This window comes from Gouania willdenowi, chromosome 4 (assembly GCF_900634775.1).
Source record: "Gouania willdenowi chromosome 4, fGouWil2.1, whole genome shotgun sequence".
NCBI classification, from domain to species: Eukaryota; Metazoa; Chordata; class Actinopteri; order Blenniiformes; family Gobiesocidae; genus Gouania; species Gouania willdenowi.
Window position 1 is genome coordinate 33,492,037 of NC_041047.1, and position 72,089 is coordinate 33,564,125.

General features: G+C 38.9%; 1 pseudogene; it reads left to right on the top strand.

Annotated features, from left to right (window-relative positions):
• The first annotated feature begins 35,336 nt into the window (after positions 1 to 35,336).
• On the top strand, positions 35,337 to 51,111 carry LOC114462209 (uncharacterized; annotated as a pseudogene).
• The last annotated feature ends 20,978 nt before the right edge of the window (positions 51,112 to 72,089 follow it).

Below are 72,089 nucleotides of genomic sequence, written 5' to 3' on the forward strand. Positions count from 1 at the left end.
TGCTCCTGACACTGTGTAAAACATTTCTAAGCCATACCATTGCCTATACTCTGAGCGTCATAGGTCATTGAATAGACATGCCCACTGACAAAAGCCCGAGGCCCGGAGGTTGCCTCACTTTTTTTCCCTCCATAAACTGCACACTTTTGTCTCGTTTCACAGCAAATTTCTGCCAACTTCAGTGTTCATTGTCAGCAAAGATGTGAGTGTGGAATTTTGTTCTGAGAGGCATGATGCAACCACGCTGTAACACCAAACAGATAATGCTGTTAGCTGCAGAGGTCTTTTTAAGTTCCTTTCTTTAAAATAATTTCTTTTTATTTTGTTAAGTTTCACTTTTTTAACTCTAGGCATTCCAGAACCTTTTTCCCTTCTTTGTTATCTTTTCTTTTCTTTTTTTTTAAAATGTTTTTTCCACAATTAAATGCTCTTTGTGTAATACAAATAATCAACACAGCAGGTCTGAGTAGCAGCATGTTATTAACAGGATGTAATTCCTACATTTTGTTCTGCATTCATACATTTTACCTCCACCAAGGAGGTTATGTTTTTGCTGCCGTTGTTTTATTTATTTGTCAGTGAACAGTCTTACTCAAAAAGTAATGAACGGATTTTGATGAAATATTCAGGGAATATCTGAAAACGCATAAAAAAACAAGTGATTATATTATGGAGATTATCCGGATCAATATACTGATTCTTTATTTAATTGTGTTACAGCCCAGGCTTGTTTGAGCCTCAACAAAGAAGAATGGGGGACACAATGTCAACGTTTTAAGCGCACATGAGCACTTTTATTAACAGCACAGTGTGTGTGTGTGTGTGTGTGTGTGTGTGTGTGTGTGTGTGTGTGTGTGTGTGTGTGTGTGTGTGTGTGTGTGGATGGAGCAGCATGACCTGGCATGACCAAGCAAAAGCACCAATGCACCGAGGTGGTGCTCCAGAAGCCTAGACCAAGTAGTAGATGAAGGAGTGAGAGCGACGCAAAGTTTTGTTTTTTTTTTATAATTTATTTTATTGCATAATTGTGACCATTACCAGCCGTCCCTAAGGAAGGGTAAGAAATACTGTATTAAAGGGAGGATGTAAAAAAAGAGGGCAGAGGAGAAAGTCGAGGTGGGAAATGGAAAGGGTGGGGAAGAGTTGATTATTTTAAAGTGAGAGTGAGATATGAAGTTGTAGTTGTGTATATTGTGCTTATTGTGTTATGTACTCAAGCCAGTCTGGTGACAAGTGTGAAGCTTAGGTATAATTGTGGTGGCTGTGGACAGAGGGAAGGAGTGAGTGGTAATACCTAAAAGAGGTATTTGGGATCAACGTGTCTAAGATTAAGCCCAGTACAAGTTTTATCCCACAGCCCAAGGCTTGCCAGTGCATCGTAGACCAATGTATGTGCAAAACCGCTCCTGCAAACCCAAGCGCTGCCCCAGAACAGAAGATGCATCCAGGCCAGCAGAAAGAGAGGGGGCCAAGGTGCCCCAGGCCACCACCCCACGGCCGAACAACCCCCAGACGCCCTCAAGACCTCAAGCATTCTGCTACCATCCCCCATATACACATCCGAGAAAGCCTCAAGGAGCCGAGGACCCAGCGCATCCCGCCACTGACCCCAACCCCCAAACTCAAGGCCCCCCGCCAACATCCACCCCACCACCCCCACCCACACCCCCACACCCAACCTCCCGAGGGGAGGGCCCAGGAAGCCCCCCGCCCGAGACCCTAGCGGAGGAGCCATGGCCCATGCCCAGCAGACAGCCATGGGCCGCGCTGGCGGGCACCCGCCAACGGTCCCAGAGCCAGCAGGGCAGAACAGCAGCCCCTAGCCCAGGGTGCCCCAGACCCACCCACCGGTCCGCAGATAGCAGGACAGACCTACCCGGCAGCCGACAGCAACCTCAACCACCAGAACAACTTTCACCGATACCCCCCTTTAACACCTGCAGAAAAGCACAGGAGAGAACATGCTGGTGAGTGTATCTGTCACGGAGTGAGCCGTGACGCTCACACTGTAGGTATTGAGCACAGTCAGCTAATGCCGGCAGCTTAACATCTGTTGACTTGTTGCTACTGCCATCATCGTTCCATTCATCTGTTATATTTGTTCTGGTTACTGGTTTCATTATGCTTGTGCACCCTCTTCAATAACCATGTTACCGGTCAAACAACTTCCACTGTGCAGGGAAAGGCCTACCAGCATTTGTGTTTGTTTGTTAGCAGCTAACTCACCACTATTTTGACAGCAGCACTTCCAGGTTTGCAGGAAACCAGAGGGACTAAACCAAGTCATGTAAATAGGGGTGTTTGGTGGGCTGGTGTTGGGACAAACCATTTGGGACAAACATAGGTGTTTTTGTATTTTTCGTTTGTTATGGATTTTTAAAACATTGGACGTGAATGAATTACCATTAATTTATTATGAATGCTTGGATAATTCATGTTTTGTTGTTTTGTATGTTATTTATCATAATTCATTTTGTTAGAGTTAACTGATTTTAGATTGGGTTTGGTTTGCCTGTGGGAGGAGTTACTGCCTATAAATGGAGGCCCAGCCTCAGTTGGAGAGAGGAACCCTGAGTGAGCAGAACTGATAAAGCTGACAGCAAAACAAACAGAGGGTGAAGTAGATATGTTCAGGATTTGTAAATTGTAGCCTGGCATCTCATTGCCCCTTTTCTTCTGTGTTTGTTCAGTTAGTAGTTGAAGCTGATGCCTCTGACATTAGAGTAGGGGCAGTTTTGTCTCAGCGGTCTCAAACAGATCAAAAATTACATCCTTGTTCCTTCTTTTCCAAGTGGCACCTGATGATCAAAATTACTCCTGGAGCTTCTTGCTGTTAAATTGGCATCAGAGGAATGGAGACATTATTTAGAAGGCACTGAACTCCCCTTTGTTGTTTGGACGGACCATAAAAATCTGTCGTATATCCAATCAACAAAAAAACTAAACTCCAGGCAGGCTTGAAGGGCTCTTTTCTTTGGCAGATTAAATTTTACACTAACCTATCGCCCTGGGTCAAGAAATGTTAAACCAGGTGCTTTCTCCCGGCAATTTTCATGTTCTGGATCACCAAACACTGTTGAGATCATTCTAATCTCCCTCCTGTGTCGTGGCATCCATCACATGGGAGATCGAGGGCACAGTCAGAGAAGACCATAGGACTGAACCGGATCCGTGTAATGGCTAGAGTTGAGCCTGATACTCGGCTGAAACAAGTATTTGGTATGGATACTTTTTCACACACACACACACGCACACACACACACACACACACACACACACACACACACACACACACACACACACACACACACACACACACACACACACACACACACACACACACACACACACACACACACACACACACACACACACACATTTGGTGCGGAAATAAAGAAAATAAAAAAAAAAATCACACTGATCATAAAAAAAGGTTAAAAAAGGAAAGTTATGTTGAGTATGAAAACTCTTGTTCATTACATTTTACTTCATAATTGCAACTGCATTGTTGCAAAACTTGTTCTGTAAATAGTTTGTTTGCTATCGTGATCAAAACCATTGATCTGAAACGCAATGCTGATGCTGTCCTGTAAATAGTTTTCTAATCAGCAATAAATATATCAATTTCTGATCAACCCATATCAAGTGGATGCTTAAAATAACATACCAGTTAAAGTGCCGCTTATTTCAAGACAACCCATCCCACTTCTGAGTTAAATCTCGCCCACTTCTGGGTTAAATCCCTTAGTAAGTGCAACAAGTGCTTCAAGTTTGATTGGCTGCAGGAGCTACCATCCAGTATTGCAATATGTCACTTTTTTTTTTTTTTTTTAACAACATAATATAACCACAACTAGCCACAAGTGACAACTCATCAATGTCAAAGATGTTCTTCAACATTGCCAGTGCTAAGGTTAAAAGTGCCAAAGTGTTCCCTGAACAGTTGAGTCATCAGATGTCTTTTAAAAGTAGAAAGAGAATCGAATGGAATTGGATAATTAATTCCACCATTTGGAACAACAGAGGAGAAGAGTCTAGCGAGAGATTTAGAGCAATGCTGAGCTGGGAGAATCGTGCATCTTTCACAGGCAGAGTGTAGCGGATGTATATATATATATATATATATATATATATTTATATTTATCCTATTTATCCTTTATTCTCTAGCTATCCTTTATTTATCCCTCATCCTTTATATTTACCATTATTATTATTATTATTATTATTATTGTTGCTGGGTTGTTCTTTGTTTTTTTTTTATTTTTTGTTGTTTGTTTTGTGCACCAACTACCAAGACAAATTCCTTGTACTGTCCTTAAAACTGTACATGGCCATTAAAAACATTTCTGATTCTGATGAGAGGGAGTGTAGATCTGTGCCCGTATTCTCTATGAGCTAAAAGTAGCTCATAGTGATGTTACTCTCAGAAAAATCGTAGAAATCCTCAAATTTTAAGATTTTTCTTAAAATTTTTCCTTGTTAGGATAAAAGTAATTCACAAAGCATCTCAGGCTCTAAGAGAGCTCCTAAAGTGTAAAACTGTTAGTAGTGAGGAGGACTTTTAAGAAATCCAAAAGTGTTTTAAACAGAGAAACAGAGAGAAAGACAGAAAGGACGGCAATATATTCGCTGTATGTTTCACGGCAGTGATTTAATAAGACATTTCTTTTTCTTCTTCTTGCGTGTTTCTGGTTTGTTTTAGTTTTTTCACACTATCCACCAAGTTGTATTGTTTTAAACTCTAACTGGCAATACAATTATTCTGATTCTGACTTTTCTCACGCAGTATAACGTAATAGCAACCTTGTATTGCTGCACGATGAAAATATGCATTGCTGTTAAAAGATTGCACTTCTTGTAGTGTTAACCTTCGACAGCATGTGCAGACAAAGGAAAAAAAAAAAAAAAAAACAGTGCTTCACACTCGTATCTTGTGCCACACAGGAGAGGTAACAATGCATTGATTTGCAGGGCCAGCAATCACAGTAATCAATGACAGCTGTGTCTGCTCCACCATTAATATCAAATACATAAAGTGGTGAAATTACCAACGTACACCTTTAACTACAATAAAGAAATCAATGTAATAATCGGCATGTGACTGAGGTTCAAACATTTTAAGCTGTGTACAAAATAATTAGATGTCCTTCATTGCCACTGGAATGTGAGAGTGATGGTGTCCTTGATAGATAAAGTAATGTGGGATTGACCCGTAGGAATTGCGGGGCCTAGCCAGACCACTGTTTGATTGCTTTTTTCTGTCTAGCCTCCCAAATTAACTGGGTAATCATAGGTATGTGTTTGATGCATTCTTGGTTGCTTCCTTTCTAGATGGACGTGTTGATATTTTGGTTTTTAGTCATGTATAATGTCAATCTTCTTGCTAGCACAAAGAAAAATATTTTGCATTCTACATTCAGAAGGGAGATAGTGCTGCACTGCTCTATTGTGGAAGATCCTACCTCTTTGGGAACAAATCAGCACTCTGCCAACTTTCAACTTGCTGGTATTGAGCCTTTTGCCCAGATCTTTTTCAAGATCTTACAAAGCCTCCGGAGAAGTTTGAGGAACTTCTTGAAAACCTGATAGGGTATACCAACCACTTGAATATCTGGTGTTTGTCTGCAGAGTTGATCTTTTACGTGACCACTGTCAGCTCTGTTTCAGGAAGGAAAACATGGTGGACATTTGTCAAATTTACACTGGAAATTGCTTTATATTAAGAGAGCTTGTGGCTTTAGCCTTTGTTTTGATCACATTTCTAGTGAGAAATGTACCCTTAACTTTCATAGTATTAATTTAGTTTATGTATATGATCCATAGCTTGTTTGTTTTGACGTACATACGTCCTGCTTTATCATGTTACTATGGTGTTGCTAAGGACGTTCAGAACGCACTGAAAATTATGTTAAATTACGGACATGTTTAGTATTTAAAACCATAATGATTATTTTAATTATTATTATTATTATTATTATTATTATTATTAATAAACATTTGAATATATTTCCACACCTTGAGGGTAAAGTGTAGTTTGTTTGTCATCATGAACATGATGAAATATCAACCCCAAGTTCCCCGTTAAGCCCTTAATGAATAAACAGAGTAAAGAATAATAGTATAAGAGAATAAAAATAAAAAAACAAATAAAAATAGTAATACAAAATCCACCCATTAATCAATTTTTTGACCTCCTTGTTCCTTGTTTCAGGGTTGCGGGGGTCTGCTGATGCCTCATTGGGCGTGAGACCTTGCAGTTGAAGTTTTAGATCGGTATCTCTTGTAGAGGCCTTATGAGAGCAAAAGAGCATCAGGGTCAAAAGGACAACAGGCTTCATGTACCGCTAGGCCTCAAAGAGCTAAGTGAGCTAAAGCTCCTTTAAACATTTGTCTTTGTTCCAACACTAACAGCATGAACAAAAAAAATTACCTAATGTCGTTTGGAGCATTTTCACACATTTAGGACCAATTATTTGACTTGCTTCATAGCAGGGGCCAATCAGGGTTGCCACCTTTCAGAAAAAAAATTGAGAGATTTCCACCATGGCTCCTCTGGGCCATGGACCCCACGGGACCGTAAACACAATCCTCAAAAATAGAAACATTTAGATATTAGCCTGACTAACTTTTTAGATGATTTACCTATTCCACAGATTACTCCAGAAGATAAAGTTCAAATCGACAGGGAGATAACAACTAATGAAATTGTTCAGGCAATTACATCGACGCAGAGCAATAAGGCACCAGGGCCCGATTTTTTCATAGATTTTTATAAAGTTGGCCCCAACACTAAAAGTTGTCTATCAGGAAGTGTTTAATCTTGGTAAGTTACCTCCAACCATGACACAAGCCATAATATCAGTTTTGCATAAAAAAGATAAGGATCCGCTACAGTGCAGCTCATATAGGCTTGTGAGCCTTTTGAATTGCGACTACAAAATTCTCACTAAAATCTTAGCAAATAGGATTACCACCATCATACCAAAAGTCATTGATCCGGACCAAACTGACTTTATACCAGGCAGACAGTCATTTTACAACATGCAACTTTTACTTAATATTTTACATATGCCCGATACAACAGACAAATCAGAGATAATCATTGCGTTAGATGGCAAAAAGGCATTTGACCACGTTGAGTGGCACGATCTTTTCACAGTCTTACAGAAATTTGAATTTGGTCCCTCATTCCAAAAATGTATTTGGTTATTGTACTCCTCCCCTGTTGCTTCTGTACGTACGAACAACATGATTTCAGATTTCTTTGAATTGCACAAAGGATGTAGGCAGGGATGTAGTCTCTCTCTTTATCTGTTTGACTTGGCAATTGAACCGCTATCTATAGCCCTCAGAGATGATAGGGAGGTTACGGGTATCTCCAGAGGAGGCATAACACACAAGGTATCCCTTTACGCTGATGACTTGCTGCTGTATATTTCCAACCCTATTGAATCCGTGCCAAAATTGCTCAAGATTCTTGATATGTTTTGTCATCTCTCAGGATACAAATTGAATTATGTAAAAAGTGTATTGTTTCCAGTGAATAATACTGATAATGATTTTCCCTTTAAACTGGGGAAAAAGGTATTTAAATATTTAGGAATACATATTACATGCTCAATTGCAGAGCTATGAGCTCAAAACTTTGACATACTGTTGGAAAAGACAGTGCAGGATTTTAAAAAGTGGGCAACATTACCAACATCCTTAGCAGGCAGAATAAATATAGTCAAAATGGCAGTTTTACCAACATTTCTCAATGTCTTTCAAATTATCTCCAGTTTTTTGCCGAAATCTGTATTGAATAATTTAGATAGTTTGATAGCAATTTTTATTTGGAAAATTTCAAATCCTATGACGAAAAAAAATATTTAGAGGTGCCAAAAGATGCGGGGAGACTTGGGTTGGCTAATTGTATCTTCTAATACTGAGCGGTTAATATTTCTAAGTTGTTACATTGGAGGTATTTGTATGAGGAAAATGAGTTTGAGATTTTCATAAGGACATTGTTTTCTTCTTTTCCTTACTTAACATCTAAGAATCAAGTTGATGAAATTCTGGAGTTGGATCCTTTTGACAGGAAGTGTATATCTGTACTGTATAAACTGATGCAACAAACAAAACCTACACTGTGGGAGAAAACAAAAAATGTTTGAGAAAATGATATGGGTGCTGTTTTATCAGATGAGCATAGCCTTGTATGCTGATGAATAGTTGACTTAACTGGCGTACCGTAGTTTTTTATGAAGTAAAGATTGACAATGACTTGAGATATTTGCTAAATGTTTAACGACAAATGTTTAACGACAATAGTTTTTCTGCAACAAGCAGTGGCTGAAATAACAGGTAATTTATCTTATATAATTTTAAAAGAAGACGTAACAATTTTTTTTTAAATAACAGCAAAGCTTAACAACAGGTTACATGTATTCTGTTTTTTTTTTATTTTGTAGAAATGCTGTACTTGAATTACCTTAACAGTAGCATAACCAACTTAGCATCTGCATTGCTTCACCCCAAGGAATTTAATTCAGAGGGTCCAGCTCTTATAGTGGGGTCTCCTAACCCTCTTCCCCTGGTCAGGGGTCTGCAACCTTTACTCTACAAGGAACCATTTAACCTCATCTCACCTGGATTAAAGTCCTCCTGGAGCCGAAAAAATACATTCTCAATGAAGACAATAGTGTATTAAATTCTATACAGTTAAAATTATATAGAATGATGTTTGATTTAATTTGATTTATATTGATCATGTAAATGGAAACTTAAAAACAGTTTAAAATAAAATAAAATTGACATCAAGAAATAAAACAGTATCTTGCATCTTCAAATTCTTACACATCTCAGTTTACATGAACACAATGTTATATAAAGAAGATTTTTTCTTAGTTAATGTATTTGAAAGGCTACAAAAAGTAACTTGAATTTGATAATGCATGATCATGTGGTCAACACATGCTAATTGCTCATCTCTTGCCACACATAAAGCATGCATATTTAACCAGCACAATGGCGGTTAAATGAATCTTACTTCCAGAATAGTGTTTTTGTTGGTTTAATTATCTCATCAGGGATTTAAACCTTAAGGTTTGCCATAGGTGCAAGGAAAGTTGATGGTCTGTAGATGTTGCAGAAAGTGAAGTAGGAAGGTGGCCGAGTCATTGCACAACATGATTTATTGTTAGGTTAACAAATCTTTATCTTGATTTTATTTGTCATTAATCATTAAAAGTCTCTGTAAAAAATAAGTCTATATTTCAATAGTTTTATTTAAAGCTATAGGGAGCATTTCAAAATAGTCAAAGGCCCCAGAGCTGCAGGTTGCAGACCCTGGGAAACCCACAGCTGAACATCTGGCCTGGTATCATGGTCCATCAGTTCTGGACCCTCGATGCTGATTCTGATGAGCGTGTACGCTCTATCGCTGCGCTCGGCACGTTCTTCCTTTTTACTGCTGCCCTCAATGTGAGCGCACACTTGGTGAAAGCCTCGTTATGCCTGGCTCCATTCGTGAACCGCACGCACTCCAAAGGAGCACATTGGTTTACTCGGCGCATTCACCGTTACGTCTCCTCACCCACAGCGCGGGGAGAGAGAGAGAGAGAGAGAGAAATGTCCCACTCTGTGGGACATTTTGGAGCGCTCAGCCGCTCCGTCCAAAATAAGGTCCCCATACGCACTCGCACGAATGCGACCAGATAAAATTTTTACTCGCACACACTGAAAATATACTCACATATGCGAACATTTTGGTCGCAGTCTCGAGCCCTGTCTGATGAATAAGTAAGTAGGTGGATCTATATATGGGGTGCAAAAATATGGGAGGGGGAAATGCAAATAAAATAATGTGGTGGGCGCAATGCAATTCATCAAATCTGGAACTGTTTGCGGTGATTGTTTTAGCACTAGAATATAGTAAGACTGACAAGCAAGTGCAAACACACAGATATCAGCGGCAGTAAATGTTGACACAAAAAAACAGTAGAGATGGAGAAAAAATGCTCCAGTCAACCTTTCTAGTATAAGAAAATAATTTAAATAAAACAATAATCAACATTTAACAGCCACTAAATAAGAAAATGCAGAGTAAAGTGTTGCGTTGATGGAAGGAGCATCAGGCCAGAATCAGCTGATCAGATGTGTAATTTATGCAGTGATGACACAATAGTCACACATGAGAGTGTAGTGACACAGCGCTACCCAGGAGCTCAGACCTGCTGGTCAGTAGATCATCTTCAAATTATGCAGACTGATTTTTCATGGACTGATCAGAGCAGTCCCATTAAATTGGGGGGAAAAATATAATAAAGTTTTAAAGTTGTTTTTTTTTAAACATTTTTATTTGTTTATTTAGTTTTATACATTATTAAATGTTTGTGCAGCAGACAGAGAACTCCATCTGCCTCCAATTTAACTTCCTAAATTGTCATAATGTGCTTCTGTGCCCTCACGTCTCCACATTAAATGAGCAAAATGCTCATTTAAATAGAGCGGTGTCCACCACTTCTGCATGCCCACTAATTATTGCTGCAATCTTAAAAAAGATTAAAAGTGAGGAAACTGCGTCACCAAAGGATTTAGGGATGCAACTGGTTTACCACCTTTTATTATTATTATTATTATTAATGGCCCATGCTTTCCTCATAATATAATTGTCAACATTTTTGTAAGGATTTGTAGCCAATTTAAGCAGAATTTTGGCCAGCAGATATTTTCAATCTATTCTCACCTGGCTTTTATGATTTGGTCAAATCTTGGCGTTAAATGGTTTAGGGATCTAAACATCAACACTGTATTTGCATCTTTTCAACAACTCCAGGAGCTGTTTTCCGTCCAAAGAATAACTTTTTATGATACTAGAAGGCTCTTAGTTTTGCTTGTGATATGTTTCCCCACTTTCCTAACCTACCTACCGACACACCCCTGGATGCCTTCTATGTTCAAGCCCCAATTATAAGGAAAGGTATGATTTCACATATTTATAATCAAATTCAGACACTGTCTCCAACCTCCTTGAATACTGTGAAGGCCCTCTGGGAGGAGGAACTGCGGGAGAGCATCTCAGACAAACTCTGCGAGGATATTCTCAAACGAGTACATACTTCATCTATCTGTGCCAGACATGGTTTAATCCAATATAAGGGGGTTCGCCGTACTCACTGGGCTCAGACCTTCCAAGATTGATGACATGGTTAATCCGTCATGTACGGCTGGTTGGGGTTCGTGAACAGAAGGGTAAACAGAATAGAGATAGATAGATAGATAGATAGATACTTTATTCATCTCCAAGAGAAATTCACAGTTCCAGCAGCTTACAGGTATGGGAACACAGGGGCATGCAGGGAAAGTACAATGTAGAAATTTAAAAATTTAAAAATTAAGAAAAAAATTTAAAACAGTGCAAAGAAAGTACTAAGGTAAAATATAATGGTATAATATCGAAATACAGTATAGTGTGTGCCAGTCCAGTTGAAGTGCAGTTGTGCAGATGACAGTGTGCAAGATACAGTAGATGTGTGTGTGTGATAAAGTGCGTGTGTGACAGAGTGTGCATGGTGTGATTAGCATTAAGTCCAGTGTTCTATGGTTGATTTTATCGCCCCCCTCCCAGAGTTGTTAAAGAGCCGCATGGCGTGGGGGAGGAACGATTTCCTCAGTCTGTCAGTGGAGCAGGACAATGACAGCAGTCTGTCACTGAAGCTGCTCCTCTGCCTGGAGATGGCGCTGTGCAGTGGATGGTGTGGATTGTCTATGATGGACAGTAGCCTGTTCAGAGTCCGTTTCTCTGCCACAGATGTAAGGCTGTCCAGCTCTGTGCCAACAACAGAACTTGCCTTCCTCACCAGTTTGTCCAGGCGTCCAGCGTCCTTCTTCTTGAGGCTGCCCCCCCAACACACCACTGCATACATGAGGGCGCTCGCTACTACAGACTGGTAGAAGATCTGTAGCAGCTTCTTGCAGATGTTGAAGGACGCCAGCCTTCTGAGGAAGTACAGACGGCTCTGTCCTTTCCTGCACAGGGCCTCTGTGTTGGCAGTCCAGTCCAGTTTGTCATCCAGCTGCACTCCCAGGTATTTGTAAGTGTGAACCACCTCCACACAGTCACCTTTGATGTTGACAGGCTCAAGGTGCGGCCTGGTTCTCCTAAAGTCCACCACCATCTCCTTGGTCTTGGTGGCGTTGAGGAGCAGGTGGTTAGAGTCGCACCACGTGACGAAATCCTGGATCAGTTCCCTGTATTCCTCCTCCTGTCCACTCTTGATACAGCCAACGATGGCTGTGTCGTCCGCGAACTTCTGCACGTGGCACAGCTCCGAGTTGTACTGGAAGTCGGACGTGTACAGGGTGAACAGGACCGGAGAGAGAGAGAAGGATAGAAAGGGGATAGAAGGATAGTCCATCTGAGTGTCCCCGACTAGTGGAGCCGTGAACAATTCATCAGTCCATCCAAGTGTCCCAGACTAGCTGAGCCGCAAACCATCGATCAGTCCATCGATCAGGAACCGCCAGCTCTAGCATCAAGACACCTGAAACAGAAAAGAGAGCAAGGGTGAGGAGAAGGCACAGACTGCAGGTAAAAACACGATACACTATGACACACTCGTTCCTAGTGGTTGGGTTAACATTAAACGTCTTGCGGCATCCTCCTTGCTCTGAAATGCTACCACTACAGACAAGGTTTTGTCTTGTACTGGTCGCACGTATTGGTATATGGGGTGGACACAGTCTAAATGGTGTGAAGCAGTGTGAGCAGTATGATGGGTTATGCAACGAGGGACAAAAGTGGGGGGTTGTTTACCCCATTGCAGCCCATTAGAGCTATGTGTAGATGGTGGATTGTGTTTGAATATAATGTTGGTGTTCTACTATATAAGTTTTAGTTCCTATTTTTAGGTTTAGGGCTTTGTTCCTAGTAGTTAGGTTAACGCTATTATACAATATACGCTTTAGCAAATAAGTAGGTTTTGAGTTTAGCCTTAAAGGTGGAGAGAGTAGCAGCCTCCCGTACTAAAACTGTGAGCTTGTTCCTAAGGCGAGGAGCTTCGTAACTGAATGCTCTGCCTCTTGTTCTACTTCTAGACACTTTAGGAACTTCCAGAAAATAGGCAAACTGAGAGCGGAGTGTTCTGCCCGGGCGATAGGGCACTAACAGGTCTCTAAAATACACAGGAGCTTGATCATGTAGAGCTTTGTAGGCTAACAGGAAGATTTTAAACTCTATTCTAGATTTTACAGGAAGTCAATGAAGGGAAGCCAATACTGGAGAAATATGCTCTTTCCTGTTAGTACCTGTCAGGATTCTAGCTGCAGCATTCTGAATTAACTGGAGACTTTTTAGTGAGTTACTAGGACGTCCTGGCAGTAGGAAGTTACAATAATCTAATCTAGATGTAACAAATGCATGGATTAGTTTTTGAGCGTCACTCTGGGTCAAGATATTTCTGTTTTTAGAGATATTACGGAGGTGGAAGAAGGCTGTCCTTGTGATTTGTTTAATATGAGAGTTAAAAGATAAGTCAGTATCAAAGAAAATGCTTAAGCTTTTTACTGTGGTGCTGGGTGGCAGAGTAATGCCATCCAGAGACATTATTTGCTCTGATCATTTCTCTCTAAGGTGTTTTGGACCAAATAAAATCACTTCGATTTTATCCTGGTTAAGAAGGAGAAAGTTATGACTCATCCAGGATGTAATATCTTTAAGACAGGCCTGGAGTTTTAATAGCTGATAAGTTTTGTCTGATTTCATTGAGAGATAAAGCTGTGTATCATCCACATAGCAATGGAAATGTATATTATGTTCTATGATAATGTTACCTAGTGGAAGCATACATAATGTAAAAAGTATTGGTCCTAAAACTGAACCTTGTGGAACTTCATGATTAACTCTGGCATGCGTTGAGGAGAGATTATTAACATGAACAAAGTGAGTTCTGTCTGATAGGTAGGATTTAAACCAACCCAGCGCTGTTTCTCTATTCCCAAAAATGCTTTCCAGTTTCTGCAGCAGTAGATGATGATCCACTATATTGAAGGCTGCACTGAGATCTAAGAGCACTAGAGCTGAGACCAACCCTCACTCTGAGGCTAAGAGGAGATCATTGGTTTTATTTACTGAGGCAGTTTCTGTGCTGTGATGGGTTCTAAAGCCAGACTGAAAGCTCTCATATAAATTGTTACTATGTAGGTGATCACATAGTTGACCTGCAATGACCTTTTCAAGAATTTTGAGAACAAAGGGGAGATTGGATATTGGCCTATAATTGGACAAGTCACTTGATTAAGGGTAGGTTTTTCAAGGAGAAGTTTTATTACAGCGGTTTTAAAGGCCTGTAGCACATAACCTATTACTAGAGATATGTTAAACCAGTTCATCATATTAGTGCTAATTAGTGGAAGAACATCCTTAAATAGTGGAATTGGGATTGTATCTAAAAGACAGATTGTTGGTTTAGAAGCACTAGCTATTAAGGTCAGTTCAGATCAATTGGAGTCAAACTTTGTAAATAAAAGCTGGCAGTGTCAAAAAAGCGTGACCTGGGGCACTCTGGGGGGCGGGGTCGGTGTGCCTGGGGGCTGGCGGTGCGGGGTGCAGCGTGCCCTCGTTGCCCAGGGCAGCCGGGGGTGTGGTCGTTGTCCTCGGCCGTGCTGCTCCCGGTGCTGCTTCTATTCCGGGTCCTTCTGGCCTGGGGTCCGGTCCCTGCTGGCTCTGGGCCCACTGACGGGTGCATGCGGGGCTGCCTCTCGGCTTGGTTTCTTGGGGGCGTCTGGGGAGCTGCTCGGCCGGGGGGGGGAGGTTGCCTGGGCTCCCTGGCCCCTGCTCTTTCTGCTATTCTGGCTGCGTCCTTGAGTCTGGGGCAGCGCTTGGGTTTACAGTGGCAGTTTCTTGCACACACATCGGTCTACGATGCACTACCTTGCCTTGGACTGTGGAATAAAACTTGTAGTGGGCTTAACTTTAGACACGTTGATCCCAAATACCTACCACTCACTCCTTCCCTCTGCCCACAGCCACCACCATTATAGTTAAGCCTCACGCCTACAACTTCACATCTCACTCTCACTTTACAGTAATCTACTCTTCCCCACCCTTCCACTTCTCTACCTTGAATCACTCCTCCCTGCTCTCTTCCCCCTCCACCTCCCCCCACCTAGGTGTAACACTGCCCTCTCTTTTTATATTCTCCCTTTATTAAAGTGTTTCTTACCCTTCCGGGAGGGCTGGTGATGGTCACAATTATGCAATAAAATAATGCAATTTATTTAATTGTAATAACAAAAAAAAATAAAAATGCATTGCTGTCTAAAAAAGATTGCACATCTTGTAGTGTTGACCTTTGACAGCATGTGCAGACGAAAAAAAAAAAAGTAAATAAAAGCTGCATGTTGGGGATATTCAACCCTGTCTCACAGATTTTTGTGCATTAACACCACGACAGTATATCCATTAATTCGTGCTATGAGAGCATGAATAAAGTGTTGTCTTCGTGCAATAACAGCACAATATGTTTTCGTGCATCAACTGCATGAAATTCAACGGGCTGAAGTCAGGTCACGTCACTGCTGACTCATGAAAAACAACGGCGGAAATCTTGTATATTTTAGTGGCAAATTGCCTTATTTCAAGATTGTGGCTTTAGAATTGTTTTGATGACATTTTTAGTGAGAAATGTACCCTTAAATTTCATAGTATCCATTTGGTTTATGTAAACGATCTGTTTTTTCTGGTACAATGGACATTCTTCTGTGGTTGCTATGACAACCTATATAGAGGCCAAAAAACGTCAAGCCAAAAGCAGGTAAATATCCACGCACGGGCAGATTGGATGTTGTAATCAATTTTTTGCTTTGTTTTTCACTATTATCAATATTTTTATTTATATTTCTTCACGTGAATGTGTTCCTACGTTTTTGCGCACATTACCTTCTGTCAACCCCTTTGTGAACAGCAAAATTTAGAGAACTTGTGTTTTGACGACTATTCTAGTGAGAAATGTACCCTTAACTTATATAGTATTCATTCGGTTTATGTATAGGATCCGTAGTTTGTTTGTTTTGGCAACATTAATCTTGCTTTATGCTGTTTCTATGGTGCTAGCACGCTAAGAACGTACCGAAAGTGAACCATTATTATTATTATTATTATTTATATTAATTCACATTTAAATATATTTCCACACCTCGCGGCTAAAGTGTAATTTAAAACTGCTTGAAACCTTGTAATGATGGAACACTGTAAATAAAGTAAAAAAAAATATTATTAGACATGCACTAAACAATATATTTTTGATGTTTTTAAATGAGCTATATTTTAAAAGACATTTTCATTTTCATTTGTCATTTGCACGAACATAATGAAATAACATCCCGAAGTTCCCAGTTAAGCCCATAAAGAATAATCAGTAAAGACTATAGGAGGATAAGGGTAGTTAATAATGGGTTATATGAATGAGGATATTAATTATGATTATTAATATTAGCTCAACGAATTACTGGGTGCCACCTCTTAAAAGAGGAAATATGTCTAAGTTTTTCTTTAGACTAAACAAAGTATTAAGTCAGGGAAGTGAATTCTAACAGCAAATCTACACCATCATCACAGCTTTAATGAATCAGAGGAATCAAAGATTATGTTGAACCTTTTATTTGCATAATCCAGTAAGAAACGAGAACAATGCGGTGATTAAACCATGATGAAATGCATTTCTAAGCTAATAAAAGTGAGGATTACATGTAGTAAAGTGAATCACTATTCTAAACTAATCTAGACTAACTATTGTAAAATAAAAGAATAAAATTACAACAAAGAGGGAAGACAGACGGGGGGGACGGACAAACATATATGTGGTGGATTGTGAGTGGAGTGTAAGTATGGGGTTGTATTGTAGTTTGAGTGAGTCAGTTCTGCTGGTCCATTGTTCACTGGTCCATACCTTGAGATGCGGTCTGGTTGGACCTGGAGACGTTCTGGGTTTGCAGGACCAACGTCCGTGCAGCAGTATAGCTGCGCTGGCGTGCCGCCGTTGAGTTCTGTTCCGTTAAACAGCAGTGATTCTATTGGCCGATCCACAACCTCTTCTGGGTTGATCGCAGCCGGTTTCAGACTAAGAGGGACCACGGTTTGGTCCTCGATTCAGATGTTGGAAGGTCGGCTTTCAGGCACGCTCTTTTGCGTCTTAGGCTTTCGCTGCGAGCAAGGTTCTTAAAAAGTCTAACTGATGCAACTACAAATAAAAGAAAAATGAAATGAAAGACTGGAAACATGAGGGAACACGTGTGAGCATGAACGCCCGCGTCCAAAACTAAAGTTTTGGGCAGCGCGTCTTTTTTTAAAAGAATTTGGAGACGCCTTTTGGAGGAGGTGTCTTGGTTGATCATTCTGAGATCATATCGGTGATTGGTCAAGGTCTCTGCTTTCAGCTTGTGGGTGTGAAATGGAATGACAGAGGGAGTTCTTAAACAAGAAGAATGTCTAATAATTAATTCCACATATTTCAAAACATCTTTTCAACATCATATCTTAATATATCATCTATTATGAAACAGTTAGATACCAGACACGGCTGAAAAATAGCATAGTTAGTACTTAATAAACCTGAATGTCAAAAATCGGGTTAAGAAATTTTCTTTATCATATGGTTAACATTCAGTACCTTGAAGTAAGCTTTGTGATGTTTTCTCGTATTTCAAGCACCTTTTAAATGATAAACATTTTAAAATAGCATTCTGTTGGTTATTGAATTACATGAAAAGAGTGGCATAGGACAGACAATATTTGCAATTTCAATTTCTGCAGGACCGTACCAATAATCCTTTCTTTTGTGACTGTTCAAACGAGCACTTGTTCTTTGTTCTCATTTGAGCAGGAGAGCTAGTGTTATTCCAACGTCCTGTGTGACCACTGGTTTGGGTTCTGGAGGTGACAACATCTGCAGGGGGCCGGAGCCCAGAGTTTGAAAATTTAGCATGTAAACATTGACTGATTGTGATAATACCTGTGAGACCTTTTACTATGTTTCTTTTTCTTTTTTTTTTATACATGTAATCACAAAAAATGTTTTAGATTGCAGTACAAGATTGGGTTTTGGGTCAAGATTCTGTTTAGAGGTTAATAAATAAAAAGTAAAGATTATGTGTATATCTCAATATTGATTTTGGCAAAGTTTTAATCCATAAGTGTAGATATATAAAAGACAAAACCATGTTTTTTACATTTACTAAATCAGTTGAAAATATTTAAAAACAATGCAGACTTTTTCTGATCTGAACCTGCTGTAAAAATGCCCTACATTGTTGGGATTAAGTTGTAAAATAATCCAATATCAGGAAGTTAGGCTTTTGTTGGCTCAAATAGCAGCCATGCTAATAGCAGGTGTCAAAGTTCATTGGCATGCTATGAAATGAGTCAAATTGTTGCTCCTAAATGTGTGAAAATGCTCCAAATAATATGGGGTAATTTTCCTGTTCATGCTCTTAGTGTTGGAACAAAGATACATGTTTAAGGGGCTCTGAATATCTCCCTTAGCTCTTTGAGGCCTAGTGCTAACTTAAAGCCTGTTAACCTTTTTACAGACATGATCTAGAAACCAAGGGTACCATGTGCTCTGAATTTCACTCATCTCGAAGCTAAGTGGCCTTTGCAATGACTTTAATTAACCTACTAACATAGGTGGAGGGAAATCAATTGTAGCTCCTTGTAACTCATGACAGGAAGGTGCTAGAACAAAACCACATTAATGGATTTGTCTCAGCGTGTACTTTCGGGAATGAGGACCTTCGTTGCTGTGGACCCTTGTGTCGCAAGGATAAGCCCAGGAAGATCCGATGGGGATGGGGCCTCAATATGTCGTAGAACCCCCCCAGAGGCTTCCCAAAGATGCCCCAATGAAGTCTCTGTGACTTAAGGTACTTCTCAAAAAGTGGATTTTCCTAGGTTTTGGTGGGCCCTAGTGGCCAAACGCAGGCACTAACCATTCCAACTGTTCTGCACTCGGCTCAACGAGACCTTTCCGATGAGGTGTTGTTTGTGCGAATAGGACAAAAACTGCTCGATTTGAGAATGTGGGGCCCGAGATTCAAGATCCTCTCAGCAACTGAGGACCTGATGGGGTGTTTTTGGTGAATTTCGATGTGAATAACTTGAATTTCACATATGTCGTAGACAGTGTTGTGCTAGTTACTGAAAAAAAAGTAACTAGTTACCGTTACTAGTAACTCAGTTACTGTTTTGATTACTTACACCAAAAAGTAATGCGTTACTGGAAAAAGTAACTTTTGAGTTACTTAGAATTAAAAGAATGTATTATTTATTTTGGGTCATTTGTGTCCATACAGCTTCATATTAGTGCTGTAATAATAAAATAATCCACTGTTGATCAACTGCTATAAAGCAACCATAAATGATGTGCATATGAAGCACAAAACAGCTGCTCCAAAATTAAAACAGTAATTTTTCAGCCATAGCACAGTAATGTAAAGTAAGCTGTGCATATTCCAGGTGCACATTCTGCTGTTGAAAATTTACAAGTAACGCGTTACCGCCCAACACTGGTTGTAGACCTCTGCGAGGCCTTTCCAACGAGACCTTTCACGTGTCTCAATGACCTTCTGTTGGGGTGCAAAAATCCTCTTTTGGTTGGAGAACCCCCCAACCGTTGGAGGGTTCCAGCTCCCCAGAAGAGGGTACCACAGCTGCACTCGGCTTGGCGAGACCTTTCCGTGGATCCCTTATTTGATAGGATCTGAGCAAGGATGAGCAAGTTAACCTCGAAAGGCCTAGGCAGGCCTGTGACTTGGGAAACTGCCTCTGGGGGCAGTAAGGGAAGCGGCGAGAGGTCCGGTTCTCACATATGTTAAGGGGACCGTTAAACCGAGACAGGAACCGTTGCCCCCGTCTCGATAGCTCCTCGGATCCTGAGTTAAAACCCAAAGGTCACCAAAGGTCAAGACAAAATGGCTACCCAAAATTGTGATTCGAGGGCTAGCTTTGCCATCTTTTAACATAGAAGGATGCAACCAGGTTTGGCTTAAAGTAGAGGTTGTAAGGATGCTGTGTGTAAAATCTTAGCCCTTTAGTTCAATATTTGAAATGAATGCTAACGATGTTCATTTTAATGCTAGTGCATTGTTTGGGATACAAATAGGGATCCATGCAGTTCAATTGCAATACAAAAGTGGTGGAAATCAAATGTAGCTCCTTTCCATCCTTTGGAGGGTTCTAGCTCCAAAGTTGATGAGTGAAGTATTTGGCCCTCTTCCAACCCAGGCTCGGTGGGAAGCAACACAATGAGACTCCAGAACCCAAAAGCGAATGCTGAAACAAATGACCCAAAACCCAATCTTGCAATGAAATCTAAAAGATTTTTGTGATTACATTTCTAAAAAATAAAAGGTAATATCACATAATGAACAGTAACTCAAATCAATATTAAATATTTGATGTGAGGAATCATCAGACAGGTAGATATTATTTAAAATGTGAAATTATTTTCTTTAGCCTTTGGAGCGTTCTGCAACACAAATACTTGTCCGAATAATATTTGTATTATTGTATATTTGTTTTATTTTTACATATTATTGCATATTTGTATTATTTTTGTTTATATATATATATACAGTATATATATATTGTACCCTCGCCTAACGCCCAATGAGAGCTGGAGATAGGTACCATCAGACCCCCGCGACCCTGAAAACAGATAAAAGCGGGTCCTGTTTTAAAAAAACGTCACTTCCGGTACGATATTAGCGTGCTAGCGCCATAGCAACAGCATAAAGCAAGATTAATGTTGCCAAAACAAACAAACCTAGATCCTATACATAAACTGAATGGATACTATGTAAGTTAAGGGTACATTTCTCACTAGAAATGTCATCAACACGAAGCTAAAGCCACAAGATCTCTTAACATTGCTGTTCACAAAGGGGTTGACAGGTGCACAAATGTGTAGATGTAGGAACACATTAAAATGTGAAGGAATAGAAATAAAAATACTGATAATAATGAAAAAACAAAGCAAGAAAGTAATTACAACATCCAATCGGCCCGTGCGTGGATATTTATCTGCTTTTGATTTGACGTTTTTGGCCTCTATATAGGTTGTCATAGCAACCACAGAAGAATGTCCGTTGTACCGGAAAAAAAACAGATCGTTTACATAAACCAAATAGATACTATGAAAGTTAAGGGTACATTTTTCACTAGAAATGTCATCAAAACAATTTTAAGGCCACAATCTATCTTGAAATAAGAGCCATTGTTTTTCATGAGTCAGCAGCGACGTGACCTCTTCAACCCATTGAATTTTGTGCAGTTAATACATGAAAATTAATTGTGCTATTATTGCACAAAGACAACACTTTATTCATGCTCTAATAGCACGAAATAATAGATGTACTGTCGTGGTGTTAATGCACGAAAATCTGTGAGTTGGGTTGGGATATTTCAGGAGCTGCTTTGTTTAAGAAATTATTGAGCACTCCTACAGGAGGGACATTAGCTTTGTTTCTATCAGTTAGAATTTTATCAGTAACTGATAAAATCAGAAATTGATGAAGTCGTCACTGCACAGATTGACAGGAATAGAAGGTTCAACAGAGCTGTGGCTTTTGGTGTTTTCCTCAATTAAAGTTGAATAAGAGGTTCTAGCTTTGTGGAGAGCTTTTTTATAAGCTAACAAACTTTCTCTCCAGGCAGTATGAACTTACCATGTTTGAGGAGAGGCACTTCCTTTCTAATTTTCGCAATGCCTGTTTTAGAAGACGCAATTCAGTTTTATATATTATGAAATATTGTCTTCTTTTTAGACGGGGCAATAGCATTCAGAGCTGTGTGGTGTGACAACATTGCCCTGTTGATAAGATCATCTAATTTCTCTGTCGTAGGACGTTAATAGCTACTCTCTGTTGAGATATATCAATGATGGAGCTAGATCTTTAAATCTAGCTACAGGTTTTTCAGACAGTGATCTACTATAGTGTACTTTTCTCTCAGAGTTTAAGCAGGCTGATATTCTAAATTCAAAGGACAACAGGAAGTGATCTGAAAGAATAGGATTTTGAGGTTAGATTGTCAGGTAGTCAAGATCTAAACCATATGTTAGAACAAGTTCCAGGGCATGATTAAGATAATCAGTTGGCTTCTTTACATTTTGTGTAAAGCTGATTGAATCTAATAGTCAGGTAAATAATTTATTTAAGCTGTTGTTTTCATCATCAACATGAATGTTAAAGTCACCAATTATGACAGCTTTATCGGTGCTCAACACCAGATCAGTGAAAGTCAGAGATTTAATCACTGAGCTTTATCTGATGTATTTATCCGCCTGCTTTGTGCCAATAGAATCCTGTCAGTATTTACTTTTCTGGATAGGTCTGTACCCCCCTCCCCAATAATTCAATAAAAGTTTTGATCACAAAAAAGAAAGTCAGAGAATTCAGAATGAAATTCAGAATATGGACCAGGAGGATGGTAGACTAGAACCAATAAAGTGGGTTTTTCTATCTTGTTTTTGGGATTACAAATTTCAAGGGAGAGGCTTTCGAATTAATTTTGGTTTAGTTTGTTTTTTGGGATAACTGATAAGCTTGAATGAAAAACTGCTGCCACTCCTCCTACCTGACCACTCTCATAGGGAATATGGTGATTACCGTGATTGGGAGGGCTGGCTTCATTAAGAGCAACAAAATCTTAATTTTTGAGCCAAGTGTCAGTAAGGCACAGTGACGTGCCGTGACCGCTAGGGTTGGGTAGGCACGTTGCAAATCAAGACCACCAATGACAATTTCATGTTTCTCCTGGCAATTCAATTCAAATCAACTTTATTTGTATAGCGCAATTTACAACAAAGTAATCTCAATGCGCTTATCAAAATATAAAATTCATAATAAGAAAGAAAAAACCCAACAAGATCCACATGAACAAGCATTTAGCCATCTAACAAAATCAACATCGTAAACACCATTAAAGAAACATAAACAATAATTTAATATAGCCTCCATACTCTCCCAACAAGATCCATGTCATGACACGGCAGGAAATCCGTTGTTTGTGTTGGAAACACAAACACGGAGAAAACAACAACTTGGAACAGCCTCAGTGAGGCGCATCCACAAAGTCAATCCTTCCTTTTGTACCATTCACTGTAGAAAGTATGAAATATTTTCTGACCTTACCTTTGCTGAAGGTCTGGTAACTCAGGTGTTTGTCTCCCATCTTTTAAAAGCTGTCATTTTTCCTCAAAAGAAAGTTTCTTTATCGTCTCCAGCGCTGTCATCCTGACTGTAGTATTATACCACCCACTAGCTAGAGAATGTAGCAGCAGCGGTCACATGGGATCAATTCATTAATGCACTGTGAACAAACGTATAGCATTTAGCATAGCGCGGTTAAGTCCAAAGGCAGTGTAGAGAGCTGCCTTTGGACGTAAATGGTTTTCATCTTGGGGAACTGACTGCTCATGCGCAAACACATAAAAACACGCTATGGGAACAGAGGCAGAGCAGCCGCGTGCTTTTGGGAGGGTGCGTGGCTTCCTCCTGTCTTACAGTGGAGTGAGACGGCAGCCGTTCCAGGAAATAGCGCTGTTTAGGGCTATGAAACGCACAAAATGCAGACACTTTCAAACTTATAGGTACTGTAGGCTATCGGAAATTGAAAAATAAATAATTTATAATTATGTTACAATTAAAACAAATAATCAAAATATCAATTCACCCTTGGGTAGGCACTGCCTACCTTGTCTACCCTGACTGCACGTCACTGGTGAGGCATAATAAACCTAGTTGATGGTTAAAAGACCACTCACTAAAAGAGATTTAGACGAAAGCGATCTGATATTTAATAGTCCACATTTAATAGTTTTTTCATTGTTTTGTGTTCTGTTCGTAGAATTAATTTTAATGAGATTTTTATGGTTATTTAGTCTATTGTGGGCTTTAGTTTGTGTTGCATGTTGTTCTGTACTGTTCAGCACAGTGTTTATGGGGTATAGGTGCTCTGTACTTTGAGTAAAGGGCTTATCTATGGAAGTGTTTGTTGTAACTGCTGGTTTATTCTCAGCTTGTCAAGTGCGTGGGGTGCGGTGAATCACAGATTGTAGATTTAATTTTAGCATTTGTGCTCCATGTAAATTAGGGTGGACACCGTAATTTTTTAATAGATCGGCACGTTTCCAAAATTGGTCGAAGTTATGGAGTTTGCAGCAGGATTGTAAGAAGTTGTGCTGCTGTAATAGATGGCTAAATTGTTATATACCCCTATTTAATGTAGGAAGAGGACCATAAATGAATATTGATTTCCCACATGCCTTTAAAAAGTTAAAGAGAAGGTTAAACTCGTTCATGGTCCGTATCGATTCACGTCAGGTGGTATCGTTCATCCCTACATGTAACACTATTTTAGTGACAGTTGCTGGATTTAAGATGTTTAAGATAGTATGTATACAGTGTGTAATGGCATTAAAGAATCTAATATTCCTTGATATTGAATCGCCGATAATGAGTGTAGTTTGCGAGAAGAGAGTGTTAGGAATGAGTGGTCGCCTGTTATATTGACCGGGAATGTCCGGCGGTTGGATCACAGCTGGCTGTGGTGGAGTTTCTGTCCTCGGAGTTGACAGGCGTTGGGGCAACTGTGTGGGAAAGTCTGGTGGTGCTTGGGTTGCAGAAAGCTGCGGGAAAGCTTTTGTTACGGTTGGCGCTGAAGGGGCTCTGCCTCTAACGGCGTGAATGTCGCTGATGTCTGTGGGTGATAACTGAGACCTTTCTACACCTAATGCTATTTCTCTCTTGTTCGACATCGCTCTGGTGCCTTTAACCAAACCAAATCCACTGTTATTGTCTGTGTCAGTTTACTAGCTCGAAGGCTCATTTTGATGAGATAGACGTCTGCAACACCCCCCTCTCGCACCTTCTAGATAACAGACATTTTTAACAACTTGAAGCTCTAAAATATTTGATACACATAAAGGGGCTTCTCTTGTAAATTCAAAGAGGCATGGGGCTCCGTCATTTTTTTTCTTCCCAGTTGCTCCTCAGTAGGAATGTAACGAAATTTGGCGAAATAAAAAATGGTTCACAAAATAAAACCAAGTAAAAAGATTTTAAAGCAGCGCAGCAGTGCAATGACATTTGACCATCCTGCTTCCCATAGAAGCTCAGAGGCTGCTTTGTTTACAAGATGGGGGAGGACACAGATGCTCCATTGACTTATAAGTCTGTTGTGTGTAGTGATGCACTGTCTGAAACAGTGAACAAGCAAACACCGCGGTCAGCGCATGTCTGGACACAAGCCAATGTGTCCGTTGAGCAGTGTTGTGCCAATATCGTGAGAAATGCGATGTCTCGTGACGTCACAGTCGTCCAACCGGAGTGCACCGTGGCGCACTCAAAACGCAACTGGTGGGGATTACCGGACGGCGGACAGCAGGGAAAAACCGGATCGGTGCCGTGGCGCAGTGGAAACATATCCAAAGGAAAACCCCAGTTAGGGAGGGTAAGAAATACTTTATTAAAGGGAGGATGTAAAAAGAGAGGGCAGTGTTACACCTAAGTGTGGGGTGGGGGGGAGGGGTAGGGGGAAGGGGAAGGGAACAGGGAGGAGAGACTCTAGGTGGTAAATGGAAAGGGTGGGGAAGAATAGATTATTCTAAAGTGAGAGTGAGATGTGAAGTTGTAGTTGTGTATATTGTGCTTATTGTGTTATGTACTCAAGCGTCTTTTTTTAAAAGAATTTGGAGACGCCTTTTGGAGGAGGTGTCTTGGTTGATCATTCTGAGATCATATCGGTGACTGGTCAATGTCTGCTTTCAGCTTGTGGGTGTGTCTCAAGTGTGGGCATGAAGTGGAATGACATAGACAACAGAGGGAATTCCTAAACATAGAAAAATGCCTAATAATTAATTCCCCATATTTCGAAACATCTTTTCAACATCATATCTTAATATATCATCTATTATGAACAGTTAGATACTAGACACGGCTGAAAAATAGCATAGTTAGTACTTCATAAACCTGAATGTCTAAATTCATGTTAGGCTTTTTTTTTACCATATGGTTAACTGTAAATACCTTAAACTAAGCTTTGTGATGTTTTATGAAACTAGTATCCCTAGGTCAGAGTTCAACTTGGAGGAGTTGATTCCCTACAAAGGAAAGCTTACCTTTTTTCAGCTGGAAGGAGTGATGCATGATGTGACGTGGCGTGGTGTAGGAATCTGATGGAGGTGTAGATTCTTCAATTTAAGACAAGGCTCAAAAGCAAAAAACAAGAAAAGTATTTGACTCAAAAGTGTTCTCACCATAGTTTTTGACTTGTTGGCAAGAATATCTTTATCTTTTGCCAAAGCCTTTTTCTTTTCTGAAGGGTTGCAGCTAGAACTTGGAGGATTGAAGACTGTTCTTTGGTGCAGGAGGGCACTGGAATTGGTCACTGGCGGATTGGCAGTGGAGCAGCTATGGTGAAACCTGGTGTCTGTTGTTCGAGTTGTTGTCAAGTAAGAGACTGGAACAGCTATGGATTGCCAGGCTCACAGGTGGGTTGAAATGAGTCAAATCGACTGAGCACACAATAGTGATATGTCGGTCGCAAACGAACCGGCTCTAAGAGCTGGCTCTTTGACATGAATGACGGGAGCCGGCTCCTGATTGGGAGCCGCTTTGTATCTCTCTCTCTTTCTTTTTTTCTTCAAGCCACATTTGATTGGTCAATGTGTGTGTGTCGTCTCTGTATGCGCTGAGCGCAGGGGGAGGTGCTATGGTTTCACATTAGTTTCAAAATCTACACGTGTAAAAACAACAACCGTGCGCATTGAACCCGTTGTTAGTGAGCGGGCATGCACTTGCAGTCCCTCCATGAGGTGAATTCTTGCGCGTTTATATGCGCCGTCACTTTCTGCGCACTCTTGGTAACTTCATGCATGCTCGACATTACTTCCTCCTTGTTCACATACCAAAATCAGTTTACCCACCAGGATCAACCCCTCAAAGCTGAGAGATTTTTTTTCATTTTATTTCATACATTTTAATTTATATTTCGTTATGTGATTGTAAGCTTTTGTATGTTGTTTTACATTCAATTTGTTTAGTAGTAAAAAACAAAGTTAGTAAAGGTCATTTGTAAATAGTTAAACATTTGTTTTTGCACTTTCTAATTTATTTTATTTTTAATCACTCTGTAGATTGTATAAATAAAGGTGTATTTATACAATAAACATTTGACAGTGCATGTATTTTACATTAGTAATTCATACTGTGCATAATTTTACATTATTGTTGGTTATAAATTCATTTAAGCACCAAAAAATCTTAAAAAGCCACTTGGGAGCTTCAAGTGATCCGAGCCAAAAGAGCCGGTTCTCTAAAAAGAGCCGGAATTCCTAGCACGCTACACAATGGAGGAAACAGTTCAGAGGGTATCATCTCTTTGGTTTTCTTATCTGATTTGCCATCTGCACTCTAGCATTCATTAATTTCATCACTCACAGCCCCTCCAGTTTTTCCACGAATGCTAAAACCCAGAGGCAGGCTTGATTTTGGGAAAACAAAGAAAAGATACAGACTAACCAACCTGTTAAATAATCCTAGTTCGTTTATATATAATTCATTTGATGGAGTTGCCAAAAATACCACTGAGCCAGAAGAGCACAAAGGGCAGACGACGACTGCCTTTAATGTGGAAAGGAACTCAGAGCTTAAGCCATCTGCTAAATCAGTGTTGTTCTGTTACAGCAATGACACATTGTTTCATAAACAGAGCTTTATGTAATAAACATTTCAGCATCCCGGACAATTAATCTACCAAAGCTTATCTCAATCCATGGAACTAGATATTGCTCTTTATAACTTCTCTTGAGGCGACTGTGGATATTATTACATCACACCAGCTGTCATTTCAGCCTGCTACCATCATTTGGGAAGGTCCTTGATGTTGCTGATGGAGAGGAAATTGGGAGAAAAATCCTGACAACATGAAACTGTATTTCAAAACTACTAAATCATTAATGTTGGCAGTGGCTTAATTAAGTGGGCTTGTAAATGGAGGGCAGCCAGTTCAAATCCAGGGGCAGGTCTAGGTAATCTTGGTTGGGGGACACTGCAGGGGCACAGACTCGGATTAGGGTGGCACACTAAATTTCAAATAATAAAACAACCACTTAAAATCCCAGTGAATAATACTGTTAACCCGAAATGATGAAAATTATTTGCAACATGGGCATTTCCCTTATATGTTTCAGCAACAAAACGTGTTAAACATCTAAAGAATAAAATGCATGTGATATGTAGTTTATGCTATAACATAGTTTATCACATCTGTGTGTGGATCAAATGCCAGCTCCGGAAGTTCCTACCCAGTATAAAGGTTTAAATCTCCACGCGATTAAAGTGATGAATGCATGAATATTAAAATCATACAATAAGTTTGTCCTGACACACACACACACACATATATATATATATATATATCACAAAAAATAATGTTTGAATCTTTATAGATTGAAATATTCCTCTTAGCAGCCTGTTCACTTGGATGATGTACTACGCTTATGGAAGTTATTAAGAGTTTGTTGAGCTAAGTAGATGCTAATTAATTATAGCAGCTTTCATTTGTATGCCAAAAAAATTAGTTATGGTTTAACTTAACCGTAATTCATACTCATAGCATTTGCACAGAACATTGCATCCTTGAAAATGGTCAGCTACGTCTCAACACTTTCACATTCCTGCCATACCCCGACATGCAACACACCTCAACGCGCACCACTTCCCGACATGCGTGTGGTTGCAAGGGCCCGTTCATCGCTGCTTGCAGCTTTAGTATTATTACTTTTACAGTTATTAAATAATTAATCAATATTAGTCATACGCTCTCGAGAAAAAGAGAGCCTTTAACTTGGATTTAAATTTTCTTACATTGGATGCTAACTTCAGCTCTGCTGGCAGTTTGTTCCACTTCTTTGTATTCATTATGGACACAGTAACACTTAAAAAATGAGATTGATTAAAATGTATTTTAAAAAATAGAATGTTTGCAAAGCACCAAACACAGCTGCTCACTTCCTCATAAACCCACAATAAAAAATAAATCACATATCAGTCAGCAGTACACAAAGCATATCAATATTTGTAGCTTACTTTGTTCTTTAGAAGAACTTCAATAGCTTGAACACACGTAGGTTGTCTAAAGATGCTGATAATAAATGTACAGTACATGGTCAGACCCATTGATATATATATAAAGGCTTAGATGTCTCCTCTGCGCTGTCGGCCAATGGAATTGCACGTCCTCACTGGCGGCCATCTTGTCCTGGTCAGCTCGCTCACAGTAGTGGTGCATGCACTTTTTAAATAACAATAACTTGCTGAATTTTCTACCGGTTTTCAAACGGTTTCGGTTGTTATGGTCAAAGGTGTCGTTATAACACTGCACTTATGGATAATTATATTACATTTCCGTCAATAGTTTTGGATGACCTACTTATTTTCCCATTGAACTTCAGATAGGTGCACACACACACACACACACACACACACACACACACACACACACACACACACACACACACACACACACACACACACACACACACACACACACACACACACACACACACACACACACACACACACACACACACACACACACACACACACACAAAAGAGCGGCCTGGGTCAAAATGGCCACCGGTGATGCTATGGCAGAATCCGCCGTAAGGCATCGAGCCTTTATATGAGATATCATATTTGTGCCAGAGACCTTTTGGTACAAGGGGGAGCCCAGGAAGAAGATAATTGTGCATGGTTTTTGCTGTTCAACAGACAGTCGCAGACACAGACAGAGATGCACAGGGAACACAGAGAGCGGCTGGCCTTCACTGTCTCAACAACAAAGAGCAGGTTCTTTCACTGACTTTTCTGTTCAGACACAGAAATGGACATTGGTGAAAGGAAGAAGATGCACTGAACCACAAGCCCAGTTCCATGTAAAGCTGGAAAAGAGATTTTCCTCACTGGTGAATGAGAATGAACAAGAGGAAAAAAAGAAGCTCCATAGGAAAAAGAGGGATCCTCATACTGATCATTGGAGAAGTGACTGTCAAAAATACTCAGAAGATTTTAAACAAAAATGTGAAAGTTATTTGCTTACCGATGAACATGGTATAAGACCTTGGCAGACAAATTCTTGCACATTGTGAAGGTACAAATACCCAGTTGTGAAGATTCATTTTTTTAATAAATTATGTCAGGAAGGAACAGTCTGAGGTGTAGAATAATTTTATTCATTTGTTGGAAACTGTGAGCAATTTACAGCCTAAAGAGTATATCAGTGGTCCCATTCCACCAGTTCGCAAAGGAGGCATGAAATTCTCAAGAATTTATTCTCTGAATAAGTTTTTGTCTGCTGCTAGTGCTGAACACTTACTAAGTTTTATAGAGAACTTTAAGAACGCAGACATATTTTCAAAGCAGATGGGTTGTGTTCAGAGCTGTAAATTAACTTTTCAGATCACCAGCCAGCATGGCCAGTAGATTCTTAAAGTTACCAGCCAACCAGATTTTCCACCAGCCAAAATGTTTTTCAGCGAAAATAAATCACATTATGAGAGCCACTGAATAGATTTAAGTGTTGACGTTTCTTTAAATAGTTTTTATTTTAATTGATTGCAGAAATACAGTAAAATGGTGAAAATATAAACATTTAATTTAAAAACTATGTTGTAGCAATGCCTAAAAGGTGCAATATGGAACTTTGGGTGTGTCGGAGAAGTAAACCTTTTATTAACTATATTCTCATAACTTTATAAACAAACTTAATTGTTTGAAGTTAGAAGGAATAGAAGTAATCAGTACTAACAATTACTGTACTGTAGAGAAAAAATATTTTACTAACATGCATACTCTTCAAATGTAAACAAATCCCATTCCTCAAAAACTGTGTAGTGAACATTTTAATGGTGAACAAATGGTGGAATTGCAGCCACTCACAACCCGACATCTCTTTAGTATCAAAACTCCTCAATTTCTTCTTCTTTTCAGATCCTCTTTCATCTTCATTTTCCCCTGTGTCAGCAGCAGCCTTCCTTTTTTTGCAGTTCAGGTTTTTCAACACCCAATAAATATCTCCATGTTTGTTTGTTTTTTCCCCAACTAATTTTACAAATTAATTTCAGCTCCTATTGTTTGTTTTGCACCTTTCTGCTTGTCTTCTGTTTGTCTTCTCCGGTCTAGAAATGCCCCTGGGGGCCCTAGGCAAGAAGGACTATGGGGCCTCCCGGCCCCAGAATGATGATGAATGAAGTTCAGGAAAACGGATCAGTAAAGAAATACTTTATTAAATAATTAACATATAAAATAAATGACATGGCTATCTAAACTAAAAACAAACTTTACACACAAGTAAATGCCAATAAATGCCAGAAAAACAAACATAACTGAAATGTATGATAAGTATGATAAAAATGCAACCAAGCAGGAAAAAAAAAAAAAAAAAAAAAAAAAACAAGGAATTGAGTACACTAACCATTTCTCACCACAGCGCAAGATCATTGGTTATAATTTGATTTGCTATTATTTGAGTACCTTCTGTTCTGGTGATGTGGTGTCATTGGGTGGTGGGGAGGTGGTGATGGAATGCTGTGCTGCCATGCTGGTGCTGCATGAAGGTGCCATCATGTCCTACTCTTCTTCTTCAAGACCCCCCTCATGATCTGAAGTTGATATTGCAAGAAAGAAAATAGTATAAGAAGCAATTGTTTGACAAATATTTGTGCTGTCATATCAAATCAGATAGCTCCATGATATATTTTAAACTTTAAAATGTATTTAAAAAAGTTAAACTACCTAAGTTCCTACTTTTATGTAGAGAGGTATGGAATAATTAATGAACATTAATTTGCAGTAACAACTTTAATGCTTAATGTTAACATTTTATTTAATGTAACATTTAGGCTATAGCAGAACATTTATGGATGTATTAGTTTTACCATTTGACAACAAACACTTCATTCTGGGAGAAAATATCATTGGCAGCAAAGGACTAACTTATTGTGTGTCTATGAATGTACAGTATGTACACAACCATTAGCAACAAGACATGATGTGTAAGCAAAGCTGGTCTACTTCTTAACATAAAGCTGTAAAAATTGGTGTAAAGTAAGAATAAATATGTGCTCTAAGTTTGTCATGCCACAGAAGTTTGTTGTTAACCACACTGTCAAATTTGAATGATTAATATATACATATAAACACACTTCATGAATGTGTTTAGAAGTAAATGGCTGAATACACAGACTTGAATGTGCAGTTAACTTTTCTGGTGCTGGGTGGATGACTGGGAGTTTGCCTGGGACTAACTGGGACAAACTTTTTTATAATGTAACACAGCTTACGCATTCTCACTTACCACTATCACGTTTTTTCTTTTCATCCTCTTCTTGTTATTTTCTTCTTTTCATGAGCCCTGTGGGATATGTCCGCTTAATTTTTTCGGTGTGTGTTTGATAACAACAGCACGTTGATGCAGGGTCCGGTAGTAGTGGGGCCCCTTTAAGGAGGTTCCCGACGTATCACTGTAATGTGTCCGTGGGTTTCAAGTTGTGTCACTGATATCTGCCGTCTGTCGTGGCCCCCTACGAGCAACTAGCCAGTGACTACTCAGAAAGGACCCCGTGCAGGGGATTTTTGAAGTGCTGTCGCTGCAGCGTCTCAAAGCAGTTTCATTATTTTGTCATTGAAATTGACCAATGTCAGCCGTCCCTCGGGGCCCCCTTTAGCTTGTGGTCCTAGACAATTGCCTGTGTAGTCTACCCTGTTGAAATGCCTCTGTCCAGAATCACACTACAATGGCAACATAAAACAATGATTATACAAAAAAATGCACAAAAAGACAACTGAAAGATTAAAAAATACACATGATGACTTCAAAAAACATACATTACAGAAAAATACAACAAAAATATGAAAATGGCTCAAAATACACAAAACTAAATATTTATAAAAAAAATACACAAATTGACTCCAGAATCACACTACAATGGCAACAAAAACAACAATTATACCAAAAATGCACAAAAACACAACAGAAAGAGACAAAAATACACGACTCCAAAAAATATATATTACAAAAAAAAATTTAAAATTAAAAAAAAAAAAACAACACATTTATACAAAAAAAAAAAATGCACAAAAACACAACAAAGATACACATGACTCCAAAAAACATACATCTATACTATAATTCAAGGGAGGTCTGTGTGTGTGTGTGTGTGTGTGTGTGTGTGGAGCAAATATCTCCCCGACGCGAAGCCAGTTCGACCTGAAACTCGGTCGACGGGTTCCAAATACCCAGAGTGTGTGTATCTGTCATTTTGGAGTAATTTGGTCATTTCAAAAAGTTTATTTCAATTTTATTTCACTTCTGGACGGCCCCGAAGTGAAACCTATTCAACTTTTGACCTCAGGGTGTGAGGGGGCGCTAGCGTACCGTACCATCTATATCTATTTCACTACACATCTCCTCACGCGAGCAAAAGTCACGCATGCGGCCACTCCTCCTCGACTCCCTCCTGTGCCATGCTATCGTTAGCTTCTCAAACACGGGAGCTCACTGAATAGATCACATCTGTTGAGAGACGACTTCCGTTATCCATTTTGAAGGCGTAACAGATGAACTGTGAATCAACTGCTATTCATCTATCGGCATCCGAAAACCCGCAAAGTCCGTTTAAACGTGCACATACGTCTAATGTCGGCAGTTAAGAAAGCTAAGCTAAAGTTTATCACATGGTGCTCGAGGTTATACACGTAGTCGACGCATCGACGGAGCGATGAATGATGTGAATAAATATTAGTCTTTATTATTATTGTTTTATCTTATAGTTACTGGTATTCATTGCAGTGTTTATTTTAATTTAGTTTATTATTAATAGTTTTAAGCATATTACATTATTTTGTTATTGCAAATATTACTATTAATATCATTATAACTTTACTTTTATTACTATTACTACTTTCACTATTAATGCTAGATCCATATTATCATTGTATTATTAGCATTGCTATATCATCATCATATTTATTGCCACTGTATTAGCATTGCTAAATTATCATATTACCTTATTATTTACTGGTATTCATTACAGTATTTTAGGGTTAGGTTATTTTGTTTTTGCAATTATCACTATTATTATCATTATAACATTACTTTTATTACTATTACTATTTTCACTAATAATATTATATCCGTATCATTATCTTTATTATTATCAGGGCTCTACACAAACTTATCCAGTGGTGGCACTGGTGTGACCAACTTTCTCTGTTAGTCGGGGCAACACGTCGTGCAGCTCAAACAGGCGAAGAACGGAAAAATGGCCTGGCAAGCACCGTTGCACGCGATCAAACACGTCGTGCAGCAGAGACGAGTGAAGAACGGAAAAATCGCCTGGCAAGCACCGCTGCACGTGAGGCAGCACGTCGCGCAGCAGAGACGAGCGAAGAACGGCATAATCGCTTGACGGGCAACGCTGCGCGCAAGGTAATACGCCGTGCAGCAGAGACCTAAACCTGGCTCATTCCCACCACAGCCTCCAAATGCTATCAAGGACCTTTTCATGAATCAAAACTTTGTTAAACAAGCTAAACAATACAACAATGCATTGGCAATGGCAAGCATTGGCATAAAAGAGATCGCTATTCCTGGTTTCAACCCAGGCATACGAATACAAGGAAAAGGTTTTAATTTCATTGCCGGCCCCTTCCTGAACAGGGTCAAATGCCCAACTTTGCTCTGATCTACTTTCATGAACCTTCCCATGAAGTGGAATTACGCCGTACTCATGCCTCAAACAGTGATCTGAATGAAGAATTCTTGCTTAGAGCACAAGAGGCCATTCACAGGTGCAACCCATATGTACAACAGTTCAAGTCAGCAATTGAGTACATGAACCAAAATGACACTGCTGATGATCTGAGAATTGTCTTAACAGCTCACTCTCGCCGTCGTGACCTTCATCGTGGCACTGTGAATCTTCCGTCACTGGACAGCGATGTTGCAGTCAATTGCTCCAGGAACCACTCCTACTGAGCAATTTGGAAAGCTGGCTGTCACTCTTCACCTCAGAGGAGGACAACTTCAGAAAATTGATGCCATTCATCCAGCATATGATCCGTTATGATATGTGCTTCTTCTGCCACAGGGCTCTCAAGGATACCACACTGAACTGATAGGTGTCACCCCAACAAACTTTTACCAATTCCACCTTTAAGTGCACAACACTGATCATCACTTCAATTTGCTGCATTGTGGTGGAAAACTCACACAACAGTTTGTATGTGACATGATGGCTAAAATTGAATCACAACATCTCAACTGGATTTGCCACAACCAGAAATCCATCAAGGCAGAAAAATACAGTGTCATTGTTGATGCCCTGAGTAGTGACACTGAGATCATCCCGGGACGCCTAACCATACTGCCCCCGACGATTTATGGATCACCAAGATGGTACGCCAAAGAATTCCAAGACGCCATGGCCTTGGTCAGAGTCAAAGGCAAACCAGACTTCTTCCTCACCTTCACTTGCAACCCCAACTAGGCTGAGAATAAAAGATCGCTTTTTGAAGGTCAGCAGACCCATCAAAGACCAGACATCACTGCCAGAGTATTCCACATGAAGGTGGAACCTCTACTCACAGACCTTCTGAAACATGACATACTGGGACATGTGGATGCATTTGTGATGGTGAAAGAAACTCAAAAAAGACATATTCCTCATATACAGTACATATGCTCATCACCATGGTGCAACGTGACAAACCCAGGACCTCCACTGATATTGATCGCATTGTATCTGCAGAGATTCCAAACAAAGACACAAATCCACATCTACATCACATTGTCACATCACATATGATTCACGGCCCATGTGGACAATGGAATCGTAACAGTCCATGCATGGTTGACAGAAAGTGTTCAAAGGACTACCCCAAACAGTTGAGACATACCACAAGCTTCTGAGACAACTTTTACCCACTGTACAGAAGACGAGCTGAAGATGCACCTGGCTCTCCCATCTTAAAGACGATCAGAGGGGGCATAAATGTGTCCGTCAATAATGAGTGGGTTGTGCCATACAATCCATACCTCCTGCTCCGATACAATGCACACATTAACCTTGAAATTGTCTGTGCTGTCTCCAGTGTCAAGTATTTGTACAAATACTTGGAGAAGGGTCCAGATCAATGTCTTGTGAGGTTGGATGTGGCTGACCGTGAACAACTGAGATACGATGAGGTGACACGCTATGAGTTAGGTCGGTACATCACTGCATCTGAGGCCTACTGGCGAATCTATGAATTCCCTATCCAACAAAAAAAAACGCCCGTAAAAACGCTGGCAATTAATTTAGAGAATGAACAGGTCATCACGTTCAATGATGACGGCACTGTCCACAACGTACTGGACGCAGAACCACCTGCAACTACACTGACTGCCTTTTTGAAAACAATGTCTCTACATCCACACATGCGACACATTGTGTACCTAGATGTATTTCAACACTTCATATACAGAGGTAAGACTTTTCAATTGCGAAAAAAAAGACTAAGTACCCACGATTATCGCATGGCCGACACAGTTGGACGCATTCCAATGATGCCTTAAACCCACACACTGCTGAACTGTTCTATCTCCGCATCCTTTTATACCGTATCCCAGGACCTGCTTCCTTTAGAGATCTCCGTAAAGTTGGAGATGTGGCCATGGACACCTATCTGGCTGCCTGCATTGCAGATGGCATTGTTGACAATGACCAGGAAGTGGATTCTGTTATGGAGGAAGCTGCAAATGTAACCGTTGGCCCAGCACGATGTGAAGTATTTGCCACCATGCTCATGTTTGTGCTTAGAGGAGAGCACTTGCAGTTTTGGGAAAGGCACAAACATGTTCTTTGTGAAGACTTCATGCACAGGACTGTGTAGGAACCCTGGTCGATGGTCAAAAGGCGGTAAAAACACTGTCGCACGTTTGGAATTTTATTACACTTTTATGACTCAAAAACAGACAATGAAAAAATGGACCAAGGAACATTTCTTCAAATCCCAGCCCTTCTTCCTGCAGACTCTTTGCTGACACCCATCCTCCCCAAAGAACAGACATCCCACAGAGATAACAGGGATGTAACCTGACACCCTACACCAGAGACATCCTTTTCAACATGAAGAGTAAAAAGGAAGAAATAAAAATAAAACCTATACACCATCTGATGCTTTAAAGGCAGAACTGTGATTTAAACGAATTTCAGACATGGGACCTCGATTTTAACCATTTGTCTACAGGAAAGAGACTCATCGTGTGCCTCCATCTGACATATTTAAGCACTAATGCAATCACATTTCAAGGGAAATGTTTAGAACTTCATATTCCATGATCATTGATCAAAAGTGTATTTGTCCTCCTTTGTTATGCTTAAAGCTAGAAATAATTCAAATCAGTCATTTAAGGGATAATCAATTGAAAGTCATGTTTCAAGGGTTCATGCAATTGGCACACACCATGCTCCATTTTAGACCTAACATGGTAACACCCTATCTGGTTTTATGACTCTTTGTTTAAGAAGCACATGTGGGATAGCCCCACCATCTTGTCTTCTTTACAGGAAAGTTAAGCCTCCCGCTTCTTTCTGCCAGCCAATCAGGTTTCACTCATTCCCACACTGCAGATGTGTTTTGACCAATCAGATAACCTCTTGACATGTTTATAAAAGGCCTCGCTCCCCCTTTTCACACGCTCTTACGTCTTGCTCAGTTCCAGCGCTCTCACCTCTGTCTAGTCCTCCTCTTTGCATCTGACTTAACAGTTAGATGTTATTCAGTTTAGTGATGCAGAATTTTTGAGATATTGATTGAACTTCTCTCCAGTCAGGAAGTGGCTACCAGTCACTTCCACAATGACTAACTTTAAGTTTTATCTCCATTTTTGAAATTAACCAAGCAGTTTTTAATTTTTGGAGCAAATCAATTTTTATAGCCTCCCATGAGTAAGCTTTAACGAACTCTAGCATCTTTGATTTGAGAACATGTTAGTTAAACTACCCATCGACGTCCAGGAGTGGTGCCGTGTAGGAGAACCAGAACCCCAGCCAGGCCGACATGTATCCCGCGGGCCCGTACAGTGAATGAGCGGAAAACGTCTTCGGAAAAACACAGGAAAAGTTTTTTTCCCACACACTGCTGGTTACGCAGAAGGAGCTGTCATCATCACGCCTGTTCAAAGGAGGGTAAAACTGCACGCACACACAATTCTGGCAAAAAGGTGGTTTATAACTTAACAAATTCTCTCAATCGAAAATTCTAGATTCATAGTCCATATTTTTCATTTTGGTAAAGTTTTATTAATTTCATTACTTTAACTTTCCATTTTCCTTCTTCCTCAGAGCATTAGGAAATCCCTATAAATCCCAAATTCACGCAAACATCTAAAACACTCAGAATGTGTAGATACCATACAGCTGTGTTAAAATGTACATTTTGTGTGATACCAATGAGTCAAAATAACTGTGAATAATTGTGAAACTGCCTAATCTATCATCGTGGTAATAGCCTGTAAAATAAACATGTACATATTGTAAACGCTGTGTTTTTATTGACATTTAAACCTTTATTAAACCTCTATTCTGACGTCAAGAACCCACTACAAAAACAAGGAACTGTAACAATTAACTAAAATAAAGTGATCTAGGACACTTAAAACTCAATTCTAGATGGCACCTCTGGCAGCGAACATATTAAAAATTAATAATTAATATTTTTGAATATTAATCATCCCTTGTTCCCCTACAACTGCAATAAATGAGCCAAATGAGAACATTCTGAATCAAGTGCTACTCGACCTCAAGGACCATATTGAAAGACATGGTTTCACACTGGGTGGAAACTTTGGACTCCCTGAGCCTAATCCACTTCATGATCAAAATCAGACTCCCCACATCATCCAGCACGAGACGGAGCACAACATGGAGGAACTTCACGCTCAAATTACTCAAATAGAAAACACACTTAATCCCGAGCAGCAAAGAACAGGGACTTGGAAAGATGATTGCGCTTGATGCAAGTGGTGGGACAGGAAAAACCTTTGTATTGTGCCACATCCTGAACAAAGTCCGTGCAAAAGGCAAAGTGGCAGTTGCAACAGCCGCGAGTGGCATCGCCACCCTACTGCCAAAAGGCACCACCTTTCACAGTAGAACAAAATGTCTTCTCATTCTCACTGATGAATCCACTTGCGCTGTCAGTGAACATGACAACACTGCCACACTCATTAGGATCGCACATCTCATGGTTGTGGATGAAGTGACGATGATGAATTGCCGTGCATTAGAAGCAGCAGACCGTACATTTCGGTGGCTTCGTAGATCAGACAAATCATTTGGTGGCATCACAATGGTCTTTGGTGGCGACTGGAGGCAAATACTGATCGTTGTGCCACACGGTAGCCGAACCAAGATCATAGGACGGTGTTGCAAGAGCTCATACCTATGGAAAAATGTTGAAACTCTCAGTCTAACAATAAACATGAGAATCACAGGGGAATCACAGGGGACGGGACCCGGATAAGCAAACTGCTTCTCTCGTCTCCTTTTTCGGCATGTACAAAAAAAAAAAAAAAAAGTGAATGTAACCATGTCGGAAATAAACTGAATAAATAAATAAAAAATCTCGCAAGCTACAGAACATCAACAAGCTGAAGAAAACTTTGCCAAATTCCTCTTAGACCTTGGCGAGGCAAAAATTCCAATAGTTCCAGAAGAAGGTGAATTCGCAATTAAACTCAACGACACACTGACAATTTCTGGTGACAAACTAAAAGACATTGTAAATTGGGTGTATGAAGACATGCTGGCCAACATTTCCTGCCCAACGTGGCTATGTGAACGTGTCATATTATGCCCAACTAACTCTGAAGTCGACACAGTAAATGAGTACATGACCAAGATCTTTCCAGGAGAACACGTTTGCAACAGCATTGACACAGCAGATTCTGAGGGTCATCATATGTACCCAACTGAGTTTTTAAACACACACTGCCCATCCGGAATGCCTCCTCATCGCATTTCTTTAAAAGTTGGAATGGTGATCATGCTACTGCGAAACTTTGACCAACAAAATGGACATTATAATGGCTCAAGATACATTATCGAAGAAATCCTGCCACACCTCTTAGTTACAAAATCTGTAATTGGTGTAAATGCTGGACGCACACTTATTTCCACGAATCACACTTATACCATCTGACAACATCTTCCCATTCACCTTAAGATGCAAACAATTTCCAGTGAGACCATGCTTTGCCATGACTGTGAATAAGTCACAGGGTCAATCTTTGCAGCATGTTGGTGTTTTCAGCACAAGAGATTTCTTCAGCCATGAACAATTTTATGTTTCCGCCAGCAGAGTTGGAAGATCAAACAGACTTCGTATACTTGCTCTAGACGAAGAAACTAAGAAAAAGCGACACTTTCTAAGCAATGTTGTATATACTGAAGTACTGACTCAGTAAACCATTCTCTCATACTCACTCAGTAGTTGGGGGAGGCTAGAAGCAGTTGGAGGTCCATACAGACCCAGTTGTGGTGAAGCCTAAACAGGCTCCCACTTCTGACCCGGCTTACAGTTCTCTTAACCCTCATACTACACAGAATCTGAGAGTGTGCTTCCATTATTTTTAACTTCTTTAGTTACGCTTAAAACGTTTTTGATTTTGAAATCAACACAAATTAGACCAAACGAGACATGAGGGGGAGGAGCGTCTGAGCGGCACGCACACTGATACTACGTACTATTACTACTAAGAACTAACACACTAACAAACTAACCTCTAACATGGTGTGGTGGTGGGAATCCAGCCACAAAAGGACTCACTCAGTGTTCAAACATTCTCATTTGGCCATAATTAACTCTACTTAAGCTCCCACATGAATACATACTTCCGACGGGCACTGTACTAGTTACAGAAAAATACAACAAACAAAAAATATAAAAGTGAGTTAAAAAAACAACAAACACATTTATCATGCACATGTCCAATAGAATTAAACCAGGAAAATTGCACCCACATTTTGCACCCGTAAATATACCCCTTTACAACAGGTGGGAAAATAGTTATATAGTTAAATCAAAATACATAGCTGTGTCTGTCTGTGGGCCGTTATTGGTTTCGTAATTTCACAATCCTTCCTCCCGGAAATAAAACAGCTGAAACCATGTAAGAGCAAATGTCTGTTTCTAAAACAGGGTGTTTTTTAGGGATGCACTAAAATGAAAATTTGAGGCCGAAGCCGTTTAAAATATAAACGCTTGGCCGAATACGGTTGTTAAGTTTTTCATGTTTTTTTTTAAATAGTGCATAAATAGCCTAGAATACATTTTTAGATATGTTTTTTTTAAAGAAAGTAAATGTTTATTGAATATTATGACAATATTCCAGTAGCCTTTGCTTTTCAAAAAAAGCACAAAGTTTTTCATTTATATTAGGCCTTCAAATAAAACAAAACATGCATTCCAAAAAAAGTGCATTAAAGGGGAGGTATGATGAAAAAAGAACTTTCTAACAGTGATATACTGTACATTCCTTTAGCCTCATTCAGAGGGCCAAAGTTGAAAAAGTTTGGTTTCCGCCCTCCCTTGTTATTCCACATTTTGTAAAAAGTCAGCTCCAAACGGGAGAGATGGATTTTGCCCATGTTGGTAGGTGACGTCACCCAGGGCAGCCAAGTTACAGAAAATGACAAGAGTGAGACTTTAGTGACATGATGCATTCCGGCGAAGAAAAAAAATGTGGCCTTTTTTAACATGGCTTTGGCCTGTTTTAACGTTGATTTATACCTTAAGACTGATGTCCTCACCTCCATTCTAGCGGCTCTCTCTGCACTGTGGCCTCCTAATGCTAGTTTTAATCAACCAGAAATTACAAATGAAAACTAACAAGAACTTTGACAAAATACATTTATTTGTCAATATTTCATTTCAACCAACTCTCCATCATTTAGCTGGGGACATGTCTCATGTTTAGGATTGGGCACCAAATAGGAACCAGTTCCTAACGTCCGGTTCCAGAACCGTTACGAATGTTTGCATTTCGATTATTTTTTCCGATTCCTAAATGCCCGCACTAGTTTGATTCCGCGGCTTGCTCTGTTTGTTTACACGGGGTTTGTATAAGATGCTATCAGAAAACGACTGCTGTGTGTGTTTGTGTGTGTGTCTGGCTGCGGTTTCAGTTTGGACCGTGGAGCAGAAGGGAGATAGTAACTAATCACCGGTAAAAAGCCCAGTAAAACTCCGGAAAACAATAACCAGAAATAAATATTTGCTCCCTGGTAAAGATAGTAGCTCTGATAACTGGTAAAATGATAAACTGATGAATGCAGTACGGGGACACATTTACTCCGCCTCTGGGTCCTTGTGCCTGCCAGTCAATGAAGCCTGTTCCGTTTACCGAGTTTTCCGAGGTCCGTGTGTGTTTAATAAGTCCGTATGTGTCCGTTGGAAAGTCCGCATGTTTATGACTATAACAGAAAACCACACATGAGAACTGTTTTCATTTTTGATTGTGGTTTTGAAGCAGCAGTTCGACAATAACACATGGTTTCAGTTTGGACTGTGGAGCGGAAGAGAAAAAAATCCCAGTAAAACTCTGGAAAACACTCACCAGGAATAAATATTTGCTCCCAGGCAAAGATAGTAGCTCTAACAACTGGTAAAATGGTAAACCTGGTGATATTACAGTCTGTGAATGCCTTACGGGGACGCATTTACTCCGCCTCCGGGTCCTAGTGTCAGCAGTCCGGTGAGGCCTTTTCTGTGTGTGTCCTTGTGAAAGTCTGCATGTTTGTGCCTTCGTCCATCCACTCTTGTCATTATATCCGTGTCTTTTAAGGCTCTTAAATAGTGTCATTGTAGTGCGGGCCGTCGCCATCTTGGATTATCGTCATCAGTGCGTCATCGCTGCAAGTCGCACAAGCGCAAAATGACCCAAATAACTGTAAAGAGGTCTTCTATTAGTCTATTTTCTTTTTAAAGTGGTGTTTTTTTTTTTTGTGGCTTTAGACTCCATTTACATTTATGTATATAATATCTTCCCTACAATATAAACACAATATAATAATATTTTTTATAGTTTGTTTCCACTGTGTCCAGAATAATAATAATCTTTCTCAACAAGAACTGTTGATTGAGTCACATGAGTGTTCCAGGGTTTGTTTGAGTTTGTTTTATTTTGTTTCACATCTACCTGAGCTGCAGCTCTTTGTTTTTGACTGCTGCCAACTTGTTTGTGGTGTTATTTCAGAAAGTTTCACTTTTACAGTTACAGTTGGAAACCTTTGTAGTTGAATACCCTAGTTACAGTACAGCAACCAAATGAAACTGTATCAACTAAGTGAATTAATAAAAATGGCCTGTGTTAGGGCTTTTTCAAATGAAAAAATGTTCCTGTGAAATCTGTGACCTGTTGACCTGCACAACTTAAAGAATCGGAATCGAGAATCATTTAGAACAGGAATCGAAATTGAGAATCAGAATCGTTAAAATCCAAACGATGCCCAACCCTACTCATGTTGTAGGTGTTTGTCGGAGATTTTGATGCCGTGATGACAGAGGCAGGGGTCTCCCACTTAAAACACTGAGGCCCAAGGCCGTGCTACCTTACCTCAGCTCTCCTAGTCTGCAACAGAAAGGATGTCATTTAAAAGCAAGGAGGAAACAATGGGGATGTTTACGATTAGTGGGTCACAGCGCAAACAAGGGACTGGATTGTGGAATTGGACGGAGAGCGGAAAACGGAAAGGAGAGTCTGGCTGTGTTTGGAAAGGAGCTGCTGCTACTGGTTCTGCAGCAACGCGCACACATTTTTTCGATCACACGCTACTATCTGGCCTTGCTTTTAACTCACTAAACCGAAAGCCGAATGTTGCTTTTTTTTGCAATATTCGGCCGAATATATTCGATGGCCGTTTTGGGGTACTGGTTTAAAAAACATAAGGCCAAAAATTGAAAGTTTACTTACTTCTCCAGGTACCACATATATCGTGTGTCCTACTTTTAATGAACTGCACTGAAAAAAGAGGAGAATGCTTATATTTGGCTCGCCTTTACACTTGCGTCCATGGCAAGGTTTAAGACACTCTACATTTAATTAATAATCATTTACTTGAAGTTGTCTTTTCCTTTTCCCACGTTAAACAACTCCGGTGTGCTTACTTTATAGGAGCTTGTGCATCGTGATTGTGCTCCTGTGATAAGACAGGGAAGTTCTACATAGTGTATACCTGAATATTTTCTCATCAGTCAACCTGAAATTCTTGCATACTTTCAGTGCTTTCAGTCTTATTCCAGGACTCGTTTCTATGCTGTGCTTGTTTCCGACTCGCCTGTTGTGTCCATTTTTTACAAAGGCCGGGAGGGGAAGGGGGAACAAGGAAGATAGGAGATTAACCAGCAGAGAGTGTTCAGCGCACACTCTGGTGTGGAATACATTAAAATGAGCCGCTTGAGATGGGAGCCCTAAAATAAATAAAAGGTCAAAAGTAAAACAACACCAAACATTCGACTTGAAAAAGTAACCCCATCTATCACCCACCCAGATCAAACCGGCCACATTAAAGGCAGGCATTTCTTGCCGTTGGGCGCACTTGTGGGGGATGCGCAGGCATCTGTGGGGGTGCATGGGCACCACTCCCGGCCAGGCTGCGCTGGTAGAATTTCCAGCGGGAAAGATGCTTATGTTCTTGGTGTAGCTGGGCTGAGTAAGTCATCAGGGCAGTACACTAAATGGGCGGGGCGTGTTACCAGGGCTCCTCCTGCTGGACCATACTGTGAAGACTCTGGCTCCAAATGACCTCAAATTTGCAAGATGGAAGTGCCCCTGCGCGCCGTATTTTGGCTTAAAGAACATTGAGCGGGAACAGCTACAGTGCACGCCCACTGGTTGAACCCTAGACTTTCTTGCTGAGAGGTGGATGTGCTAAGCACTACTTTACCGAGCAGCGATACTTTGTTATTTATTGATTTGTTAATTTATTGATCACCGCACGCCCCATACGTTACCCATTTGTGTTTGTATTAAGTCAGCATCAAACTGCTCAGTCACTGCTTGGAGTGATGTGTATCCTAACAGTTAGCATCATAGTATTTTGTAGAATGTGTGCAAATCAGTGTATAATCGCACTTGACACCTAATGATGAACTCGATTAAATGAGTGCTGTCTGTTTTGATAATCTCACCTCACCAGGATTAAGAACTGCCAAAGCCTTTACCATTAACAGCTTCATATGCATGCACAGCTTTACAATGTCAGAATTGTAGCACCACGTTCAATAATCTGCTATGATTATTAAAAATAAATGTTAGCTGGTTATTACTGAATGTTGAGAAAAAATTGAATTGGAACATTTTTAAATGGGTGTGTTTAACTGATCTGTCTTTGTAAAGTGTTCATCACAGCTTTGAGATAATCCACTGTATGACTGAACTGATGTTTAGCCAATCCTTCTAAAGCCAAATTGGTCCAACACATTTCCATCAAATTTTCTGAATAAAGCAGCCCCTACATCTGAGGGATAGTGACAGCAAATGACCGGTGAGCCCTCTCAAATCCCTGTGATCCAGGGATAAACTTCCCAGGAAGAAGCTTAAACCCTCTTAACTGATACACAAACAAAAGTCAATAGGTCAAAACTGCCTCAGAGGAAAACTTTCACCAACAGAGAACCTGCTGAAAAGGTTTTAACAACAAACTTTATCAAGACAGCCAAGGATTTCAAATGAACAATACAACCCTCTCTTTTGACAACCCCCCCTACTCTTTAAGGCTTATAGCCTGTTGGGAGAGTGACTGACCTTAATCATCAGGGGGATATTTGAGTTTTATTTGGCAATGACACGACAGACAAAGTCATCACAGAATTCCATTGGCTGACATAAAAAACAAGAGCAAGGCAAGTTCAATTTTCAATGTGTAATCCATATCATCCTATTGCAAAAAGTCACCAGACAAATGCTGGTGGTGAACGTAGTTTGTTAGTTTTAACAGACATTCGTTCTGCTTTTCTCTGTTACTATGGTTACAGATAAGGATGCTACAGACAATGAACCGATAACAACGAAGTTGATATATGGGCTGTTTACTTAATTTATTAATAGTCAACTCACAATACAATATGAAATACAGTATAGGGCTCACGATATGAAATACTCAATAATATGCAATATGAAAAGTGAAAAAAAAAATCCCAATGAAGAGTAACAAATCTTCGTTGATGAAAACAATTTGACTGCAAAAGTTGGAGACAGTGGCCCTCATTTATCAACCTTGCATGAAAACAGGTTCAAATCTGAGTGCACATTTAGTCGTACGACAGGATGAACGTGGAATTTGCGTCATATTTGACCAATCACAGCATACAAATGATCAGGTGTTGATAAATGCAGCAGCTGAAATTGTCATTAACATGTTACACCCTCAAATATTCTTGGTTCGGAGGACCCGCCTACTAAGGTCAAACAAACATCGGAAAGGATATAAACAAATCCCCGAGATGAAAATCAGCATCCTCACTGCTGAAGTGGAGAAAAACAAAGATGTGCTTTTTGGTCGTGTGAAAACTGGAATTTAAGGAGCACATTTAAACACTCTGTGGGAGAGAATAACGGAGGCACTGAACAGCGTTTTCATATTGGAAGAAACTGTGGTTGAAATTTGAATTAAATTCTCAATAATTAATTTAACCAATGCCTCATGATGGTTTGAATGAAATTTCACTCACCCATAGCCTAAAAGCGTAAACCCCTGCTATTATATGGAGGTAGATTTGTGTCTTTAATATATCAAAAAAAAAACTTTTCAATCAAAAAAAACTATTTTCAATTAAAGATTGAAAATATTTATTTGTGATTGAAGCAAACTTTTTTTTGATTAAAAAGGTTTTTTTGATTGAATAATAAAGACAAATCTATCTCCATACTATTTGATCAAGCCAATTTTTAAAATAAAAAGAGAGGGCAGTGTTACACATTGGTGAAGGGGAAGGGAACAGGAAAGAGGGAGGACGGAAGGGGTGGAGAAGAGTCGACTATTTTAAGTTGAGAGTTCAATGTGATGTTACAGTTGTGCGTGTTGTGCACACAGTGCCTTGCGAAAGTATTCGGCCCCCTTGAACTTTTTGACCTTTTGCCACATTTCAGCCTTCAAACTTAAAGATATAAAACAGTAATTTTTTGTGAAGAATCAACAACAAGTGGGACACAATCATGAAGTGAAACGAAATTTATTGGATATTTCAAACATTTTTAACAAATAAAAAATCGAAACTTGGGCGTGCAAAATTATTCAGCCCCTTTACTTTCAGTCAATCAATCAATCAATCAGTCTTTATTTGTATAGCGTCAAATCATAACCAATGGTATCTCAAGACACTTTACAGTAGAGCAGTCTTAAGGACGGACTCTTCATTTTATGGATACACACATATGCATATATACGTATATACACATACATATGTATCCCACACCCAACATGAATTCATCATGGCGGCAAGGAAAACCTTCTGTTAAGCAGCAGGAACCTTGTGTGGATCCCATTCCTATGATGAACAGCCATCCACGTTATGCTGTGTTGGGTGTGTGCAGAGGAGAGGGTGGAGAGAGAGCCGCTGAGACTCTGTAACTCCACACTAAGGATCCCACGGACCTGCAAGACAAAAGCCAGAAGGAGTACAGGAGCAAACACACAAGGGAAGAAGCAGACATAGAGGGAGTGTTTGAGAGAGGAATGGGACCCTCTCCGGTCCCTCTCTAACCTAAATGACCTCTCTCTTAACGCCCTCTCCAACCTCTCTCCAACCGAGCATGCCAGACCCCCCCCGGCAGTCTATGCCTATTGCATCTTAATTATGAGCTATGAGCTGGTTCCTAACTAAAAGCTTTACCAAAGAGGAATGTTTTGAGCCTAACCTTAAAGGTAGAGAGGGTGTCTGCCCCCCGAACCGTGGTTGGTAGATGGTTCCAGAGAAGTGGGGCCTGATAACTGAAAGCTCTTCCTCCTATACTACTTTTAGAGACGAATGGAACAACGAGTAGTCCAGCATTTTGAGAGCGTAGTGTTCTTGTAGTGCCATACAATCGTATGGCACTACAAGCTCCTTGAGATAGACTGGTGCCTGTCCATTTAGGGCTTTATAAGTGAGAAGAAGAATCTTGAATTCTATTCTATATTTTATGGGAAGCCAATGCAGAGAGGCTAATACAGGAGTAATGTGATCTCTTCTCCTAGTTTTAGTCAGTACACGTGCTGCAGCATTTTGAACCAGCTGAAGTGTCTTAAGCGACTTGCTCGGGCAGCCTGCTAAAAGAGAGTTACAATAATCCAGTCTAGAGGTAACAAAAGCATGGACTAGTTTTTCGGCGTCGCCCTGAGACAGGATAGATCTGATTTTAGCAATGTTACGGAGATGAAAGAAGGCAGTTCTTGAAGTTTGTTTTATGTGAGAGTTGAAGGATAAGTCCTGATCAAATAGAACCCCAAGGTTTCTAACAGTTGTGCTTTGTGCCAGAGTAATGCCATCTAGGGCAGTTAGGCTAGCATAGGTTTCTCTAAGGTGTCGTGGGCCCAGTACAATGACCTCAGTCTTGTCTGAGTTGAGAAGAAGAAAATTTTGGTCCATCCAGGCCCTAATGTCCTTTAGACAGGCCTCAAGTTTAGATAGCTGATTTATCTCACCTGGCTTCATTGATACATACAGTTGGGTATCATCAGCATAGCAGTGAAAGTTAACAGAGTATTTTCTCATAACATTACCAAGGGGGATCATATAGATACAGAAGAGGATTGGACCTAGCACAGAGCCCTGAGGAACCCCGTAGCTTACTTTAGTGTACACAGAAGACTTATTATTCACGTGTACAAACTGGTACCTATCAGATAGGTAGGACTTAAACCAGTTTAGGGCAGTCCCTGTGATTCCAAGTAATTTCTCTAATCTCTCTAGTAGAATATAGTGATCTATAGTGTCAAAAGCTGCACTAAGATCTAATAAAACCAGCACTGAGAGTCGTCCTTCATCTGAAGCCCAGAGTAGATCATTAGTTACTTTAACTAAAGCAGTCTCTGTGCTGTGTTGAGCTCTAAAACCTGACTGGAAGTCCTCGAACAGGCTGTTGTTTTGAAGAAATTCACAGAGCTGAGCTGCCACAACTTTCTCAAGAATCTTTGAAATAAAAGGAATAATATTGACACTCAGCAGACTCTCTCCAAAAGTTCAGTGAGGATCTCTGAATGATCCAATGTTGATCTAAATGACTAATGATGATAAATAGAATCCACCTGTGTGTAATCAAGTCTCCGTATAAATGCATCTGCTCTGTGATAGTCTCAGAGGTCAGTTTAAAGCGCAGAGAGCATCATGAAGACCAAGGAACACACCAGGCAGGTCCGAGATACTGTTGTGGAGAAGTTTAAAGCCGGATTTGGATACAAAAAGATTTCCCAAGCTTTAAACATCCCAAGGAGCACTGTGCAAGCGATAATATTGAAATGGAAGGAGTATCAGACCACTGCAAATCTACAAAGACCCGTCCCTCTAAACTTTCAGCTCATACAAGGAGAAAACTGATCAGAGATGCTGCCAAGAGGCCCATGATCACTCTGGATGAACTGCAGAAATGTACAGCTGAGGTGGGAGACTCTGTCAACAGGACAACAATCAGTCGTATACTGCACAACTCTGGCCTTTATGGAAGAGTGGCAAGAAGAAAGCCATTTCTTAAAGATATCCATAAAATGTGTCGTTTAAAGTTTGCCACAAGCCACCTGGGAGACACACCAAACATGTGGAAGAAGGTGCTCTGGTCGGACGAAACCAAAATCAAACTTTTTGGCAACAATGCAAAATGTTATGTTTGGCGTAAACGCAACACAGCTCATCACCCTGAACACACCATCCCCACTGTCAAACATGGTGGTGGCAGCATCATGGTTTGGGCCTGCTTTTATTCAGCAGGGACAGGGAAGATGGTTAAAATTGATGGGAAGATGAATGGAGCCAAATACAGGACCATTCTGGAAGAAAACCTGATGGAGTCTGCAAAAGACCTGAGACTGGGACGGAGATTTGTCTTCCAACAAGACAATGATCCAAAACATAAAGCTAAATCTACAATGGAGTGGTTCACAATTAAACATATCCAGGTGTTAGAATGGCCAAGTCAAAGTCCAGACCTGAATCCAATCGAGAATCTGTGGAAACAACTGAAAACTGCTGTTCACAAACGCTGTCCATCCAACGTCACTGAGCTCGAGCTGTTTTGCAAGGAGGAATGGGCAAATATTCCAGTCTCTCAATGTGCAAAACTGATAGAGACATACCCCAAGCGACTTAGAGCAGTTATCGCAGCAAAAAGTGGCGCTACAAATTATTAACTTAAGGTTGCTGAATAATTTTGCACGCCCAATTTTTCAGTTTTTTTATTTGTTAAAAATGTTTGAAATATCCAATAAATTTTGTTTCACTTCATGATTGTGTCCCACTTGTTGATTTTTCACAAAAAAATACTGTTTTATATCTTTAAGTTTGAATGCTGAAATGTGGCAAAAGGTTGAAAAGTTCAAGGGGGCCAAATACTTTCGCAAGGCATTGTATTTTGTTGTGTATTCAGTTAAGACATTCTGGTGAGAAGTGTGGAGCAATTGAAGTGGGTGACACAGCACCAGGCTTATGTATAATGAACAGAGGGAAGGGGTGAGTCGTTATACCTAAAACTGATATTTGGGATCAACGGGTTAAGCCCAATACAAGCTTATTCCACAAACCAAGGCATGCCAGTGCATGCTACTGCCCAAACCCCCAACCCTGAGGCACCCTGCCAGTGTCCACCAACCACCCCCACCCATGCGATCAGCACCAGGCCGGGCAGGTGCCCACCGGGAGCCGGGTCCAGAATCAGCAGAGGCCAGACCTCAGGCCAGATGGAACCAGTTCAGAGGCAGCACCGGCAGCAGCCCACCCCAGAACATCGGCCGCATCACCGGCCACACAGGACACAAGGAGGAAGCTGCACGATGAGCCTTAGCTATTGTCAAAATCAAGCCCCCAAGGGCCCCAGCCAGTCCCGCATACCAATATGCAGCGTGCGCAGCATCGAGGCGATGTAGCTGCAGAACCCTGCATTGCAGGACATCGCCGAAGCTCCAGAGAATAAAGGTCTGCAGTTTCTTTGCTGCAGTTGAAGCATGTTTTTGTCTCTTTGACTAACCTCTTCAATTCAACTGCTTTCAATTCCTCATTAACAGAATCGTGGACAGAAACACGAATCAACCAATGAAAACAGAATCCACTGTTGAACGCGGAAATTGACAGAATGGGATGAAGCGCCATCAACTTGTGGCTAAGAACTCATTAGGTGCACTGTCCTCCCCCCTCCCGATGTGTGCACTTCAAACAGCGTCTAAACCACCCGAAACATTGTCAAAACTGCCAAAAAGCTATGCAACTCATCACTCACTCCTAAATACGGAGCCACAAGTTCCTGCTTAATTTGTGTCTGTAAAGCTCCGCTCTTTTCTCGTGTAGCGCTGTGGCAATCGTGAACACATGATCAGCTTCTCCTGCTCGGAGTGTTTGAACAACATCTCATCAGTGCTACAGAAGATCCGTAGGAAACAGTTGTTTCTTGTCTTAAACATCGTAGCCTAATGATAGCTACTAATACTGTGAAATATTCTGGCCCCTAGAGGTGAAATAACCGATGCATCATTTTATCCATTTGTTTTTGTTTAGTCATTACAGTCTGGAAAAATGTCATCAGGATCATTTAAATTAGGTTAATTTAAAGTAAGTTGATCAAAACTTAATCATTAAACCTGCTCAGATTCAGTAAATCATTGATCCCTGAGGGGAAATGGTGCTCTCACGCACCTTAATATGACAAGTAATTAAAAAGGAGCCGTCAGAATAATCCATGTCAGTACAATTTATATCTACCTTTTAATTATGGTCGAGCTCCACAAGCTGGCAAAGGGATTCTTTCACTTGTAGTTAGGGAAGGGGCGGAGCCTATGCGAACGCCACATGCTCGTCAGTGACCAGGGACCCTTGTCATGTAATAGGCATGCCCCCGTGCTTTCCGAAAATGTGTAGTTCATTATACTCAAAAAGGGGGAAACATTGTTATTGGGTTGGATTATTAGGCCTGAGTTTGGATCTTTATGTTGTGTTTTTTGTATAATTGTTTTTTGTTGCCATTGCAGTGTGATTCTGGAATCTTTTTTAGTGTAGTTTTGTGCATTTTTGTTATTTTGTGTTTTTTTGTATAAATATTTAGTTTTGTGTATTGTAAGTCATTTTCATATGTTTGTTGTATTTTTCTGTAATGTATGTATTTTGGAGTAATAATGAATAATATACAATATTAAATAATTCTGAGGTAATAGAATGGTAATATAGCAATGCTAATAATACAATGGGAACACCAGTAACTAATACAATAGTAGTACAATTATACAATAACAAAATAATATAATGAAAATCCAGTAACTATAATACAATAAAAACATAAAATTATAAGGTAATAGCAATAATAATAATACAATGAGAATACCAGTAACTATAAGATAAAAGAATATAATACAAAAAAAAAATAATATAATAGCAATAACAATAATACGGTAGTAGTACGATTAGATAGAGACATTATAATAGTGTGTGTGTAAAAAAAAAAAAAAAAAAGAGAGAGAGACCCGAAAGTACCACGAAAAATAAACATTTTGCAAGTCCAAAGTCGCAACTCTCTCTCTCAACGGCTCTGTGTGCATTCACCATGTACATCCTGATGTAGTGCACACACGCACGCGCATCAACCGTGTGTGTTTACATTGTAGCTGCTAGCATCTTTCTTAGCACATAGAAGAATCGAAGAAGAAAAACTCCCGTTGCGCAGAACAAACAATAATCATAGTGAACCCATTCGCTCACAAAAACGTTACATTCCTCTGTTTGAAGAATCAGAATGTTTGTGATATAATCAGCTAACGACCGTCAGCAAAGCCACTGCCCGCACTCTTGGAGATGAAGGAGGAAGTGAAGTCTGTGACCCGAGATTTAAAGTAAGTTTGGAATCACGAGAATAATATTAAATAACCATGAAATATTAACTTAAATGACTTTTAGCGGTACAAAAACGTTTTTAATTTTGACCTTTTTTTAACCCAAACAAACATCATGAACCCGGAAGCGGCGATAGATATAGATGGTGCACTAGCGCCCCCTCACACCCTGTGGCCAAAAGTTGAATAGGTTTCATTTTGGGGCAGTCCAGAAGTGAAATAAAATTAAAATAAACATTTTGAAACGACCAAATTACTCAAATGACAGATACACACACTTGGGGTATTTGGAACCCGTTGACCAAGTTTCAGGTCAAACTTGCACCGCACGCACACAGATCATCCTTGTTTTTTAGGTAGATTTAACGATTCACTCAACTCCCGATACGATTCGATTCAAGATACTGGGTTCACGATACGATTCTCTCACGATTTGTTTTACAAAATGGGACTGTATATAAATGACTGAAAAATATTCCTTTATTTTTTTGGGGGAAAAAAAACTAGAAAATACTGTATTATTCTCCTTTTATTTTTCATTGTCAAAAGAATACCTTGATAAACTATTCAAAACAATGCAATTTAACTAAAAATAAGTCTTGAATGAAATAAATAAAGGAATAATACAAATGAAGAAGCCTATTAATTTAAATTCTGGTTCTAGAGTAAACAATGCAAAACTGCATAACAGTTATTTTTCTTTTTAAAAGTGCAACTGAAAATGTATTTTGTGACTTAACAATTGGACTCAAAAAAGTCATTGCACTGATTTACGTCAGATATTTGTTTAGACCAGCAGAGGATGCTGGTAACCCAGTGGTCGGTTGGCATGCAGAAATTCTTGCAGTGAAGAAGAGATGCTATGCTATCTGACAGAGCTAATAGAAAAACGTGACTTTTACAGATATTCACGTAATATTACAGATATTCTTTCGGTGCTAAAGGGGTAAGGAATCATCTATGAACATGTTTAAGAACATGTTTAAGAGTATAAGGCCTTGAAATGTCTAATTTAGATAATAAAAACACTGATTAAAATGTTATTTTTAAAATGTTTTAATTATTATTTTTCAAATTAATACACCACACACAAAACAATATTAAACAACTATATTCTATACTTTCACTTTCTCAAATATAAATGAAGTTAAAATAAAATCCTGCATGAAAATATCTCAGGTGGTGCATCTTGTTACTTTGTCACTAAATTAATCCTGGCAAACAACAAACATTATCAAAAACTAATTTTAGTCCCTCGGTAAACGGAACAGGCTTCACCGGATGGCTGGCACTAGGACCCGGAGGCGGAGAAAATGTGTCCCCGTACTTCGTGTATAGGCTGCAATATCACCAATTATTATTTTACCAGTTGTTAGAGCTACTATCTTTACCAGAGAGCAACTATTTCTGGTGGTTGTTTCCAGAGGTTTACTGGGCTTTTTACCGGTGATTAGGTCCTATCTCCTTCCGCTCCGTGGTCCAAACTGAAACCATGTCTTATTGACGAGCTGCTGCTTCAAAACTACAATCAGTTCTCATGTGTGGTGTTCTGAGTTATATCCGACAATTAAAGGTTTGTTGTGTGTTTTTCCTGATAGACGTGATACGTCACATTCTCCCCCTCTCTACGTGCCAAGTTTCATGCTGATCGGGCAAAATCCCAAGGAGTATTTCGAAAAAGTAGGTTTTACAGTTTTTGAGATTTTGCGCCAACAAAAGTTGAGGCAGAAATGGGCATGGCCTAGCCCAGGTGATCAGTGCTATTCAAGGAATCTGTGGATATGAAGTTTTTGAATGTGCAACAAATGGTGTGGGAGTTATGGGCCAAAACGCATTGACCTTTGTAATAGCGCCACCTGTTGGCAGACATATGTGAGTTTTTGCATCCAAGGTACGCGGAGGGCTCTGGACCCACCCTCCAAAGGGCATCGGCCTACCTGGCACGGTTTAGCCTGCAGCGCCACTTTTACCGGGGGAAACATGATGATAAATATAATAATAATAATAAAAATCCTTATGATTACAAGCGCAGCTGTTCCCTGCGGGCTTGGCCGCCTAAGAAATAAGATCAGGTCAGCTACATTTACTTCTACTTTATTTTTTCTTAAAATCTTACCCTTGTATGTGGTCAACCCTCCGAGTTTTGTAAAAGCCGCACCGTTACCTATAAAAGAAAACAAATAAAAGTTCGCTTTGGTGAAGCAGCAGGGATAGACATTCACTTTAAATCTATTATTATTTAACAGGGTCACAATTCATCTGTGTATTTGGTTCTGTAGTACTGGTAAGAGAAAAGTTCTCACATGCACACTAAAGCAAAAAGGTTTTTATAGGTGTAAATATTTTTCACACATACACAAAGGTTATTTTGCAGACACAAAATGTGTTTTACAAATACAAATATTTTATTGACGCAGATTTTTTTGCAGACGAAAAAATGTATTTTATAAATACCAATATTTTTTCCACACAAATTGGTTTTGCAGACACAAAATGTATTTTACAAATACAAATAATTTTTTTCACACTTTTTTTTTGATGCCAATCAGAGGGATGTGATGGAGCTGTGGTCACCGCATTGGGACACAACATACCGGTGCCCTGATCCCCTATGGATGTAACAAGGTCGCCACGGAAGATCCAGTTTGTGCAAGGAGGCTCGGTGGTTGTATTTGAGAGCCTGGTGATGCTGTGTCGAGGTGTCCGACCACAACATGATGCGTGGTGTGTTAGTTGCTAGCAGATATCAGGCATGTAGCGGTTAATGACAGCGACATACGCCAGGGTAATCCACAGCTTCCACAGGGATGGTGTTCAATGTACAGACATTCGCTTGAAAGTAGAGGTGATGCAGGATCCGTGGAGACTGATAGGACTCGCCGTTTGGATAGTAGCGGCTACCACCACTAGCATAGCCGCTCCAAGCAAGTGGCCATCGGGCTTGCAAACCTTCGAGAAGACAGTCCAGGGGAGGCAAGCAGTACTAAAACACAGCCGTAGGTACAATCCTACCTGAAAACATCTGATGTTGGCTCCAAGGTTTAAGGAATTCGAAGCTAGAGAATGGACGATCCACTGGGACTTTTCCGGATCCACGTAGTAACAGGTATGTGCCGAGTAACACTTCACTTAGAAACAGTACTAAGAAGTGCAATAATATTTGTCAAAAAAACAATACGGTAGGACGGGTTTTGCAGAGAAAGGATTTGCAGAGAAGCGGCGAACAACCAGCGCCAGCGTCCTCTCCTGAAGAAACTTAACTCTTATCTCACTCACTCAAATATCAAAAGCACAACATCATGAAACTCTGTACTTGTTAGTAACTTATTTCCGACATATAAGCTGTGTTTCTGACCATAAACATACCTGAAAAGAGGCGAATTTATCACAAATGTGATTCAGGTCTGCTTCCTCCATAAGGAGCGTTTAGAAGAATGGAACAGCACGTGTGGGGGTGGAAACAAAACCAATCGAACCCAGATAGTCTAACTCAGAACACTCAGTGGATCATAGATAAACATCACTCAATCTCTATTTTAACAATAAAGAGTCAAGTAAATCATGTCTATTTAACACTCAACACTTTTAACTGTCTTTTAACATTTAACTGGTATTTATGTATTTAAACTCATGAACTCAGTGTTTTAATCTAAACTATTTGTGCATTGCTTTTTAACTTGTCACATGTAAGTTGTTGTGCAATTTACAATACATTACATCCCCAACAACATAAATACACACAAAAAAAAATGGCAAAAACCAACACTAATACACAATAACTCCAGAAATCATACATTTTATAGGAAAAATACTGTACACAAAAGGACAAAAGAATGCACAAAATGTCTCATAACAAGACAACAACAAACATATACAGAAACATACAAATTTACTATAAAAACTCTTTGTTCTTTCCACATGCAGCCCTTGGTCTAATTTTCAAAGTAATTGTACAAAATGGCAGAGAAACACACAAAACAAAAGCAGTAAAAAAAAAAAATAGTTACAACATTGCAGGAAAATACTGTAAAAGACAAGAAAAACACAGAAAATACTCCAAAAGCTGTACAAAATTACTACAACTTGCACTTTTTGATCATGTAAAGCACATCGAGTTGCTGTGTATGATATGCACTATACAAATAAATTTGCCTTGCCTTGCCTTACAAAAAGAAAAAAAAACAGTAATACACAAAATGGCTTACAACAGAAAATGACAAAAATACACAAAAAGACCAGAAAAACACAATAATGACAACAGAAATACACAAAATGTATGTCCAAAAACGCAAAATTACAACACATAAAACTATGACAAAAATGAACAAAAAACATAACACATTAAAAAATGACAAAAAAAATACACTTAAAGACAAGTAAAACACGAAAAATGACTGCAAACCCATAGTACTAACAAACGAGCAAAATCACAACAGAAATACACAAAAGTAACTTCAAAAAACGCAAAATGACAACACAAGTACATATTATGACTCCAAAAAAGATACATTTTACAGGAAAACCACACAAAAGGACAAAATAAATGCAAATAATGCCTCATAAGGAGCAGGGCAACCACAAACATACACAGAATGACAGAAAAACACACAAAATTATAAGAATATAACGCCTGAATATTAATTGTTAAATTTAAGATGATGAAATAAAATGACTTGCGTTGAATAATCAGTTGTGTTATGTTCTACTTTTGGAGAATCATGAACACACATGAGTGAGGGGGTACTCATGGTATGACAAAAAGGCTGGGAATCACTGATCTAGATGATTGATAACTTGCATTTTGGCCAAAACCTTTTGATTTTTTTTTTTTTTTTTTTTTTTTTTTTGAAAATGCTTCCATTTGCATATACAAACTTTGATTTGAGTCAAATTTAAATCAGTTGTTAAACTCTCAGCCCTTTTCATAAACTTCTGTTTTGGCCTCTGGCATGCTTTATTTTTTATCAAGATACTCTCCATTTTGTGTTAATAGGAAATTGGCCAAATCTTGAAAATCATCAGCGCAAACTTTAACACACTGTTCCTGGAGCAGCTGCTACTACTACTGCTGCTACTACTACTACTACTACTAGTAGTACTACTGCTATTACTACTACTCCTCCAGCAATGTTCTTGGAGTACAACAACAAAAATCATAAATATGTCTAAGTTTATATCTCAATAGTACATTTTTGTCTAAACAAATCAATTATAATGTACTGACAGTAAAAAATTCACTGTTATATTATGTCTTTGTATGAATTTGAGGCAGCGCATTGGAGGCGGCACGGCAAAGGCGACGCAAATTGTGCAGCGAAGGCCGTTTATCGCCGCTTGTGGCTACATTTATGTCTTACTCCTTCTGTCAAATTAAATGTTTAATTATGGTTTGGTTTTTTTATCAGTATTTATTTTGTTTCCTCACAGGAGTTGAAAACTAATAATTTTCTGTAAAAAATTATAAATATTTCTAAATAAATCCAAACAACGGAGTTTTAAAAAATTAATGGCGAAAACACGGATTTTATAGGGCCCAACATTTCACCCAGTAAAGTCCTTCTGAAAAAAAATTCCGGAAAATACCTTTAAATCAGCCTCTGTAAGTTAGTTCTGTGAGAGACTTCTAGCCTGTGAATGTGGGGGTTTATTTGTCCTAAAAAATGTAAATTAAAACAAAAATATAAAACATCTTTAGTGTGCGTAGTGTCATGGGGGACTCAAAGCCTGTAAGCATATGTCATGGTAAAATTGAACCCCATCCTGTCAGTGAAACACACTCACAAACTGCACAAACATCAAAGTGCCCCCTGATTTCCTCAAACCAAGCATAGTAATTGGTGCTTAATTGATAACAGGAGTTCATAGGCATCAGCAATGCGTCATCTAAACAGTTCCAGGGTGTCTTTGTGAAATGATTATTTAAGAGGGGAAGAAGAATCACTGGCGGGCCCATTAAAAAATTGCTAGTGTACACACTTGCAAATAAGCTGTCACACATTACAAATGAGATTACCTTTTTCAATTTACCCTGTAACTTTGTGACTTTGAGGGGATGATCAAGCGAGGCATTAAAATAGGATCAGTTTGGGCTTTATCAGTGTGCTTGATCTGGGAATGTTGTTTATGTCACCTCCATGCAAAGTGGAAAACAAGTATACTCATTGCTGGGAGCATAATGTAATCAGTTTCAGTAAAGTTTGATTTGTCAGTTAAAAAATAATGTTGAAATTATTTTACTTAAGTATTACCTTAACACTTAACTAATTGAAATGACTACCATATTATTTATCCCATCAGAGTTGCCATAAAAGTGAAAAAACAGCTAAGATGATAAACAATGTTCGTCTCAGAATCAATATGCTGTCACAATTATCTCTGATGCGCAGCTACCAATAATAACACAATATCTTTGGTGCATTTGTACTGACATTGTAGGAATGTGATAGCAGCATGGTGTTCGAAACAAGTGGTGTGGTGGTGGTGGTGGAGGACCAAAAGGCAGAAGGTATGAGGAGTACTGAGCAAAGTCAATAATTTAATGCAGGCAAGAAATACCACACCACACGTGTCCAACCACTCAGTTAAATACTGAGGGAGGCTTGATTGGGAACTGGCCATACTCAATGCCAAATATGTGGGAGATAATCACTCACAAGCCAAAGGCGTAGCCTGGTAATTTTGTAAACCAATATCAACTTCCTTATGTTGTACATACACACCATTTCTAAATACATTTTAATCCATTCAAAACTGCATAAATGTACTATTGAGCGTGGTTATAAGCATGCCAGACTTGTAGTTGGCAGTATTTGCCAAAAAAATTAGACCCATTCTATCCAATCAGACCAAGCTTGCCAGCCAAATAGTACAGGGTGCAGGCAGATTTTTAACAACACTGACCGGTGATTGCATGATAGTGGCATGTCCCTCTAAATGAAGACGAAGTAACTCCGTCAATGACAGGAGCAACGACCGTGACATGCAGAAATTTTCGCGCCACTCACATGGGATGACGAATTCCTTCTCAAGTATCAAGGCTGCCCACTGCCTGCCATAAACTAAAGCACAAATGTAACATTTATTCATTAGTAAAAACTGTTAAAATATACCCAAATAGCAAACCTTGGGTGAGAAAATATTTGACAGAGCTGCTCAAGAACTCTTATTTAAAAGCGGTCTGTTCTCTGAACTGTAGTCTGTGCAAAATGAGATCAAACGTGAGATAAGGAGGGCCAAAAGCTCAGGAACAATAATTTAGGTTCAGTATGGGAAAGTCTCAAACAAATGACAGGGCATACAAACAATGTCAACAAAAATGTATCCCGAGGGGGATTTCCTCTGATCAAGTCTTGGCAAATGAGCTAAACAAGTTTTATTGTAGATTTGATGTGCATGATTTTAGGAACTACTTTTCTAAAGAACACTTTGTCTCATTTTAGTGAATCAGTGCCTGTTGTCAACTACTTTAAACATTACAGAACCAAAACAAGTGCTGGTACTGATTAGATTTTTGTTGCACAGATTGCAAAAATGGGTTGAACTAAATGGAAAAGTAATGCAATGGTTTAAGTCCTACTTGGAGGAGCGAAGTTATTTTGTAAGCATTGGAAACTTTGAATCTGACTGATTAACAATGTCATGTGGGGTTCCTCAGGGCTCTGTTCTTGGACCTCTTCTGTTTAGCCTTTATATGCTTCCTTTAGGACAAATTTTACAGAACTGTAAGGTTGATTATCAGAACTACGCAGATGACACACAACTATATCTATCACTGAACCCAGATGACTATGATCCCATTGAGTTGTGTGACTGCTTAGAAAAAGTTAACTCCTGGATGAGTGAAAACTTCCTTCAACTAAACCATGACAAGATGGAGGTGATTGTCTTTGGTAACAAGGAAAAGAGGACTGCTATCAGCAAGTATCTTGAGTCTCGATCTTTAAACGCTAAAGACCAAGTCATAAACCTTGGTGTTCTGATTGACTCAGATCTTATATTCAGCAGTCAGATCAAATCTATCACAAAAACATCCTTCTACCACCTAAAGAACATCTCCAGAGTGAAAGGTTTAATGACTCAGAAAGATCAGGAGAAACTGGTCCATGCTTTTATCTCCAGCAGACTGGACTATTGTAATGGTCTTCCGACAGGAATCCCCCAAAAGAACATCAAACATCTACAGCTGGTTCAGAACGCTGCAGCTCGGGTCTTAACCAGAACAAAGAGGTCAGAGCACCTTACTCCAGTTTTAAAGTCTTTACACTGGCTCCCAGTCAGCCTCAGAATAGACTTTAAAGTTCTGCTGCTGGTGTATAAATCTGTGAATGGGTTTGGTCCACAATACATCAGTGAGATGTTAGTCAGGTATGAACCCAGCAGGTCTCTCAGATCTATGGACACAGGTCAGATAGTGGAGCCCAGAGTTCACAGTAAACATGGTTATTGCTGCGTTTAGTTGTTATGCTGCAAAGAAGTGGAACAAACTGCCAGCAGAGCTGAAGTCAGCATCTAATGTGAACATTTTTAAATCAAAGTTAAAGTCACTTTTTTTCTCTACTGCATATGATTGAGAGAAAGATTTTTGGTCATGCTGTTGATGTAATGTGTTTGTTAATGATTTGAATTGATTTTACTGATGATTTTAAATGTTCTTATTGATTTTAAACAATTGAATGTTTTACCATGTAAAGCACATTTGAGTTGCCTTGTGTATGAAATACGCTATACAAATAAATTTGCCTTGCCTAGATTGGCAGTCATATGCTTATCCACTGCTCAGAGCAGCTGGAGCCTATCTTTACTCATATTTTTAACTTGTCTCTCTCAATTCAGAGAGTCCCAGTGGAAAGAAGCCACTATTGTCCCTGTTGTTAAAACATCCAGACCAAAAACTTTGCTCCCACCTCTTCAGTTATGAAATATTTTGAAAAGTTGATCAAAAACAAAATATTAAACAGGACTGAACATCTGCTTGCCAGTTTGCTTACAGGTCTAAGATGGGTGTCAAAAATGCCACATTAACCCTGCTTAACTACATTTATCGCCATCTTAAAGGCTCCATGCTAGAAATGTATTGACCAGTCCGTCCTTGATAATAGTATTGTTGATTGGGTTTTGGATTTTCTTACGCTTAGGTCTCAGAGAGTGAGAGTAAATGGAGAGAACTCTGACATCCACCGGGTCCCCCCAAGGATGTGTTTTATCTCCCCTCCTTTATATCATGTATAACAATGACTGCAGGAGCACGTAAGGTAATCATTATATTTTAAAGTGTGCGGATGATACTGTTATTGTTAGTCTGTTGAACAGTGTGGCACTCTCTCATGGTCCTGTCATTGATTATTTTAAAACTTGGTGTCAGGAATCTTTCTTATCACTTAATGTGACCAAGAATAAAGACATGCTGATTGATTTCATAAACTCTCCTTTTGTCAGCACAATTGTCAACGGACAGAACATTGAAATGGTAGATTCCTACAAGTACTTAGGCACTACTATTGACAACAACCTGACTTTTGAGCATAACACAAATGCAGTGATAATGAAAAGCCAGCAGTGCCTCTTCTGCCTTAGGAAGCTGGTTAAAATCCAGGTTGGCAGGTCCTTGTTGATCATGTTTTCTTGTTCTTTGATTGAGTCAGTGCTCAACTTTTATTTTATCTGTTGGTTTCAATCTCTAAAGATGAAAAACCAAAATTTCCTTTCGTGAGTAGTCAGAGTCTGCAGCACAATAATGGATGTGACTCACGAACCTCTTTAAGGATCTGTAAAATAAACGGGTGTGTAACATGGCTAAGTCCATCATGTCAAATAACTCACATCCTTTACATCACCAATTCGAGCTTCTCCCATCAGGTTCCCGTCTCAGATTTCCAACGATCAAAACCAACAGATACAAACACTCCTTTATCCCTTCGGCCATTTCCCTCTTTTTTTTTTTTTTTTTTTTTTTTTTTTTAAACTTGTCAGCAAATGCTGTCAAAGGTCAACACTACAAGAAGTGCACTCTTTTTAGACAGCAATGCATTTTATTTTTTTGTTATTGCAATTAAATAAATTGCATTATTTTATTGCATAATTGTGACCATCACCAGTCCTCCCTAAGGAAGGGTAAGAAACACTTTATTAAAGGGAGAATATAAAAAGAGAGGGCAGTGTTACACCTAGGTGAGGGGGTGTGGGGGAGATGGAGGGGGAAGAGAGCAGGGAGGAGCGATTCAAGGAAGAGAAATGGAAGGGTGGGGAAGAGTTGATTACTGTAAAGTGAGATGTGAAGTTGTAGGCGTGAGGCTTAACTATAATGGTGGTGGCTGTGGGCAGAGGGAAGGAGTGAGTGGTAATATCTGAAACAGGTATTTGGGATCAACGTGTCTAAAGTTAAGCCCACTACAACTTTTATCCCGCAGTCCAAGGCATGCTTGTGCATCGTAGACCGATGTATGTGCAAGAAACTGCCACTGTAAGCCCAAGCGCTGCCGCGGACTCGAGGACGCAGCCAGAATAGCAGAAAGAGCATGGGCCAGCGAGCCCAGGCAACCCCACCCGGCCGAGGAGCCCCCCAGACGCCACCAAGACACAAAGCCGAGAGGCAGCCACCGCCCCCCACATACACACCCGAGAAAGCACCTAGAAGCCGAGGAGCCAGCGCACTCCGCCACAGCCCCCCACCGCCCCCACCCAATCCCCCGAGGGGAGGGCCCAGAGAGCCCCCCGCCCGAGATCCCAGCAGAGGGGACAAGGTCCACTCCCAACAGACTATAAAGATATCTACGGAGAACCTGAAGAGACTAATTTGATTTTTTCTGTACTTCTAAGCACTCTAAATGTACAACAAAATGCAGTTAAGGGCTAAAAAAGTGGATTTAGCATGATATGTCCCCTTTAACACTTTACTATGGAAGGATAAAAACTAAACATGTCACACGTTGTGTGAAATAAATGTTAGCATAAATACTAATGGCACTATTAATCTGTCCCAATTTGTGAAACGCAATATTTTTCAATTATATTTCACGTGTTAACAGACAAAGCTGGTCCCATGAGACTAATGTAACTATTGAGATTATTTCACCAAAATATAATGAATGATTAAATCATCAGCTTGATCTGGTTTATAATTATAAGAAATCAGACATATTTATCAATCATGACTTTAAGTAACTCATTATTAGATAAATGAAACAAGATTTTCGTGTGCTTTTTTTTTTAGAAAATAATTTTATTTCAAATGAGGAAATAAATTAATTGCACACAATAACACTAATAGAGTGACCCACATGCATATATAGATTCCATAAAATATCAGCTCACAAACTCTGAGTCAGCAGCTATTGTAGCCTTTTTAAATGTGTCTAATGTTGATGTATTCACATTTATTTGTGTTTGTAAAGAACCTGTTTACACTAAGTTGTGAATTTCTTTTATTATTATTTATTTAGTTTTTATTTATCATGATTTTTATCGTTATTGTGATAAATACCAGAAATTATCGGGATAATTTTTTTTGTCAATAACACCCATCCCTAGTACATATCACAGGGAGTGAAACAAAAGGCCTGCCATGAAATGCCCCTCCACCAGCATAATAAGTAATTTTAACAGTATACATTTAATGGCAGTGCCAATATATATATATGAGTTTGAAAGGTCTTACCAACAAAACAGTCAATAGTGGAGGGATTTATTTATTGTATTTTATGTTGCAGCAAGACAAATATTTAATATGTTAAAAACAAGAGTAGCTATTTGATGGAAATAACACATCCTTTAATGATAAATGAAGCACACAGACGTTATGACGTCGTGTCTATCAGTCCATTCATATACATAAACCACATTACATTTTCTTTTTAGCTGATATTCTGGAACAGAAGGCTATTGTTTTGACCTCACATGAGTGGCTTATATGTTTAATCCAAGGAACAAAAATTACATTTAAATTTTAATTTTCAAAAGATGGCCCAGCGAATAGGTACCAAAATTCAATTTGAAATGAAAAAATTTAAAATTAAAATGCATTAGCAGATGCATTGAAGGTTTTAGCTGCATATTTGACTCAATAAATAATCAAAATTGCATTTTCATATACAATTTTGAACTAAACAATGAATATTTCTTCACACACTCAAATTTTTATTTACCTTTTTTTAATCAACGTATCAATATATGGTGAAAACATACATTAATATACGCTACATAGATAATGATAATTAGATGCATATTATTTAGTATACAATGTATCTGATTTTTATTACATTATCACTATTGTATATTTGATATGAACACATTTATCAAGTATGTGGGAGATAAAACCCCTGAAATAAACATAACTCATCCTTCACATTAGGAAGCGTTAGTGTACACTACATATTGAATACTGTACATCCAATACATTGAAATTATCTCCTAATCACTACAGTAATTGTCAGCAGCCATTTTCCTACTGTGTGGCTTGAGGGGACAAGGCCCCTCCAACCCAGATAGCAAAATTTTTCTGGGCCATATCCGGCCCACATCTAACACGTTCATCTGGCCCAATAAGTGAGACTTAAGAGGTTTGCTAGTTTATCAGTGCAAGCACGGCTGCTCAGACGCTTCTCTCCCCTCTCCGGTATAAAATAACTTCTTCTCTCTCACTCGTGTTTACAGTCCATGTCTGCTTGGTTGTGTGCGCAGCGATTGGCTCTGGCTGCACACGTGACTCTTGCTCATGTGAGGAGCTGTGCAGTGAAATAGATCAAAAAGCTGAATAGGTTTCATTTCGGGGCCGTTCAGAAGTGAAATAAAATTCAAATAAACATTTTGAAATGACGAAATTGCTCCAAAATAACAGATACACACACTCGGGGTATTTGGAAGCCGTTGATCGAGTTTCAGGTCGAACTTGCACCGCGTCGGAGAGATATTTGCTCCACACACACACACACACAGACCTCCCTTGAATTATGGTATAGACTAGTACAGTGCCCGTCGGAAGTATGCATTCATTTGGGAGTTTCAGTAGAGTTAATAATGGCCAAATGAGTATATGTTTGAAGATTGGATGTACAAAGAGGTGTACATACTCTGTACTCTAGTGTTATAACGGTTTTATTTACGGGTGCAAAATAAAACATTGTGGGCGATTTCCCTGGTTTAATTCTATGGGACATGATAAATGTTTGCTGTTTTTTTTAAACTCACTTTTAGATTTTTTTTGGTTTGGTGTATTTTTCTGTAATGTATGTTTTTTGGAGTCATGTGTATTTGTGTATCTTTCTGTTGTGTTTTTGTATAATTATAGTTTTTTGTTGCCATTGGAGTGTGAGTCTGTTGTCATTTTGTGTATTTTTGTGGATAAATATTTAATTTTGTGTATTTTTATGCATTTCTGTTGTAATTGTGTGTACTTTTTGTATAAATATTGTTTAGTTTTTTGTTTTATTTTAGACACTTAGCATATTTTGATTATAAATACTGTCTACTTTATTCTTTCAGTTGTCTTTTTGTGCATTTTTTTGTGTTTTACTTTACTCATTTAGTATATTATTATAAATAAATAAATACTGTGTGTTTGTGCTCCATGAAATGTTTGAAACACTGATAACCAAACTCCACAGACATTGTAGCGCAAAACAGAACGTAAAACTCCAAACTACCTGAGTGAGTAAATAAATTAAAGTATTATGTACAATTTGGCTGTCTTAAAAAAAATAAATAAATAAATAAAAAAATAAAAAAAATCATGTTTTACCTTCGAACCGAGTGGCCAGAGCTTAGCTTCCATGCACGGCACCACAGAGAATCTGCAGCTTTCCAGATGGAGTATTGAACAGGTTGAGTTCAATACTGACTCTAGTGAAACAACGCGTTATTGAACAACAGTTCTAAGGTTTAAACAATGGGAAACGTGTCTGCAAAAGACTCACCAGTGGCTGACGGTTTCAAATGATCTATTCAGAGAGCTCCCGTGTTTGAGAACCTAACGATAGCATGGCACAGGAGGAAGTGGAGGACGTGACTCTTGCTCGCGTGAGGAGCTGTGTAGTGAAATAGATATAGATGGTGCGCTAGCGCCCCCTCACACCCTGAGGTCAAAAGCTGAATAAGTTTCATTTCGGGGCCGTTCAGAAGTGAAATAAAATTAAAATAAACATTTTGAAATGACCAAATTACTCCAAAATAACAGATACACACACTCGGGGTATTTGAAACCCATTGACCGAGTTTCAGGTTGAACTGGCAACGCGTCAGAGAGATAATTGCTTCACACACATACACACAGACCTCCCTTGCTTTCATAGGAAGACTAGTACAGTGCCCGTCGGAAGTATACATAAGGAGCATAAGGGATATAATTGCATATTTTTGTATCTTTCTGTTGTGTTTTTGTGCATTTTTTGTATAATTATAGTTTTTTGTTGCCATTGCAGTGTGATTCTGGAATCTTTTTGTGTATTTCTGTATCTTTTTTAGGGTAGTTTTGTGCATTTCTGTTATTATTTTGTGTATTTTTGACCGTTTTGCTTCATCAAATTACTCCAAAAAAACAGATGCACACACTCGGGGTATTTGGAACATGGATGAATAGCAGTTGATTCACAGTTCATCTGTTTCGCCTTCAAAATGGATACCGGAAGTCGTCTCAACTGTGATCAAAAAGGATGCCGGAAGTCGTCTCTCAACAGATGGTGCGCTAGCGCCCCCTCACACACCCCTGAGGTCAAAAGCTGAATAGGTTTCATTTTGGGGCCGTCCAGAAGTGAAATAAAGATAAAATAACCATTTTGAAATTATCAAATTACTCCAAAATGACAGATACACACACTCTGGGTATTTGGAACCCGTCGACCGAGTTTCAGGTCGAACTCACACCGCATCGGGGAGATATTTGCTCCACACACAGACCTCCCTTGAATTATAGTATAGACTAGTACAGTGCCTGTCGGAAGTATGCATTCATGTGGGAGCATAAGGGGTATATTTGCAGGTGCAAAATGTGGGTGCAATTTTCCTGGTTTAATGTCATCATTGTGTTTTTTTTTTTATCTTTCAGTTGTCTTTTTGTGCATTTTTTTCTATAATTATTGTTTTTTGTTGCCATTGTAGTGTGATTCTGGAGTCATTTGGTGTATTTTTTGGATAAATATTGTTTATTTTTTGTTTTATTTTACTCACTTTGTGTATTTTTATCATAAATACTGTGTGTGTGTGTGTCTCATCCATCTCCTCCGTGCGTTATCTCTCGCGCGCGTCTTGCACATAATTCGTCGCAGGTTGTTAAGAGAGACACAGAAGTACCACGAAAAATAAACGTTTTGCAACACCAAAGTCACAACTCTCTAAACGGCTCTGTGTGAGTTCAGTATTTTCATCCCGGTGTAGTGCATGGACGTGCATCAGCTGTGTGTGTGTGTTTACATTGCATCTGCTAGCATCTTTCTTAGCGCATAAAATAATATAAAAAAGACTCACCCTTGCGCAGAACAAACAATCATAGCGGAGCCGTGTTGTGGACCCATTATTATTATTATAATTACTTCAGCCACTGCTTGTTACAGAAAAACTTAACATTGACGCTAAAACATTTTGAAAATACATCTTGAGTCACTGTCAATCTTTACTTCATACAAAACTACAGTACGCCAGTTAAATCAACTATTCATCAACATACATGGCTATATTGTACACCCCCTCGACCAACAGAGAAAGTCCAGTGCCACCACTGGATAAGTTTGTGTAGAGCCCTGATAATAATAAAGATGATGATAAGAATATAATAGTATTAAAGAAAATAGTAATAATAGTAATGGTTATAATAATAATAATAATAATAATAATAATAATAATAATAATAATAATAATAATAATAAAGTAATATAATAAGAATCTAATAACAATTATATGATAAAAAACATAAAAAAATATTAAATAATGATATGGTAATATGATAATATAGCAATGCTAATAATACAAAGAGAACACCAGTAACTCTAATATAAAATATTAATAATTAAAAAGGAGTTTAAAAATATAATGGTCATTATAATAATGCCAGTAACATTAATACAGTAGCAGTACAATTATATAATAATAATAATAATAATAATGGCAATAACAAAGAAAATCCAGTAACTGTAATACAATAATAAACATAAAATAATAAAGTAATAGCAATAATAATAATAATACAATGAGAATACCAGTCACTATAAGGTAAAAGAATAATAAAAAAATATATAAGAATAACAATAACAACAATACAGTAGTAGTACAATTAGATAGAGATATAATATTATTAGTGAAAGTAGTAATAGTAATGGTTATAGAAAATAATAAATGAGAACATAAGAATCGCAATAACAATAATAAAGTAGTAGTACAATTAGATAGGGATATAATATTAATAGAAGTAGTTATAGTTATAATAGTAATACCAATAAAATATAATGAGAATTCAGTAACTATAATACAACAATTAATATTAAATAAGGTAAAAGCAATGATAATATTACATGACAATACCAGTAACTATAAGATAAAACAATAATAAGAAAGACGAATATGTAGTCACATCATTCATCTCTCCTTCTTTGGATGCAATGTCTAGGTTTATTACCTCGACCACCATGTGATAAGCTTTAGCTTAGCTTAGCTTTCTTAACTGCCGACATTAGAACTATGTGCATGTTAACACGGACTTTGCAGGTTTTTCTGCTATAAATGACTTTAGTTTTGTGTATTTTGAGTCATTTTTATATGTTTGTTGTTGTTTGGTGTATTTTTCTGTAATGTATGTATTTTGGAGTCATTTTGTGTGTTTTTGGAGCCTTTTTGTATATTTTTATGCATTTCTGTTGTCATTTTGTGTACTTTTTTATAAATATTGTTTAGTTTTTAGTTTTATTTTACTCATTTAGTATATTTTTATTATAAATACTGTGTGTATGCGCCAGCCATCTCCTCCGTGCGTTATCTATCACACATGCATGCACTTCTTGCACATAAACCATCGCAGGTGTTAAAGAGAGACACGGTAACTACGGTAGCCAGTTAAGTCAAACTATTCATCAGGATGTATGTCTATGCTGTACAACGCCTCGACTAACAGAGAAAGTTTGTCACACCAGTGCCACCACTGGATAAGTTTGTGTAGAGCCCTGATAATAATAAATATGTTGATAGGGATAAAATATTATTAGTGTGAAAGTAGTCAAAAGTTGAATAGGTTTCATTTCGTGGCCGTTCAGAAGTGAAATAAAATTAAAATAAACATTTTGAAATGACCAAATTACTCCAAAATAACAGATACACACACTTGGGGTATTTGGAACCTGTTGACCTGAGTATCAGGTCAAACTCGCACCACGTCAGGGAGATATTTGCTCCACACACACACACACATCCACACATCCACACATCCACACACACACACACACACAAAGACCTCCCTTGAATTATAGTATAGATATAGATAGGTAGATAATGCAAGCAATATGAGAATGCGGAGCTTGTGCAGCTCACATAGAATATGATTGACAGTTTCTTCAGATATTGTAGTTTTACTCTGTATTGTTGCTACTAGTTTTGTTATTTGTATGGTGATTAGTTTTGAAGTTCAGCACCAGCAACTATCAAAGAGATAATGTATTTTTTAATATATTACCCATAAGCTATATAATTTAAGTTTGTAACTTGACTACATCATTTTTTTTTTTTTTTATATGCAAAAGCCAAGTTAAGTTTTATACTTGAATAAAAAACAACAACCTTTAAAGTTTGCTTCCGGTTGCATGTATATTGTGTTTATATGTGTTATAAAAATAAATATGTCCATATCGGTATCGGCACAGAAATGGTATCGGAATTAGGAAAAAATCTAAATCGTAAAAATCGGAGATTATGATTTCCTTTTTTTTTTTATTTAATCATTATTTTGTTCCGCCAAATAAATAGGTCCACAATTAAGGGAGACAAGGCTGTTGCCAGGCAATACATGAGGCATTTCCTAACTGAAAGTTATTAGAGGGCCTGTACAGCGGACTGATAATATCTGTAAAAAGTTCTAGTGCTATCATTACTTTGTATCAGCACTCATGGAATGTCTCTTGTCCGATCAAATTACTCAGACGGAACTCACTGTTGTATAAAACGTAATATTTACACTTCGGAGATTTGGTTTCATAGCATAAAATTTTAAAAACTGCAATTGAAAATGTTTAGGTGAAAAAGCTATAGCTTTTGTACAGTATGTCTCAAAGTTTATAAAAGATTTAATCATAAAATTCTGATTTTCTTTTATTTTTGCGTTCAGGTGGAGGCAGACAATGGTACTGATTGGGATGGACCGTATGGCTTTGATGATCTTGGAGGCCAAGTGGAACGTGTTGATGTACCCTAAGTGCAACTGCAGCGACACCTGAGTGAGGAAAACATGGCTAGGTTACCTGACCCCAATGTTTCCTTCAGGGATGAACTTGACATCTATACATCCACTAACGAAAACCTATCAAATGACTCAAATGATAAATAAACCTACTATAACAAAAACTTCTCAAACGTTAATAGATCTAATCTTTACAAACACACCTGAAAGGATAATAAAAACATATAATCTAATTACTGGCCTATCTCAGAATCAGAATCAACTTTATTGACCAAGTAATGTATTGAATACACACGAGGAATTTGCCTTGGTGAACTGTGCTCTCTCTGATAGTGTAAACATTAAATAATAACAATCAACTATAATAAAGAAAAATAAATAAAAAAGAAGTATAAACATAAATATAAAGAGTAGTTAGACTAATTTGTGCAAACTAAATAAAATAACAAGATAATAATAATAATAATAATAATAATAATAATAATAATAATAATAATAATAATGAAATGAAATAAAAAATACAATAATAATAATAAGATAATAGTGCAGTAGTGCATTAATGAGTAGTGCAGGTG